Source organism: Vigna radiata, chromosome 9 (assembly GCF_000741045.1).
Source record: "Vigna radiata var. radiata cultivar VC1973A chromosome 9, Vradiata_ver6, whole genome shotgun sequence".
Classification (NCBI taxonomy): Eukaryota; Viridiplantae; Streptophyta; class Magnoliopsida; order Fabales; family Fabaceae; genus Vigna; species Vigna radiata.
In genome coordinates, this window is record NC_028359.1 from 9,786,350 (window position 1) to 9,855,903 (window position 69,554).

General features: G+C 32.7%; 8 protein-coding genes across 13 annotated transcripts; 3 read left to right on the forward strand and 5 right to left on the reverse strand.

Moving 5' to 3' along the window:
* Window positions 1-3,314: 3,314 nt before the first annotated feature.
* Window positions 3,315-12,231, reverse strand: LOC106774291 (uncharacterized hydrolase YNR064C). 2 transcript variants are annotated; one of them, XM_014661238.2, is made up of 13 exons: window positions 11,908-12,231; window positions 11,773-11,827; window positions 11,602-11,657; window positions 10,668-10,768; window positions 10,356-10,425; window positions 9,109-9,178; window positions 8,510-8,566; window positions 8,336-8,403; window positions 8,156-8,236; window positions 7,774-7,851; window positions 7,509-7,664; window positions 4,461-4,613; window positions 3,315-3,546 (listed from the first exon to the last, which is right to left on the reverse strand). In XM_014661238.2, exons 1-13 carry the CDS (start codon window positions 12,076-12,078, stop codon window positions 3,469-3,471), a joined length of 1,194 nt encoding a protein of 397 aa, XP_014516724.1. In that variant the 5' UTR covers window positions 12,079-12,231; the 3' UTR covers window positions 3,315-3,468. The 2 variants fall into 2 exon arrangements, with proteins under 2 accessions (XP_014516724.1, XP_022641983.1); XM_022786262.1 differs by having other exon boundaries at window positions 11,773-11,832; window positions 11,908-12,045.
* A 4,592-nt stretch (window positions 12,232-16,823) lies between these two features.
* Window positions 16,824-24,452, forward strand: LOC106773727 (hemolysin A). The gene is made up of 9 exons (XM_014660471.2): window positions 16,824-17,031; window positions 18,415-18,496; window positions 19,950-20,029; window positions 21,366-21,468; window positions 21,563-21,719; window positions 21,860-21,988; window positions 22,228-22,314; window positions 23,024-23,068; window positions 24,041-24,452. The coding sequence occupies exons 1-9, from the start codon at window positions 16,923-16,925 to the stop codon at window positions 24,188-24,190; spliced, it is 942 nt and encodes a 313-aa protein (XP_014515957.1). The 5' UTR covers window positions 16,824-16,922; the 3' UTR covers window positions 24,191-24,452.
* Window positions 24,453-25,235: 783 nt separating this feature from the next.
* On the reverse strand, window positions 25,236-29,640 carry LOC106774372 (ubiquitin-like-conjugating enzyme ATG10). 3 transcript variants are annotated; one of them, XM_022785952.1, is made up of 7 exons: window positions 29,392-29,640; window positions 27,405-27,580; window positions 27,280-27,330; window positions 27,112-27,199; window positions 26,881-26,973; window positions 25,950-26,047; window positions 25,236-25,515 (listed from the first exon to the last, which is right to left on the reverse strand). In XM_022785952.1, the coding sequence occupies exons 2-7, from the start codon at window positions 27,576-27,578 to the stop codon at window positions 25,303-25,305; spliced, it is 717 nt and encodes a 238-aa protein (XP_022641673.1). In that variant the 5' UTR covers window positions 27,579-27,580; window positions 29,392-29,640; the 3' UTR covers window positions 25,236-25,302. The 3 variants fall into 3 exon arrangements, with proteins under 3 accessions (XP_022641673.1, XP_014516834.1, XP_014516835.1); XM_014661348.2 differs by having other exon boundaries at window positions 29,388-29,640; XM_014661349.2 differs by lacking the exon at window positions 29,392-29,640 and adding an exon at window positions 27,946-29,381.
* Window positions 29,641-30,966: 1,326 nt separating this feature from the next.
* On the forward strand, window positions 30,967-32,187 carry LOC106773282 (F-box protein CPR30-like). The gene is made up of 2 exons (XM_014659988.2): window positions 30,967-31,907; window positions 32,118-32,187. Exons 1-2 carry the CDS (start codon window positions 31,168-31,170, stop codon window positions 32,185-32,187), a joined length of 810 nt encoding a protein of 269 aa, XP_014515474.1. The 5' UTR covers window positions 30,967-31,167.
* Window positions 32,188-32,332: 145 nt separating this feature from the next.
* Window positions 32,333-41,274, reverse strand: LOC106773844 (feruloyl CoA ortho-hydroxylase 1-like). The gene is made up of 3 exons (XM_014660601.2): window positions 41,131-41,274; window positions 33,389-33,952; window positions 32,333-33,051 (listed from the first exon to the last, which is right to left on the reverse strand). Exons 2-3 carry the CDS (start codon window positions 33,871-33,873, stop codon window positions 32,475-32,477), a joined length of 1,062 nt encoding a protein of 353 aa, XP_014516087.1. The 5' UTR covers window positions 33,874-33,952; window positions 41,131-41,274; the 3' UTR covers window positions 32,333-32,474.
* A 1,724-nt stretch (window positions 41,275-42,998) lies between these two features.
* On the forward strand, window positions 42,999-43,307 carry LOC106773283 (scarecrow-like protein 15). The gene has a single exon (XM_014659989.1). It carries the CDS (start codon window positions 42,999-43,001, stop codon window positions 43,305-43,307), a length of 309 nt encoding a protein of 102 aa, XP_014515475.1.
* A 4,437-nt stretch (window positions 43,308-47,744) lies between these two features.
* On the reverse strand, window positions 47,745-53,519 carry LOC106774203 (FRIGIDA-like protein 3). 3 transcript variants are annotated; one of them, XM_014661108.2, is made up of 5 exons: window positions 53,387-53,519; window positions 52,959-53,007; window positions 50,610-51,667; window positions 50,277-50,449; window positions 47,745-48,360 (listed from the first exon to the last, which is right to left on the reverse strand). In XM_014661108.2, the coding sequence occupies exons 3-5, from the start codon at window positions 51,655-51,657 to the stop codon at window positions 47,941-47,943; spliced, it is 1,641 nt and encodes a 546-aa protein (XP_014516594.1). In that variant the 5' UTR covers window positions 51,658-51,667; window positions 52,959-53,007; window positions 53,387-53,519; the 3' UTR covers window positions 47,745-47,940. The 3 variants fall into 3 exon arrangements, with proteins under 3 accessions (XP_014516594.1, XP_014516595.1, XP_022641715.1); XM_014661109.2 differs by lacking the exon at window positions 53,387-53,519 and adding an exon at window positions 53,197-53,348; XM_022785994.1 differs by lacking the exon at window positions 53,387-53,519 and adding an exon at window positions 53,188-53,305.
* Window positions 53,520-55,886: 2,367 nt separating this feature from the next.
* Window positions 55,887-60,741, reverse strand: LOC106774175 (FRIGIDA-like protein 3). The gene is made up of 4 exons (XM_014661058.2): window positions 60,584-60,741; window positions 58,782-59,836; window positions 58,231-58,403; window positions 55,887-56,522 (listed from the first exon to the last, which is right to left on the reverse strand). Exons 2-4 carry the CDS (start codon window positions 59,824-59,826, stop codon window positions 56,103-56,105), a joined length of 1,638 nt encoding a protein of 545 aa, XP_014516544.1. The 5' UTR covers window positions 59,827-59,836; window positions 60,584-60,741; the 3' UTR covers window positions 55,887-56,102.
* Window positions 60,742-69,554: the final 8,813 nt, after the last annotated feature.

Here is a 69,554-nt window from a genome sequence, read left to right on the forward strand (position 1 = left end):
TCAATTATATAACTTTATATTTTTTATTATGTGAAAACAAATAAACAAGAAAAGAAATAAAATAACGGTCATTGAGTTAATGAAAAATTAAAACATAGAAACTTTAAATATAAAAGTTATAAATTCTCAATAGAAAAATATAGTAAAGACTCGAATGAAAAATCCTAAAGTTTATAAGTTGTGTATCAAATTTCTCTCCTTCTATACTCACCCTTAGGTTACATTGTGTATTATAATAATTCTCTATCCTTTTGACCTTCTTTCAATATTACTATTATATACTATCATTAATAATAATAATAATAAAAAAAAAAAAATCCTTAAAATATGAATTTGTATTTTTCTGATTTAATTTTCTACCATTTTTTGTAGATTAAAGGAAAAATAGTTGCACCTGAGAAGAATAAATGGACATCTTATTATTTTACTTGGATTTTGATAACAAACGTAAATGGTTTGAGTGTTGATGGAAGTGAAGGATCAATAGATGGTTTGGGTTATAGTTGATGGTCATGCAAATCTTGTCAACGACCATCGGTTCGACTATTCATAATCACTTTGTCTTTTATATTAATTTTGATATTAAAATATACCAAATTTGTGATGTAAATGATGCAATGCAGGTCATCACTTTCAATGCATGCAATGATCTTAGCGTTAGTTACTTGAATATTGTGAACAGTCCAAGATCTCACATAAACGTCAACGGTTGTGTTAATGCCACTTTCTCTAATATCAATATTCATTCTCCTCCTAAGACTCCCAACACTGATGGCCTTGATGTCTATGCTTCCAAAAATATCTGGATCAAAGATTCAAATATAGCATGTGGTAAACCTACTTTTCATTATATATATATATATATATTGGAAGTGTCTCATCAATAATATATATGACATTATTAAGTAGTCTGATAGCAGATGAAATAATATATGTAACAAACTCTAATATCATGTTAGAAGTGAATTTTAAACTTAACTCAATCTCACAAAATTAAATCGATTTATAAGGTGAAGTTTGCATCCACCTATATACTATGAATTGGTCTTATCTCTAGTTTGATGTGGAACTTTCTACAACAATATAAATGGATGCAAACCTCACAATATTTATAGAGTTGAGTTAGATTTAAAGTTTATTTGTTAATATATATATATATATATATATATATATATTATAATATAATTTTGTATGTGAAATGTTTTTTATATGATAATATAATTTTTTTTCGTGCCATTTGTTAGAGAGAATGTTTTATATGAGTTATATAAAGTATATTGACAAAATATTTTATGATTTAATTTAAAAATAAAACATATTTTTTAGTAATAATTTGAAAGATAAAAACATATTTAACACTGTCAAATTTTAACAGTGATATATAATAAGTATATGTATCTGATCTTTCAAATTTTACATTGTCTTTCTGAATAGGTGATGATTGTATTGCCATCAGTGGTAACTCCTCTTATGTGAATGTTACTCGGACTGATTGTGGACCTGGTCACGGAATAAGATATATATATATATATATTAATAAGAAAATGATATTAAGAATTTCGGAAATTATCTTACAGCTTATCTGAAATCAATTTAAAATGAAAATAATTGGTGTTTCATAAATATACTAAGAACGTCCGTGATATTTTTTTTTAAAATAATCTTTTGGAATATAATTTTGAGAACGAAGGAATATAATATTTTTTTTGCGTAAAGTTAATATATTTAGTTATATATTCATATATGTTGATGAATTAATCAGCATCGGAAGCTTGGGTAGAGGCAATGCTATGACAGCAGAACAAGTTTATGTACAAAATTGCAGCTTCACCGGGACAACAAATGGAGCAAGAATCATGTCATTTCCCGTAAGTTTTTTTTTTTTTTTTTCAAATTAATTTATGTTTTGAGATTTTGACTTAAAAATATTTAAATGCAATACTTTTTCTTTTCTTTTCCGTTTCTACTTTACAATAAATAACTAAGTGTTTATATTAATTAAAATTTAAGGGAACAATAACAATACAATTGAAAAAGTAATTAATAACATTTTTTTCTTTCAAAAGCATATATAAGTAGATAAAAATTTATCCAACATCCTACAATAGAAAAATAAAAAATGAGATATAAGTATTTAAATTTATTATACTGTAATCACATACAAACATGTTATGTAATTTTGAATTTTGTTAGATTTTAATTTAAATTTAATTTCGGAAAACTGATTAAAGAATAAACATCAATAGACAATACGAGAGTCTTGACATTAGACTCAACACACAACAAATTTTGTTAAAATAAGTTTTTTTATAGTTTTGATATCATTTTAATAAATAAATTTTAAGTTTATCTTTATTTATAGTTAATGTAAAATGTTTTATAGTTGTAATATTAATAATAAAATTATTGTAAGGAATTTTGAGATTATGAATATACAAAAACTTTAGAATTAAAAAAATAAATAAATGTTTTTTCTCGTTATTTCTGACCAAATGAAAATTTCACACTTGTTCGTTTTTTTTTTTTTTTCAGAACGGACCAGGTTATGCAAGAGCAATCACTTTTGAGCAAATTACATTGACAAAAGCTGACAACCCAATAATTATTGACCAATTCTACGATGCTCCTTTGACGGTAATCACTCACTTAACTCAATTAATACTTTAAATGTTATAGAAAATATTACTAACTTTTCAATAAAATTTTTTTTCTCTCTAATTAATTATTTATTTATTACTTATTAAAGTTGCTTTTTTTTTTTTATTTTATTGGAATAATTAGTGGGGAAGAGTCGAAGTGAGTGGAATAACATTTCGTGATTTTAGTGGAACATGTGCATATGATAAAGCTATTACCTTAAATTGTGGTGCACAAGGTTGTTTCAACATTACATTGGATCAAATTAACATTGTCTCTTCTGAAGGAGGAAAGACAGTTTATTGTTCTGGGAAGAACGTCCATGGAATAGCTACATCTACCAACCCTAACTGTTCTTGCTTATCGTCATGACTTATTTCTTTCTTACTCATGATGCTACATTATGTGCTGTATTTTCTGCTGGTGAAGTTTTTTATGCCTGTTTACTTCAAAAAACATGGCTTTAAAGCTGTACTTTGTATTAAAGAGACAACAAATTACTATGATTCTATAAATGAAAGCTTTAGTTTTTCACTGTACTTTTTAAGCAATAACTTCTTATTCCTGAAGTATTCTTTTCATATAAAATTTAGACAAGAGATAGTGCTTTGAAGGAGATATACATCATCTATATATATATATATATATATATATATATATATATATATATATATATATATTCTTTTTTTACCTTTTAAAATGCCTCTCTCTGCAAAGCAAGATTGGCAATAAACCAAGATTTATCAAAATGACAGAGAACAAGAAAAAAGATAAGGAAAAATGTAACAAAAACTTTGAGCATGTTGGAACAAAGAGAAAATATCCTCGTATCTAGGTTCTTCTGCTTATTATCCTGCAAATAAGTTGTCCAACTTCTTCACCACAATCTTCCTGCACATGATGACCAGCCTACAAAGTGCAAAGAAGTTAATTCTACCTTTCTCCTTTGAAAATAGACATACGATTTGTCAGTAAAGAAAGTCTATATTAAAAAAAATCACTAGTTAATACTAAAATAATTTTCATATTTACTTTTAAGTATTCAAGTTGATGCAAGTAACTATGTTCTGTTTCCTCCTACATGTTGATGCCATGAAGTTACCTCAAGCATATATCAGACAATGAATCTTACCTAATTACCGACAAAGTGATTTTATGTTGGTAAGAAAGGGAACCATAGCATCCCAATGAGTTTGCAACAAACAACAAATCAAAGTGAGGAATGATGGTCACAAACTACAACTAACAGCACAATCTATGATAATGTCCAAGTATAATAAAGGAGAAAATTATGATTTTTGGACTATAAAATTGGAAACTTTGTTTACCTCATTGGATGTCTCAGAGTCTGAACTCTAAGACATCCTTCATTTTCTTCCAATTTATGCTAAATAGACAACAACAGAATGTACACATCAGCACAAACTTCAATACAACTCACTAATATTTTCATGCAAAGATTAAAGTCAAGCTAAAACTGAAATTAAATTGTTCACATGCTGAAGTAAAATATCACTATATCATATGGAGATCTTTATGATGGGGGATTAAATAATTTTGAATATGAAGAGAATACAAGAATCCACAAAAATCATTTCCCACTACTATGGATGCTCTAGAAGTATGATTTTACAAACATTTATGAATGGATGCTCCTTGTTTTTTAAACAAAATAATTGGTTATCAGGCAAAAATGTTACAAATATATGCTCACAACGAGTAGCTCAGTACAAGTAATCATGGAAAAAATGTCATCCAGTAGCAACAAATGAAAAACAAAAACTAGAAAATGTCTGATATGTGCAAATGAATAAACTATTTACCGTAGGAACTTCAATGAGTTTGTGGTTGGAATCCTTGCTGAAATCCTCCACCCCATCAAAGCTCAACCAACGGTCTCTTTGGCCCCAACATATTGTGGTTCGAACTTTCCAATTTTTGTCCTTTAATATTCTATGCATATCCTCCACATATCTCTAAAGGAAAAAGTGAATCAAGCAAACACCACAATCTTACTAAATAGCAGAAAAGCAAAACATTATTTTATATTTATATTCTCTGCACAAAGAATGTAACTTGCAACTTTCGAGATACTAAGGCACTTAGAAAAGCTTGGGAAAGTATTTTGGACAGTGCAGTACAATGGTATTTGCATTTGTGAAATTTGAACAGAAAAAAACTAATGTAAAATCTCTGCCAGACACAGGTTTGAATCCAATTCATTTCGCTGGTTATTCATTGATAAATCATCTTAAGTATTAATTATCACAATAAACAGAATGAGGATATCTTGAAATGCAAACATAAAATCTTAATGTTCAATGTCTACAGATTTTCTGTTTCTTATATAATATGCTACTCAACTTTCTTATTTTTACTCAATGTGAGATTTTCAACTCATACTTGGATTTTTAATAATTTCTTCCTAAAGTGAGTTGGGTTTTGCTATGGGTTTCTACCAGGACATACTTGTCCACCCATTTATCTCAACACACTACTCATACTTGGATTCTTAAGAGGCTAGTGGTGAGGCTTTGAACTCAATGTGATCAATTGAGACCTGTTGCTAGAAATGAATCAAGCTTGGTTCAACTTGATTCGATTTAAGCTTGTGAATGACTCACTCAAAGTTGTTCATCATTTATTCTTTTAATTAATAAATTGACATGAAATCAGTTATCAAGTGTAATAATATCAAATGCACTAATATATACAAGGAGCTAGTTCATGAACCTTTCCATAGATTAAGTTTACCTCACCAGGAGCTTAATTTTTAACTCAAATTTAGCTCATTTGGTTCATGAACTTATGAGGTAATCATGGAATTTAGTTTCAAACTTGTTTGAGTTTGATAGGTGTCTAGAATTACTAAAGAATAACAAGACAAATTCTTGGATGATCTTTTAGAAAATAGAACAGAGCTGTTCTACCAATGTGGTAAGAACAAGAACAACCACGTACAACACTCAAGGTCTTTCGAGAGGACCTGTCTCTCCTGACTTTTCTGTTTACACAACACTCCAAAATCTCCTAACAAAACCCTGACATAGACTGTATATAATAGTATGTTATACAGCACAACTGCAGGAGGTTATAACTACCTGCTACCTTTATTTCTTCAAACATAGACCTTGCTACTAAACCTATCAATACCCCTTCCATGATGTTTCACCTCGTCCTCAATGTGAAATGCAGGGGAACTTCTTACTAATGGTAGCTGCTGCTTCCTTCTCTTGGCCCCATTTAATCACAAAACATGATCCTTCTAGCTTAAAATCATTCAACAACGTTTTCGAGGAAGATTCTGATTGAAACTTAGGGACAACAGCCACCTTGAATGCCTTCCACGTAGGATTTGGATTGCAGGTTTCCCACGTCTGAAACCAATTCAAAGCAACTATGACAGGATGCATTCTTTCCTCCTCACTCACTGCTTTCAATCGAAAATATCTTATAGTCTGTCTGTTAGTCCTACCATAGGCCTCCTGTCCTGCAAAAACAGGGATGTCCAGTTTTCTCCATTTTGAGGAAGATATTGCCGTACTTTTCTCTTCCTCCCAACGTCACCCATTGCCTGCATTCATCACTGAAACAGTTTCACCCTTGTTAGCACTGCAAGACATTGTTTCTACCACCACGGTGAGCCCTCTAATGATGTCTTCCAAACGCTGGAAGTGCTAATGATTATAATTTTCCTGTCTTTCATGATCTTGCATGAATTCTTGCATCATCTTTTTCACCACATCTAATCTGGATTCCATTCTTGTATTCACCATGCTCCACATTGCTTCCATAAGACCAAGAAAGAGGCTCTGAATACCAATTGATAGGTATCCAAAATTACTAGAGAATTCTAAGACAGATTCTTTGATGATTTATTAGAAAACAGAACAGAACTGTTCTACCAATGTGGTAAGAACAGTAACAACCACATACAACACTCAAGGTCTTTCGAGAGGACCTGTCTCTCTTGACTTTTCCCTTTACAAAATAGTCCAAAAACTTCCTTACAAAAACTTAAAATAGACTATATATAATGGTCTGTTATACAGCACATGCAGGAGATTATAACTACATGCTACCTTTATTTCTTCTAACAGCACAACTATAGGAAGTTATAACTACCTGCTACCTTTATTTCTTCTAACATAGACCTTGTCACTAATCCTATCAGAGTTGTTTGGGTTCATTGTTAGCCCTAGATATGGCATATGCTGACCATAGAAAAGGGGAACATATCCTCTCCCTAATCTTCCCTCTGCCTAAGAAAAACAAAGAAAAATGATAGACTCCACCAAAGAAATGTTTCCATACATTTAGAGGCTGAGGCTGCTATATCAGACAACGCAAGCATATAGTTTTTAACTTTATTTTGAGAAGGTCTATGATCCTTTTCTGGACAAGGTTAAGTAAAGGGTATCAAGAAGATGAGCCTGCCAAAAAAAAAAAAATTTGCTTCCATATATAGGGTATCCAAATTCTGAACTCCTGAGAAAACCAAACAGAAGAACAAAATTTTGTTAAAAGCCAGTGATAGAGTAAATTTTAAGTGTTAACAATTTTTTACCAGGTTATAGAATTTAGATCTAATCAAAAGCTGATGAACACAGAAAATTATTGCTATGAAAAAGTAGTTATAGAAATGATCTTATACTTTTCTAGTACTTCATTTAGGGAACTGTCGGTAAAAACTAACAGAAATTATGGCCAATGGAATAAAATAAAGCTATACATACTAATATAGAAGAAAGTTTTCATTCAATTTGGTGTCAACTAGTTTTCAAACACACCCTCATTGACCATTTTCTCAATATGTTTAGTGAAAATACATGTGAATCAATAGAACCGATTCAATAAATGTAAATTTTCACCTTGAGGTCTTTCGACATGCTCCTGCTAATTGCATTTAGTGCAAAGCCTGAGGAACCAGATGTAAGATAGGGACGTCTATAGACCATTGCATCTTCTTCTTTCATTTTATAGGGACCACAGCTTGTTAGAGCTTTGTCACTGGCCCTTAATGGATCCTGATTATGCACAGATTATGTCAGTAAAACTTTTAGGGACCAACCACACTATTAATTCAAGTAAAAGGCACTTATTAAAACTTCAGCAAGATTTATACAAATTTTATACCTGTGAAAATATTTCACCTAGCAGAAAGTTGCTGAATATGGACAATGTTGATGGGAGCTTGGCATGTTGAGCTGTTAGCTTATAAAATAAGAAGGAATTCAAGGTGATAACTGTTAAGAAGTACTTAGGAAGGTACTTCAGAAAGATACTGATATTAAAATAGAATGAAACTAAGTCAAGAAACAAGTTCCTTTTACAAGAAAAAACTAGAACAATGATGTGAGCTTACATGCAGAAGATGATGTGAAGTTTCTAGCATATGAAGAAAAATGAGGTTGTATGACATTAAAATAAGGGAAACTTCTCCTTTGATTGATGATATCATGGTAGAATGAGTTTTGCAGTAAGACTAAATTGAATTTGACAGTTAAAACAAACATACAGGTGGATTAAGGAGTATTAAGTTGCTGAGCTTGTCCTGGTGAATGCTGGCATACTTAACTACAACAGGCGAAAAATATCCCTGTGAGCAAAGAAGATTAAAGAACTTCCTATCACATGTCAAAGAACAGCTAATTTTGGCAAGAAGATTTATACTTTTTTTCAACTAAGGCAAACTTACCTGGACAACAAGAGAGACTTTAGTAGCAGCTAGTTCATCAATAAGTGACTCCAATGATGACACATATTCTGCAGGACAGAACAAAAACAACACATTCTAGACACCTTTTTTGTCAAAACATGAATTTTCATAAACCACCAGTTACTATTTAAGAGAAGACACTAAAGAAATTACCATCTAGAGTGTAGTCAAACCCATATCTGGGTTGAGGCTTATCAGAAAACCCGAATCCTGAGAGAAAAGAATTAAGGGAGTGATCATTTCCGATTCTGCAGTTGTAAATTAATAAGCTAAGGAAATTTCGGTAAAAGTGTTAAAAAAGAATGAGAAAAACATGAATCCATCTAGTGGATAAATTGGTTGAATAAAAATTTATAAATGAGACAAGTCATTACGCACAGATTGAAGCACAAGTCTCCTAATTTAGAGATAAATCAAAGGCTCCTCTTCATGGATAATGACATAATTGAATAAGGAACACACCAAACAAAAATGTGGCCCTCAATACATATTGTTCTGAAAGAGATTGCATTAGTTGCAATGAAGAGGAGATTTACACAGGTACAATATAATACTAAAAGGTTGTTCCAGTGTACAAGACTAAAGTAATTCTTGTGAAATCCTTTCATGAGTCATGATGATTCTAGCATCAATCAATTCAGTATGTGATTAAAAATCCATGAAGTAATCAATGACAAAGCATAGCTCAGAAAGAACCCAACAAATAACGTAAGAGCAATTTTAAATTCAATGAAAAGAAATTGTGATCTTACCTAGCCAGTCAAAGGCTATGGCATGATAGTCCTTGGAGAGTACTGGAAGAACTTTTCGATAAGAATATGCCTGACAGCATCATCAATTTACCAGTAAAAAATACGTGGTTTTTCAATATATATATATATATATATATAACATGTTTGAATCAAATGACTCATGACACGTTATTAACATATATGAAATTGATATAAACCCATTCACTTGTATTGAAAAACACAGTCCATAAGTACAAACAACCCCATTTTCTGTGCAATATACAGTTATGTAAAATAAAGTCATAACTACTAATATTGCAACATGTTTTAATGAATCCAAACTACTATGCTAATGAATCAGATTATTATTCTGATAATCACCCTCAAGATGATATTTATGAAGCTTTCAGGATGTTACAACCAACCTGAGACACAACCACCTTTATGATCACTCTATGAATCTCTCACTAAGAATCTTATAACACCTGATGGCAGAAGTTTTATCTCAAAACCCGGGAAAACAAGAAAGAAATGATGGAAAGGAATAATGGTTTGCACTTCAACACCAATATAGCGAAGAAGGAGTGACACAACATCCTGGTTTGTTGCCATTGCAGCAAATTGCAGTAAGTGCCACAATATTACCTCAACATCATGAGATAACAATGTACTGTTCATCTCCTTTAATCCATCTCAGAAGCAACCACAAGTTTAAATATCATATCATAGTCTGAGTTTTGAAACCACATAAACAAAAGGAGCAAGTGACTTTCACCAGATAAATCCAAAGACTAAGACGAGAAAAACATTTTCCAATTCTGGGAGTAATCATAATGCACAAACAGCTATTAACTCGATCATAACCGCAGGTTACTGATATGCTAAAATTTGCTAACGTATCAAGCTTTGTCTTCTGATGAATAGACTTTTATTATAACCACTATTTAATAGCATAAAACAAATTCAGGAAGAATTTGTCTCTGGCTTTTAATGTCTGCATCTTCTCTTTACAATTGTTTCACACATCTCTAAATACATGAACATGCATTCAATTTCTCATAGAATTCAAATCAGATTATTGTTTGTGGACGAAACACAAGCATGCCTTGATTACAATTATCTGTTAAAAATAAGAAAGAAAAGAAAGCAAACTAATCTGATTCTCGTATCATCATAATTTAAAATTAAGAAAGCACGGATTGAAATTTCATATAATAACACAATTCTAGAGGTCCTCTATTACATTAGAGTTAATTAATGATGCTCACCTGTGAAGGAAAACCATGGATTAGTATCACTGGTGGATTATCAGCGCTCCCACTTTTAACACAAAACCATCTATCATGTAAAATCATATTGACAAAATATGGTTCAATTAGTAATCCAGAAAATAATACAACTTCTCATTCTTATTTGCAACAAAGTCCTACAAATTCAAATAAGTCTTTAGCATGTGTTTATTGTTATATATTCATGTTACATATCATTTATCAGCCCTCTGTTTTCTTTTTCTGAATTTTCCTGGTTCTTCAACAAGAAGATGGAAAATCATTGGACACGTAAAGATAAATCTAGTTTACCTAAACCGATCGCCGGTAGCTTGAGAACCAGCACCCATAGCAAGTCCAAATATTGGATCTTTTGCCTTTTCACCACTGCCAGGAATTGAATAGGCTTTAACCTGATAATATATCAGAAAACTGATGGTAAATCCAAAAGAGTGGCTTTAAAATAACAACATTCCACCTCAAGGAAGTGAAACTGAAATAGCATAACAATAATTTCCTCCATATCAGCTTGTGTTAACTCACAATCAACGTAATCATGTTTCAATTAATGTATTCTCGAAAGTAATTGACAATTTACTTTGTTAGAGCCAAATGTGAGTTAAATGTCTCGTATTGAATGAAATTGAGCAATAAGAGGAACATATAACAAGAAAAGACCCATAAATTCAATGCCTTAAGATTTTGATCTAAAGGTAGTGTCATGATCTCTTATATGAGGTTTTTCACAACTCATGTTTCAAATTTCCAGGTATTTCTTCTCGAAAGAACCTTGGAGAGATTGTTGGACTCAAGTGTGAGTTAAATCATACTTCAACATTTTTTAATAAAAAAGACTAAACCTTTATTTTCATCCAAATATACATGTACAATCACTTAGGTGCTCAAAAGATTTTGTCACTAATTGGTGTAATAGCTGATGTCTTCACTTTGGTTCTCCAAACATTTTCTCATCAATTTAGTCCCAAAAGCAAGAAAAATGCAATCAAATCAATTTCTAAATCAGGGTTTAATTACACTCATTGCTTTCAGTCCAGCAAAGAGTGAAGAAATCATGAGACTTCACATAACTAAAGGATTGAATAGATAACATTTTTTTCCAAGAAACAAACTAATGATCCTTGAGGTAGGAGATCACTATGCATAACATTGCTGTAGATATTATTGGAACCCTTTAAGAGAAATTGAGAAATATAAAAGAAAAGGGTGAAAAATAGTTCCTAATTACCATTTTCCCCTGCTTAAACCATTCATCACTTGGACTTGGCCCTTCTGAATACTTTCCTGTCAGAATAGAAGAAACCACAAAATTCAAACAAAATTTTCAAAACCACAGAAAGTACAAGCCTGTGATCTAAGAGGTTTTCCACACATCCATACCCCCACCCCTTTTTTTTACCTCCACTGAAAGAGAATCCATCTCCAATAGAAACCGGAGCATCCAGAAGATAATCCTGCACTAGAGCTAACAAACAGTTTGAAACAAAGTTTCAAGAGGCAAAATTGGGAAACCCCATTAACACAAAAAGCATACTTGGTCATCATTATTGCCACTTGAGCTACAATTCAACTTGAGAGTTTTTCTTGAAGGGCATGATTGGAACCTCCTTGCAGAAATGAATGATGGAGATGCAGTGGTGGAAGAAGTGTGAAGAAGGTGGGAATGGAAACAGCATGCAGAACCGTAAAAAGCTTGAAGGGCCATAAGAATGATAGCATGAAGTAGGTGCTCAAGTGGTTGGTCTTGGTTGGAGAACGAAGAAAGAAAAAATAACTAACTCAAAGACAGTTAGTAGTTTTGACGCAAACATAAAAATGAAACATTTTGCTTTTTGTTCTGTTTTGTCCATAAATTTGGGAAGAGATAGGGATTCTCTGGTCCTCACTCCACCATACTTCTTTCTGACCTTAAATAATGTTTACTAACGCCAACTAATTTCTTCAATAGATTAGTAAAAAAAATCACATTTATTAATCAATTAAAAAATTTAAATAAAATAATAATTACAAAAATTTTATATATGATAAGACATTATCATATAGTTCTCACAAAGATATGAAAAACAAATTATCACTGATTCAAAGCGTTCTTACAAATGTGCCGCACCTAAAATAGAATATGCTAGAAAACTCGGAACAATGCGGGTGGAAGAAAGACAAAAGCAAATAGTTTTAGGGATCTAAATATTATATTCCTAGCAATTATGCTTTTCTCCTTTAAAAAAAATGTCTTATATTTATTTATTAATAAAGTACTAGAGATTAAATAATAGTATAATTAAAAAATTAACTGTTATAATTACTACTAGTGGAAATATATGTATAACCTTTTTTTTTATGATGAATAATTGATTTAATTTGAAAAAATAGTTAGAATTTTAAATAAATAATTATTTTATAAAATAAAATAGTGAAGTAATTACTTTGAATATAAGAGTTTAAATAATGTAAGAGTTTAAATAATGTGTTTTAGAATTGATAATATGATTAAAACGATGAGACTCGATTATTTTAATATTAAAAGTCTATAATATAAATAGAATTTTTATAAACAAGTTTCACTATTTTAAAACATGTCTTTTTTCTATAAATTCCTATAACTCTCTTTCTTCTCTTTAAGATATCTTACGATCTGAATATTCTTTTGAAGATCAGAGACAATAGGTTTTCTCCTAGTGGTGAATCTATCAAAATCAACCGACCAGTTTCTTCAATAGGGTAAGTTGGTTTTCTATCTCTCTTTTGGTCTTTGGTTACTCTTCTTCATGTAACTCTTTTTCGACTCGTATGTGGTATTTAAGTTCTTCTTGTTAGTCTCTATTTATCAGTAGTCTTAATGATGTGTCTTAATCATGTTTGTGTTGTTCATAGGGATAGTTTGAACTACCTATGCGTTTAAGAATGCTTTAGGGGTCTTTAAGCTATTTGTCGTCTTTCAGGTAAGGGAAACTAGTTGTTTCAGTGTGTGTCAGTTGGATATTTTTATTGAAAATGATATGTGTTGAATTTGATTGATGTTGTGTTTCATAATTGAATTGAGTTTTTTTATTGTGGTTTAGTTGTTGTGATTCAAAGAACTAAAGAGTTGAGCATTGTTCAAATTGGTATAAGTTTAAGGTATAGAAACTATATTGAACCATTTCTTTAGAAAAGAAACATCAATTTGAGTAATTCATCAAATCTTATTTCACTTAAATCATATATCTGAGTGTGCTGAAAGTTGATATGACATGAGCGGTACATGTGTGGTATTGAGCGCAAGCTTGGTTGTGCATGTCCATACATATTTTTGCTTTAAACCATTGAACGCCCTTTTTCACCATTGAGCTCCCAGTTTTGTGAATGCTTTGGCACTGAGTGGAGGCGGCATAGCATTGAGTGTCATCCTACACTACAATTCTTGAGCAATTTAGTTTAAAGACGTTCAGTTTTCTTCTGGAAAAACTTGTGCAATCTTTCAGTGTTATGTACTTATACTATTTTATTATAGTTATTAAAATGGATAATTGTATTAATATTTTATATGAATTCTATTTATTTATTGTGTATTATCAAGATTTATAATGTTTTATTTAGTAGTTATATACTATTAAATGGAATGTTACATTTTGGTATCAGAGTAGTAGTTCCTTTAAGAGATATGTAGGTATAGGCTTGCTTAGCCTTCGTTATGTGTTTTATGTGTTATGTTAGTAAGTCGTGTGACTGTCTTGTGATAGACTAATGGTTTCTTTTCTCGGTGTAGGCAGAGTTATAAAACCTAGGTCACCTTTTCCTCCTCTTACAAATCCATATATGCTCAACCTAGTAAAGGTGATGAAATCTTTTGTTTCAACAATGCAACAACAGAATGTTTCTATGGTGCAGTAGCACAACATAGCCATGCAACAAATGGAGTCTGTTAGGCCATTAATTGAGGTAATACAACAACAATATCTGGCTACCATGCAATAGATACGAGAGGCTCATGCATCAACTTGACCTTCTCAAGCTTCACGCCCTCAAGTCCAAGAGTGGAGTTTAGAGAATTTCCTACAATACCATTCGACTAAGTTTAATGGCGGAACAAGCCCGAATGAAGCATATTAATGGATTAGATACATGGAGAGGATTTGTGATTCTAAGAAGTGTTTAAGAAAGAATAGATTAGGATATTCAAGTATATGCTTTCCAAGGAAGTGATATATTGGTGGAGCAGTATGAAAATGATTTGGAAGAATTTGGAGAGACTGTCACTTGGAAGTTGTTCAAGAAATTTTATGCTGAGTGTTTCCTAGATAATGTGAAGTATGCAAAGGAGTAGAGTTTCTACAGTTGGTACAAGAAGGCATATTAGTATTTGAGTATGCTGAGCAGTTTAAGAATTTGGGAAGGTTTCATACTTTGAGGAATTTCATGCTTTAGTAGAGAATGCAAGAGTGATGGAGAAGCTAAAGGTTGAAGTGGAAAGTCAGCAAAGACAACAACAAAGGGTGGGAGGACCATATAGGTCTAAACCTAAACAAAAGGAGAAGAAGAAACCATATTCTAGGAACAATTCTCAAGGGACTAAAGGGTTTTCTTCTCGGTAGCAGTCCCACCTATCTTAGGTTTAATGCTTCCAATATAGAGAGCCACATTTGAGGAATGTGTGTCCTCAGTTAGGCAATGTTATGAGGTGTTTCAGTTGTGGGAAATAAGGACCTGTTATCAAATAATGTGCTTCTAACCAAAGCACTATGGCAAGATTTGTAGCACAATTTTAGACTTAGCAGAAGACAGGAGGTGATAGACCTCAAGCTTCAGGGAAAGTTTATACATTGTCAAGAGCAAAGGCTGACAGTTCAAGTAACCTTATAGTTAGGTGTTGTGTGATTGTTGGTAAAAGTTTATGCTATTTGTTTGATTCTAGAGCGACACACTCATTTGTTTCAGGGTCTCGTGCTCAAGAGTTGGGTATTGTGCTCAAGAGACGACAATTTGTGATAGATGTTTAGTGTTAATAGAAGGACGTACATTCAAAGTCATTCTTATATGTGCACCTTTACAAGGGTTGGATGTGATCTTAGGGATAGATTAATGATACGCTATTGTTTACACTATCAAATTATTACTACTTAACCAAGGCAACTTCAATATTTCCAAGTTAGTAGTTAACAAACTAGATATCTAGTTTGTTAACTACTAACTTGGAAATATTGAAGTTGCCTCATACATGATTTGTTAACTACTAACCTGGAAATATTGAAGTTGCCTTAGTTAAGTAGTGATAATTTGATAATGTTAACGACAATGTATCAAATTTAGCGTCATTGCTTAATTCTAGGAATATCTCTACGAATGGTAGCCACTCAGGATGCATGGAAATATTTCTCAAGAAAATTCTTTCCATAATTTCCAGTTGATAATTCTTGTTAAGAGGTAGTACCACCAATCTTGAGTTGTTCCTTGAAGAGTAAAAGGGAAAACTCTCATTTTTAGGTTTTGTAATGTGATCTTGGGAGATCTAAAGTTTTCACATAACATATGGAAGTTTCTCAAGTGTTTATGTGGATTCTCCCCTAATAACTCCTTGAATTTTGGCAAAACATTTAGTAGGTCAATTTTGAGTTCACATTCCTCATTTCGATATTTTATGTTAGTGTTTATGATGGTATTATTGGATGTGGCTAATTGTCTGGTGGTTATTTGAGCCATTATATTTAGGTATGGACTAAGTGAAGGATCAAAAGATGTGGTTATAAATAAAGGATATGAAGGTGATCTTTTTGTATTGACTTTAGATCTTGAAGATGCTTCCTAAGTAGAAAACCAAAATTGCAAAAATTTTCGTAGTTTATGTAAGTTTTGTTCAACTTTCGGGTCAATTTGATAAAATTCTCTTGGGTTGACTCAAATCATACATTACACAATCCATCTAAAATTGTTCCTCTATTTTTGACTTTTTTTTTTGTTCTTATTTGTTCTTACTTTTGAGAAAGATTTCAAGAAAAAAAATAAGATATTGTTAGATATATTCTTAAGAAAGAGACATATATCACAGTAGAAAATTTAAAAACAAAGTTTCGATCTTTTCGTGCTAGAGTATTCTCTAACTAATATCAAATATTTTTCAAAATAAATTATTGATCAAAACAAAAAGATAGACTTTGCTAGCAATTTTAAACAATAACTAAAGACTATAAAAATACAAACTAAATTATATGTATTTGCTTGAAAAATAAATAAATAAACAAATAAAAAATAAAAATAAAAATAAATAAATGAATAAAATTATTAAAAATTATAGTGCTAGCGAAAAATTACAATAATTAAAAAGCGTATGATTAAATTATACATATATAAATAAATATTTTAAAAAAATCAAGTTATCAGATTTGATCTTCTTCTAAGTGGCAAATTTAATATAACATATAATAAAATAAAAATGAAAATGGAGATACTGAAAATAAAAACGTGTGTACTATTTCATATTTTCTTCCAGTCCCACATTTGGAGTTTAAAATCGAAAATCAAAATCTTAAGCCATAGTGGCTTTTGAAAGCTTCACTTCGTTCATCAGAGAAAAACATGGCTTTGCAGTTTCTGAAGCACCCCGTAACCATCTCACGAGGTTTTCACAACGAGACAACGTTAGCCTTTCTTTCTCGGCTTCGAATTCCGAAGCGCCCATTCTCAGGTACGCTCTATCGAATATCTTCTCAAATTATTGTTCTTGTTGTTGTTATTTGGTCAAAATATAAATTTATTTCCACATCTCTGTTCAGTCTGAGGGTCCGAATGCACAAATATCTCTTCATTAGCTCTTTTGAAAGATGAAAAGATAAAGAATGAATGAAATTTGTGTTAAAATTAGTTTATGGATAATTTTTTTTTTAAATTTAGTTTTTAAGTTATTGAATCACCCATTTTAACTTATTTAATTTAATAATCCAATTTTAGCTTATTGAATCGCCCATTTCATGTTCTGAATTTAATGAGTTTTACTCTCTTCTGTTAAAGTGGGGAGATGAAATTAAATAGGTCTTTTATGAGAATGGTCATCCAAAATTTAAGCATTTTAGTTGATTTGTGGTAAATGTCCGCATGATGACGTTAGGAAGTTTACAAGGAAATACCAATTTGGGCAATAGAGTCATTTTAAGAGATTATGGAGAAACTTTTTAAACCTAAGGTCCCAAATTGAATCAAGAAAAATTTAGGTGAAGGACCGAAGTTATATTTTAGCTTTAAATGGGTGTTAGGAACACTCTGTGTGAAGAGATACGTAGGAAAAAACCATAAATTTCAGAAAACAGTTAACATTTCTCTGTAGCCTTATTATTATTATGAAAAAGGTAAACACTTTTGTTTGCATTTTTTTTTATTAATTTATTTACAACAAGAGGAAAATGGAAATAATTAATTTATAGCGTATTTACTGCTTCAAAAAATGGGAAATAGAGTCTACAATACGGTGTATCAATGGCACTTAAAGGGTGAAATAAACCATGATATATGTTGTCTTTGTATAGTCTTTTAAGTTATTACTAGTGAAAAGAAGCTATGTTCTTGATTTCTTTTAAATCCATAATCCGATTATGTCAAATCAATTGATAATTGATGAACCATTGAAAACACAGTTTACAAAAAAAGTTACGTATTACTACCTGTCACATGACTTGGCAAGTGACTTAACTGTCCAGATTGCGGCTATAGATGAGAGGGCGGAAAATGTTAATGGAGAGAAAGTTCAGAGACTGACACCAACTTTTTTATTTCCTATTATAAGATTGGGAGATTGAAAAAATTTAATCTATAACGTAAAACTACTTCAAAAAGGACGCTGAAATTAAAGAGTCTACAATTACAATGCATCAATAAGACAGTAAGAAGTAAGCAAAAATGTGTATGCTAAAAGTTCGTATCATATTTATATATTTCTGTATATAGATAGGATGCTCATTTGTTTGTGAACAGATTAGTTTTGCACAGGCTTCCCTCTAAATAATAATCTTGTATATTGTGAAAAATGTGAGGTGCACTGATACTTTGCTGTTATTTTTCACGAAATTAACTTTAGTGAGATGGGACAGAACTCAGATTCCAACTTCTTTCAGGAGCTATGCTACTGTAAAATCAGGAAAGGTTGTACAAGTGAAGAAGTAAGCTTTCGTATCTCAGCTCATTGTGTTGATTCTTACATAATCTGCCTGCTTTTGGAGTCATTCATCGAAACAAAGTAGAGTCAGGATCTAATGATGCGGGTGGTTGCATCATTATGTCATGGTGTTTTGATTTAACCAACATGATAGAGCAAATTGTTATGACCTCCAAAAATAAAGTAACAGAATCAAGAATGAAAAGTGCACCATCATGGGTAACCTAATCTTGTGGTTCTAAGATAATCTAAAGATAAAATATTTAAATAACTATTTCTCAGATAATTTAAAGATAAAATATTTAAATAACTTATTCTATGATAATCTAAAGATAAAAATATCATAACTAACTAAATAAATTGCATATCTCTTAAATAATATAATTAGTTGTCCTTGATGGTGCACTTTTCATCCTTGATTCTGTTGTTTTATTTTCAGAGGTCATAACACAAATAAAGCAAATTATTTTGCAGTTATATTGGTTTCTAAGCTAGGGCTTGTATAATGCACTTGAAGTTGCAGTGCTTGGCAATAATGCTTTCTTTCTTATTATTATTTTTAGTTTGGTGGTAATAATATAATGTCATGGTAATTGTGCTTTTAGTATGGTTGATAATGGTATCACTCACATTAAAGGTGTGATAAGTTTAGAATTTAATGTGGAAGCCTGTAGATTCTAAAAATTTTGGCAACTCTGGTTCCTTGGCCAAACCTATTTAAACGACCTGTATTGGAGCCAGAGCCTAATAAATAAGACTTATTTGTGGTGTGTATAGATATTGCAAGAACTTTGGTTGTTCAACTTATGCTCAGTTTGTATATAACCAAGACGAATTATTTACACCGATTAGCTGGCATTCAGTTTGTTCATAAATGGGGAAGTGATTTGCTTTTTCTTTTATCAATTGCATCTATTGTTGTCCTTTTGACAATACTTTATCCAATTTATTTTACTAAATGATGATGCCTCAAACAATCATGGATGCTGCTTATTGTTAGTCCCAAACGTAGAACAGCAAAAAACCTTTCTATTGATTAGTAGTCTTACGTGTAAAATGTTTCCAACACAGCATGCTACTACTTAGTGAAATATTTTGGATGAAGTATTGCTATGTGGACAAAATTACCTTTAGATGTAATTGGAAAATAATAAATTGAAAACAACAAGGACTTAAATGAAATGATCACTGAATAAAATCATAATGATTGTTAAGTCTTACTTTGTTTTTACTTGAATGAGAGAAATTATTAGAAAGAAAAGATCAAAGTACCACTATGGGAAGATAAAGTATTAGGAGATTCTAATTTACAAGATCTGTGGTGGGATTACCTTGCTTCTTTTTAGTGTCATGCTTTCGGTATCATCAAGAGTCTTTTCAAGATTTGTGGATATATTTTTTTAATATTGTACTGTTGACACTAATATTGTGTATCTATTTGTGTTTTTACCTTTTAGGAAAAAGCGGCTGGATGAAATATGTCTTGAAAAATATCAGCAATACAGTAGATCTGTTATCCAATCATGGATTTTGCAAGGTAACTAATTTCAGTTTTCATTTTCAATGTTAGTATGTAGCTCTGAAGCACTCACCCACACGGTACTCTGATACAAACACAATAACACAGCTAATGTAAAAAATATGACATCACTGATATATATACATATAATTAATGTAACAAAAATCTAAATTTGAGAATAAAGATTTGTACAATTCACATTATAAAAACAAATTATATTATAGTTTTCATGTAATAACATTCTTCAGAGTAAAATACGGCACATGTATCCTAATAGTTAAAATATCTGGTTAAGTCTTATAGAAACAAACCTGAAAAAATGAGTCATGCATTTTTTTAATACAAGTTATTTTCCTTTAATTTCTTTTATACTTTTGTATCATAGTAGTGTCTAGGAAGTGTTTAATCAAGAATAGGTGTCAGTTCACTTTCTTTACTCATGCTCATCCGTTTTAAAAGGCATCTAAGATGTTGCTGAAAAGGTGTCTGAGCAAAAAAAAAAAAAAATGAAATGGCTGAGGAGTGTTGGACACATGTTGGAGGCATGTCCAACAAGTGTCAGACACTTTGACATGCTATCCTACAAAAGGTGTTGTTGCTTCGTAGGTATATAAGATGCTCAGTCAAGCAGCTCGCCTGGGCTATATAAATCACAGGCCAACTGAATGTAGCAGTTATCTGCTGTAAAAGGGAAATTAATTTTATGTATCTAAAAGAGATTGAACCAGTTCCTTTGCTGTTTTCTTTTTCTTTTCTTGTGTGTGAGTATTTGTTGTCTTCCCTACTTTTAACTTCTCTCCTTTTAATATTTTCTTTAGTAAATATAATTTCATGATAATCGAATGTGCAGCATTGCCTCGTCCTTTGATGTTAAATTTGCAATGCTAGATTGTATGAGCATGTGGTAGTAATATCATCTGCTAAGGTTTGCACCGAGAGCTAACATAAGTTGAAATATCCTTATAGTTTTATCTGAATGACGTTCTAGGATCTTACATGAGTTGATTTGTATGCTGGTATGCTGTGCCTAAAAGAATATTTTTAATTGAACTTCTGCCTGATAAAAGTTATCAAATTAGAGTATAATAAAGTCTGAACCTATTTAAAACTTCTGGTAAAATGTAATGCAACTCAAAAACAGGGTACTGCAATGCAACTGATGTATTTCAGAACCTTCTTTCTTTTCTCTTTCTTTTTCGTGCTTCCTATCATTCGTTTACTCAGTACACTTAAATGTATGTGCATATTTATTTTGGCAATCAGGAGTGATTGGTCATCTAGACTCTTTTTCTGCTTGTTCATTGTGAGAAAACTCGACATATTATTAAGCAATACTTTTAACTTTGGGATGCAGGCAAAGTATATGTGGACGGGAAGGTGATAAATAAAGCTGGTACCCCTGTACCTGAAAAGGCTGTTGTGGAGATAATAGCAGATGTTCCCAAATATGTATGTAGGTGAAGACATTAAGCTCAATTTATTTGAAATAATATCTCTACTGCTACTCTGCTGAAATTGTCTTCTTCGTTTGGCCTTTTTACATCAATGCAGAGCTGGACATAAGTTGGAAGCTGCCATCGAACAGCTTGGTGTTGATGTTACTGGTAAAGTAGCCCTTGATTCTGGGCTTTCAACTGGAGGATTTACTGACTGCTTACTTCAGTATGGTGCATCACATGTTTATGGAGTTGACGTAGGTTATGGACAGGTAACTTATTAAATCATTCATTTTCATTTTCTGTACCCTTCTTGGTTGCTATAACCTTTACCAACTCATTTTCTTCATTGTCACTGCATATCAATCACACATAGTGATTCACTATTGGCTATGATTGTTAACTTATTTAGGTAGCTGACAAAATTCGAAGAGATGAACGTGTATCAGTGATAGAACGGACAAATTTAAGATATCTTACTGAACTCCCACAAAATGTTGATTTGGTGACTTTAGATCTCTCATTCATCTCTATTCTCTTGGTAAGCCCTGAAATCAGGTCAAACATAATCCTATATTCCTATTTCAGTTGAAATGAAAATGAAAGTTTACCATCATAATCTTGCTTCCTGTTTCTCTTGATTAAGAGGTTGTTCATCCTTTGTAAGCAACCTGAGAAGGATAAGGGAAGACACATTAGATGATTTTCACTGAACTAGGAACTAGGGGTATTATTATTAGCCTTCTTGATCCACTAAATGTTCTTGGATTCTTTTAATAGGTCATGCCTGCTGTGGTCAATGTCATGAAGGAAAATGCAGCATTAGTGACTTTGGTTAAACCACAATTTGAAGCTCGTAGATCTCAAGTGAGGAATACATACTCTTTTTTTATAGTTTAACTGTCTGTTTTGTTATTGACAGCTATAATATGTACATTTAAATATTCTCTACTTGGCTATACGATATATGGAATAAGTTTTGGTAACTGGATGAAATACTACATGCACGCCCTTGAAATTGTTTCATTCACTTCTTTCTACTCTCCTTTGGTCTTGATTTATTGAGAGATTGCTTATAAGCATATTTGGTGAACTTGGTGTATCCCTCAGATTGCATCAGGATCGGAAGATAAATTTGAGGGATTTGAGTAGTACCAGGAGGGTATAATAATTCTGTGTAGGTGTCTTTCGTTTAAGTAGAATGCTGGTGGGACATCTAGGGGATATGTTTCCCTAGATTGTCACGGGATGGCCTCTTTGGTTCTCGGCTAATGGATTTTATATGGGATTTTCAAGGATATTATTTTTCAAATAAATTGCTAAGATACACTCTTTTCAAATTTTAAAGCATATCACCGATGTGACGTCGAGTTGTTCATTTTGCTGCATAGATTGTGTGTCAAGTCAATGTAATTCATGACAATCTTTCTCCCAATAATGAATTAATATTTGGCAGCACGTGGGATTATACTCGTTTTAGTTTTGTATTAAATAATCATCATTGTTGTCCCAGTCTCTTGTAAATAAAGAATAAATAGATATTATTTCTAACTTCTTTATGTAATTTTCTGTTCAGGTAGGAAAAGGAGGGATAGTTAAAGATCCCATTGTTCATCAAGAGGTGCGTCAGTTTTTGCTGTCTGATCAGATTGTTCGTTCTCAAGATCTAATTAATAGAAATAAAACTATCTGAAGACAAGTGTTGAACCAAACGGGCAAACAAAGTGCTTTATGTTAGGCCCTATATTCAATTTTATCTCTTCTAACACCATCTAATTTGAATTAGCTAAGTTAAGCAAGAAATCACACCTTATATGAGACAGAGTAGACTTTATATATGGCAATATCTCTATCTATTACTAATAGTAATATTTGTGTTCAGCATTTTCGCTCTCAATACATTCTTCTGTTGTATACTGAATACATTAGCCTTCTTAAGTTAAAAACCAAGAACAAACAACCTTTTGGAAAAATTGTAATTCTGGGCAAGATCAACTTTCTACCTTCTTTACCGTACCACACAGCCTATATTGTGATTCATATGTAGAGGATTCTGTTTTGTTATCTATTCGTTTACAATAATGTTTTATAATAAACGGAAAGAAGGATGCTGACTCAGAAAATTTGAGCAATAAATGAAGTTTAGATCTCTGGTTTGTCTGTTCTGTTAGATTTTTGTAGTATGAAACTAAAGTCTCAACTCCATTGTGTTCTACGTATAAATTTTGAGATTCGTTTCATAAGCAGCAATCTTGGGTGAGGACCCTTGCACTAACTGCAGTGTAGTGAGAATTATCAACGGCACATTGCAAAATGTTGGAACTATATTCATATATTCATGATTCTTAATTCTATAAACAAAGAAAGGAGGAAAAATGGAAATACATTTTGACTGAGGACAAACATCTGATGGCTTATCTTTCTCAATGTATCCATCTGTGTCTGCTCAAAAACGTAATTTTATAAAATTTGGTAATTAGTAGGATAAAAACCGCTAAAAGTTTCTCATATTTGTAGCTTTGTTTATTGTTTAATAATTATTTTAACACCAATATTTGGCTTATTGTGAAAGTGGTTGATTTCTGCAATTCAGGTTCTTGAGAGGATTATAACGGGAGTAGAGAATTTTGGATTCTGTTGTAAAGGTTCGATTGAGTCTCCTCTGAAAGGTGCCGAGGGTAATACAGAATTCCTTGTTCACTTCAACAGAATCCAAAGTAAAGCTTCTGATGATATGGAGTAAATTGTAGAATTTGATTCTTAAATGCATCTTTTAAACCTTAGGAAAAGATTGTCATTTTAGATGTAATATGCAGGTGAGCTGTATTCTTGTATAGTGACAAATAGTTGCGCCATTGAATGATAGTGGTAAAATTTTGTATCAACCATGGAAAGAAATTTCTGATGATTATTGAATGTGGTGGATAATATAAACATGGTATCTTTAGCATGGAAATGCCAAAGATGTATCTGTTAAAATTTCTTATTTACCCATTTGATGAACACGTATTTTTCCTTTTGATTACTATTTCTTACAATTATGAGCACATGGTGAGGAGCTGCACACCCTAGCAATGTTAACACTTGATGAAATGAGCTTGGTAAGTTATGACCTTTAAATGACACAATAAAATAATTCTGGAGAATTTCGCATTAATAAAATTTATCTTGATTGAAATATTAATTATAAATGGCCATTAAAAACATAGTGTACAAATAGAACTACGTATACATAGAGAAACTGTTTTAATTTAATCGAAATTTGTTTCCAAACTTCTCATTGGGAGTTAAATTTATATTTGACAAAGGAAGAACTGATAAAAAAAAATCCATTTTATCAGTCACAACTGAGTCATGCTCCTTTAATATACAAATTCACATTGATGGCTGCAAATTAAGACGTGTATGATAAAACTGGCTCAAAAGCTAGTAAAAGCTTATAAATTATCAAACGAAAACTTAGAAATTTAGTAGTTTACTGATTGCACCAAAAGAGTTCTTAAAATGAATTAACAAAAAAAATAAAATCAAAGAGATTTATAAAAGGTATACACAACGTCTAGAAGTTAGAACTCGTTAAAAAACCTCGTAGCAAATAAGTTAGTTTGATTGTACCAAATTGTAAATCAAACAATATTATATTCAGTGAAATTTCAACGCAGACTCTTGGCTCCAATTGCATAGCCCATTTACCAGTTAAAAACATGTACAAATATATATTTCACCATTCATTTTATGCTGGAGAAACATTGCTATGTACAAATGGCAACTGCAGCAGTAATCATAAATGGCGGGCAGAAACTTTCTTTGTCCTTTTTTCATTTATATTGCTTTTGTGCAAGCATGAACAAAAGTCTAAGAATCGTTAGAAACTACAGTATCCAGCATTTCCAAAGGAATTTTGAGACCAACTACTTGTCCAATGACCGAGAACCAGGAAACCAGATAGCGTTCAATAACAAAACCATTTCTGTTCAAAGATGAATCACCGTCGAAGAGGAGCTTCATCCATTCACTCGTCCCACATGGATGTAATTTGTACCATGGTCTATTCAAATGTGGATGTTCCTACAAGATATACACTGAAACCAGTTAATGTATAGTACAGGGGTTAGAACATATCAAATGACAGTATGCAGATTATGGTTACTTTTAAGATAAGATGTAGTTAAAAACTAGTAAATTCAATTTTGCTAAAATCAACCCATCTGGAAGTACTCCTTTATTCACTTTGAGTTTTTCAAAAGTAATCCACAGTTTATAAATGCGGAAGTTAATGCCAATTGCATTTACAGACTAAATTTAATGGCCAAGTGCATTTTACTTCCGTATCTATAAAATTTATTTCATTAAAGTAATAATCATAAGCAGAAGGCCAAGTGGACCAAATATTAATATACTTTTTGTATATTTTCAACAGATGCGAAATCTTAGTACACTATAATCATGAAAAATCGAGAAAAAAATTCACTAAAGAAACAGAAGAAAAACCAATAATTTACCTCATGAGTTATAAATGTCCATTTCGATTCTAATAGTAACTTTGCAGAGTTACAGGGAAGATCCTTTTCAATTTCATTGAAAGACAATAGTTGCCCATCTGCATAATTAAACAGCATCAAAAATAAAGTGAATATTATTGATTTCAATAAAAGAAATTATATTATATACTGAAATATACAAATGCAGATGTAAATAAATGAGATAGTTCAATTCAACACAAATAGTTTTTGCTTTCATGACGATGATAAGATCGGAAAAGTTAAGACACCAAATTTTAAAAAATCATCTATATTCAAAATTGTTTTAGTGGATGGCTTATGAGACCTCCTTATAGTTTACTTCCCTACATATTTCAAATTAGATATCTTTTACAACTACAAGATAGCTTCAGATCTGACTACAGCTACATGGCTCTGCTGTATAACCTTAAGCCATCCAACCTGACAGATATAAGCTCTGCATGTAGCCAGCATTTCTTATATCAACATCTATCAACATAAACATTGAATAGAACCACTGGATTACTTTAAAAGTAACAAGTTTTCTAATAATACAACAACAAGGTGGTTTTGGTTTTCAAAATTGTTTTAATGAAAAGCTCAAAGTTATAATTAATAATTATGCATCCTGTTGGAGACTTCATCTTCCAAACCGGGTGGGTGCAAGCCATATATAACTAAAATATAGTATATAAATAGGTGTAAATTTCATCTTCCAAACTGGTTTTGTAATATTGAGTTAGATTTAAAATTTACTTTCTAAAATGGTATCAAAACCTATCCTATCAAAGTTTGCTAGACCTATCATGAGAGGAGTGTTGAGTTATATTTAAAGTCTACTTTCTATGATATAAACCAAAATAGAAGACATGAACTCTATGAAGAACATGCTTATCATACATAAACTCCATAGTAAGAAACGTAAACATACCACTATGGTATGAACGAAAATACAGGACTGGAACTCTATATGAAGAACTGTAGACGATGTGAAAATCATAGTGGTTTACTTCATGCTCTGGACCTAATAGAGAGGGAAAAATACACTGTTGTAAGTAGTAGTAGGATTAAAGGAGAGTGTTGAAAATTCCAAGAATAATAATAACCAAATTTAGGGTATGAAATTAATGAAGTTAGATTATAGACATCATATAGGTCATACATACTAAAGTGCCACAATCAAAGGGCTCTTCTCTCTGCGAATCGTTGCTATCTTCTTTCCATGTCAGACTTCTATTACAATCTTCTACCTGTGATGACAATCACAATCCAGTGGATTACATATAATCAACCATTACCTATGTATTAGTAAACTAAATTTCTGGCAGACCTCACTTGATTTGATATGGCACATGTTCTCCATGGACAAGTATCCTTCCACCTGACAGACAAAAACAAAGAAAGCTGCTAAGCATAAGCATAGAGCAATAATGCAGAGCATTTAGAGAATCCAACCTTATGAGAAGCAACCAAATGCTGTTTAGGACACAGGATCCACTGCCATGGAGGAAAGGAAGGATTGAACATTTTCCACTTCTCAGAAAATGTACGAGCAGAAAGGAAAAAATCACTTGAAGATAGAGTCCCTTCCCAAGGCATTATGTCCTCAACAGCACCGTTTAAGTCCATATCTTCAAAAAAGAAATGTATTTCTTATGATCAAATACACATTATCAGCACTACGTTTTTTCTTTTTCATTTATGGAGCAGGGGGACAAAAGAAAGCCAAAGCTAAGATGATTTTTACTTCTTTAATCATCCGTTTTTATATCCATTTTACTGCAAGAAATACGCTGTTACACAGAAGGTAGACATTTCACCGATATGAAATTTTAAAAAATATCTACAATATCTCATAATGCCTACATTCGTTTTTAGACAATCAAGATCTGAAAGCAGGCAATCATAATTTCCAAGTGAAGAACAAGTTTAGGTCAAAAAGGATTCAGAACTTTCACAGATTACAAGGAGCTCAAGAGGAGAGAGAAAATTTCACCTCAACTTTTTTGGTGTTTTTGAAGACTCAAGGATCACAGTTCTCATATTATACAAGACTTACGTTTCTTCCACTTTTTGCTTAGATGAACTCTTTAAGATCCTTGAGTGTGAGGATTCCAAAGGTCATCTTGGTTTGCCTGTTTTTTTATCAAATTAGTCCATCTCAGGTGAGAGAACAAAAGGAAAACTTTGAAGAAGCTTTGACAAACCATAAGGGTAAGTTATGATGTGGACAAGGTGAAAAGACAGTGGGTAGCTCTATGTGAAGTAGCTACTTTGTCTGGGTGGCACATAGGAGATGAGTGAAATCTCAGTTTTTCAAAAGAATTTTTGAAGAGATATTCAGTACACTGAATCCCACAACTTTCAGCGTAGCTAAACATCCTGTTGCACTGAATTCCCCAGTGTGAGATATTAAATCACTTTTGGAAATTGGATTAGATGATGTGTGGTCTATAGGAATCTATGGAAGTGTGGGAATAGGAAAAACTACAGTTCCTAAGTCTGTTTATAACCACATTATTAATCAGTATGAGGGCAGTGTTTTCATTGAAAATGTTAGAGAAGTTTCAAGTCAAAAGATTTGGAAAAGTTCAACTATAAGAAGCACTTCTTTCAGAGGTTTTGAACCACAGAGATTTGAAAGTGGGAAACAAATATAGAGGAATTAATCAGATAAAAAATAGACTTTACTGTAAAAAGGTTCTCATAGTGGTTGGTGATGCTAATTGATTGCAGCAACTGGAGTCTTTCATTGGGGAATACAGTTGGTTTGGATCAGGAAGTAGAATCATCGTAACAACTAGAGATGAGCATGTGGTAATTGCTGCCAATGTGGAAACAACCTACTAAGTCATGGCCATGCTCTTGAGCTGTTAAGTTGGTTTGCGTTGAATAAACAGCTCCAGGACCACGTAACAAATCTCTTACACTATGAAGTAGATTCTATATGCTCACTATGTCTATTTGTCTGTGTTTTTCCAGAAAAAAAAAGTAGTAAAACACTAAAATTAAATTTCATGCTTCAGAATTCGATTCGTGAAGTTATGCTTCCAGATATGCTCACTATGTTGGATTTTTTTTTTTTTATTAAAACACCCATTCCAAAATGCATAACATATCATCAATGGGGGGATGCAATTGGATCAAGGGCAGAGGAGGTCAGATTCAGATGATGAACAACAACAACATTTTGAAGGAGGGAGGGACCGGAGAAAGAGAGAAAACAGCGAAGAATCCTTTGTGGAGAGACCGTTGGGATCCAAGAAAAGATTGCTTGATGATAGTGCACCAGAAAATGACAATGTAAACACATTTTCTCTTATGCAAAGTACACAGCAGCCAGAATGAAACAGCATTAATCAACAAAATAGAAACAATAATTAAAACATGAATGAATTCCGCCAAATTAATCAGCAAAACACAGACAAGAATCAAAACCTGCCTTCCGCGAAGCCTCCCAAATTTAATTCCTAAGTTTGGGAGAAGCAATGTTGAGGTTAAAGGAATTGGGGTTTTACAGAGGATTGTGGGTTCAGAAAAGGGATCAATAATTCACGAAAGGAATTGAAATTTCGAATTAATGGAAGATACGAGGCACGGATTTAAGGAGCTGCTATTAAGATTCAGATTGAGCTCCATCAACAAAAATTATAAGAAGTTAGGGTTCTCAACTTAAGACTCTCTTCCGGAAACTAAAAACATGGCTTAAATATGATTTTAGTCCCTTTGGAGTGATTTTGGTTTTAGTTCCTCTTTCAAACTATAGTATAATTTAGTTTTTCAACTTTAGAAAACTCTTGTACTATAGTTTGAAAGAGGGACTAAAACCAAAATCACTCTAAAGTACAGGACTAAAAACATATTTAACCTTTTTCTTATAAGTAACCATATAATATTTTTTTAGATAATAATTTTTTATTTTTTGTAACATTTTATTAAAATTATATTATGATGTAAATTAATATATTTATTATAACATAAAAATGTTAGAATATTGCTGTTAATATTATTTATAGTAACATTTTAAATAAAATTCACTATATATATATATATATATATATATAATAACATTTTTTTTTTAAATATCCCTATACTTTACATTCCGTAACAATTTGAATAAATAAATATAACAAAGAAAATGTTACTAAAACTAATAACGGAGTGAAGGTGGAACAAATGGCTTTGGTCACATGTTGACAAATTTGTAATGGTATAGTTTTTCTCCTTTTTATATATTTTAACAAACACAAAGGGTTGCTGTTATTTTTTTTATTTTCTTTTAACCCATACTTCAAAATAAATATAAAAAGAGAAAGCAACTTTTTTTTTAATTTGAATAATTTTAAGAATCAAATAAGACAAATCTTGTAGGTTAATTTGAGGTTTTTAAGCTTTAATTTGTTTACTTAGATTAGAAGGAGAAGAATTTGAAGAAAAAATTATGTTGTTTGTTAATGATTTAATGAATGTGATAAATAAAAAATATTTTAATAAATTAAAATGTAAAATTATAATTTTATCTTTATGAATAAATTTCATATATATTGTTATTGTTATTAATGATGATGATGATGATGATGATGATAATAATAATAATAATAATAATAATAATAATAATAATAATAATAATAATAATAATAATAATAATTTAAATAGATTCAATGATCTCTATTTTTGCTGTTTTTCTTCAAGTAGGTTTTCCTGTATTTTCAGGTTGATCAATTTGGTCTTTATTTTTGCAAAATTAAAACAATTAAGTCCATTCCATTAACTTCTCTTGAGAGTGTTAAAAATCTTGCTTGCTGGCAAGATGAGTTGTCATTTTCGAAAGACGTGACACATAACCACTTTAAGATGTGGACTTAATTTACAATTCACATACACGTGTTTAGCTATTGCAAGTTGTCAATTTTGGATTTGATTAAATCCATCCCTAAGCTAAAGCTGCAAAATCCCTAATTGAAAAGGGTGGTGGTTCTTCTTGGAAGGGTGTTGGTTGATAACTTTTTGTGAGGGATGGATCTGGTAGGAATAGGTTGTTGTCGTTCTTCTTCGAAGAGGATGTCAAAGGAGTACTCTTGTTGTTCGTCCTGTTGGAAACACTGAGTCTTCTTCAGAAGCAAACCCTAGCATAAAAAAAAAATAGAAAATCAATCCCAATTCATGAGAATCAAGTGGCAGCAATAGGAATCAATTCCGGTTACATGCAATCCCAGTGATGGCAAATCTTTCGGTGGAAGTAATCACCGAAATCCTGTCTCGTCTGCCGGTGAAGTCAGCGTTGCAGCTCCGCTCCACCTGCAACTGGTGGCGCTCCCTCATCGACACCATCCACTTCATCCTATTCCACCTCAGCAAATCCCACACCACCCTCATTCTCCGTCATCGCTCCCACCTTTACACCGTCAACCCTCAATCCCTCAAGAAACCCCTCGAAATCACTCACCCTCTCATGTGCTACAGCAACAACATCAAGGTTCTCGGTTCTTGCAACAACCTCATCTATATCTCCAACGTCGCCGACATCGCCTTATGGAACCCTCACCTCCGCAAGCACCGGATTCTCCCCGCTGACTGCTTCAACTGCCCGAAATCTTCCCTCTTTGCAGCCCGCATCCATGGCTTCGGCCACGATCCCGCCTCCAATGACTACAAGCTCGTCAGCATTACTTACTTTGTCGATCTCCACAATCGCACCTTCGATTCCCAGGTCCAACTCTACACACTCAAATTCGACGCCGGGAAAAACCTCCCTAACATGCCCTACGCCCTCTACTACGCGCAAACCATGGGCGTCTTGGTCGGCGGTGCCCTTCACTGGGTCATTACTCGCAAACTCGAACCTGACCAACCCGATCTCATAATCACCTTTGACCTCACGTGCGAGAGCCTTCATGAAGTTGAACTCCCTGCAACCCTGAAAGGAAATTTCGATATGGAGGTGGCTCTGTTGGGAGGGTGTTTGTTCCCTAATTTCCCCAATTCTTTAAACCTTACAAACTTAGTGCACGTGCGTTTTTTATTTTAAAACCTAAACAAATAATTTAAGTCCACGTATGTGTCACGTCTTTTGAAAATGACACTTCATCTTGCCAGCAAGCAAGATTTTTAACATCGTCAAGAGAAGTGAACGAAATAGACTTAATTGCTCTAATTTTGCAATAACAGGGACCAAATTGATCAACTTGGAAATACAGAGACCTACTTGAAGAAAAACAGCAAAAATAGAAATTACTGAATCTATTTAACCTAATAATAATAATATTTGCAATTATTTTTTATCACACAAATAAATATTACTACTACATTATACGAAATACATTTAAATAATAAGCAAGCAAAACAAACTTAGAACTTGGTTTATAATACAAATAAACCTTGACTTTAGATATTTTTTGCCACCTTGATGTAAAATTAACCCTAAAAGCCTCTTTATTTTGAAAGCACATACATTCAAGCTACATAATGCATTAACTAACTTCAAATAGCTGCATCTTCAAAGTATATCCCCATATAGGAATTAAACTAACATATCTTGGCATATTCGATTGTCATCTTCCCGTCATGAGATTTTCTGAAGAAATGCTTCACATAATCCGAATACAACACATTTTTATACAAGGCTTTCTCTCCACTAGCAAGAACTTGGGGCAAAGGGCCAATCGCATCGGAAGGTCTAGGGTTCACGAAAATAGGAACCGAAACCCTAGTTTTACTTCCATTGGCTGACACACGATGCTCAATACTCTTGTATCGTCCATTGCTCATCACTTGGAGTGCGTCGCCTATATTGATCACTAGAGCACCGGAGAGCGGTGGCACGTGAATCCAGTCACGGTGGTTCGGTGACCGGACGTGGAGGCCGCCGGTATCGTCTTGAAGGAGAATAGTAAGGGTTGAGACATCTGAATGTCGCCCTATTGCTACCGTTAGGTCATGGTTAGGGCAAATAGGATAATAATTTAGATTGATCCTCTTTGAACCCATAAATAATGCTTCGTTGGTCTCATCAATTTCATTCACGTTTAACCTTTTCACTAACGCATTTAAAAGTTTTTTTATCAAGATTTCAGATCTCTTCATGTATTCTAGCGCTTCATCCCTACAAGTAAAAATGTTGCTCTCTTTAGTTGGAAAAAATAATATCATATTTAAAATAACAAACATGAAGAATTGAACATATAAAACATAACATATAATATTAAATAGGTTTAAACCCTTTTTTGTCCTGTTAAGTTATGATGTTCAGTTTAGTTCCCGCTTTTAAAAATATCAACTTTTAGTCCCTATGATATGAAAAATATATGAAATTAGTTCTATTCGTTAACAAATCAAAAGTTTTTCATATGATAAGGACTAAAGGTTGACATTTTCAAAAGTGGAGACTAAACTGAATATCTTAGAAAAAAAAAATTAAACCTAAAAAAATATAAGATTACCTGCAAGCAGGTGGCCATGTTGACTGAGCTTCTTCATCAGAAACATAGAACAAACTGAGATAATCCTTCCATTCGAGAGCTTTCTCAGCTTCAGGGCTAAAGCTAGAGCCATACCTGACATGCTTGGAAACTGAACTCTGTTTGGTGAACTTAACCTTCTCTTGAGGTGGCATCTCATAGAACCTATGAGTTGCATCCTTCACATTCTCCAACACATGCAGAGGAACTCCATGATTGATGATTTGGAAGAAACCCCATTTCTCAGCAGCATCACAGATCGCATCTTGCACTTCATTATCATCCTCATTCGACATGTCAATGATGGGAATCGACTCTCCATGCACAACCTTCACCATTCTCTCTTCCAACGGCTGAATGTACTCTCTCGGAATACTCTTCAGACCCATCTCAGAAACACCCTTTACACCATTTCCCTTAACCATCACGAATTCACTCAGATCTGACGACGACATTGCTGCTGCCATGTCTTTCAATTTTCTAATCTTTTTCTTAACTATTTGATCTTGTGTCTTCCAAATGAATGCCGTCCACAACTATTTATTTCTGCATATGTACCAACTTTTCTTTCACCAATGGACTTTAAGATGTAGAATTTATTTTCAATAGTACTTCAATTAATTTTAACATAAACTGGTCCAAACATGTCAGAGAATAACAGAAAATAAAATAAATTAATCTTGCTTTGATGCTTTAATTGGCTTACCAACTCAAATGGCATGTTGCATATGCTTTTGTTCATATAATAATAATAATATCCAACAAAACCAGCATGCTGCATGATTAGGACAATACATGTACATATATACATATATATAATCAGAAGTAGCTGCACAACAGTGAGAGGCATGCAGTGTACATAAATTTGTTATACAGGTTGTTTTGGTTTTAGGATAATTTGAAAACAATTTAAAAAAAAAGGTACAGAATATGGAGACGTTGTGTTTTGAGATACAATGTGTCTTCTAAAATATCACTTTTTTTAAATAGTATTAAAATCATATTTTAAAATTGAAGTTAAATTTAAAAAAGAAATAGTAAACCTGCACTTATCTTTGGTTAGAATAGAATCATATTTTAAATTATGACTTTATTATTTTATTTTTTTTTAAAAAAAAACTATGATTCAGATCATGTCTTCTATTATAAAAACAAATTTTTATTATAAAAATACAATTCAAATTAGATTTTGAAATACCATGTTTTATTAGAAGTGGTGCTTTAAAATCATAACTTTTTTTTATAGTGATGGGTGATTTGAATAAGGAAAATGTTTCGTTGACACTCTTCATTTAACACACTTTTGACACACGCCACATGGCCTCGTTCGGTTGGTTGTTTGGGTGAAGAAACTCAACTCTTTTTTAAATGATCCGGAGGGTAATTTTGGAAAACGAAACGTATGAAATTTAATTTTCGCGGTTTCATTTTTATCCTTCGTTCAATTTGGCTTGGGTCTATCGCCTCCTCTCTCTATTGGCCTCCTCCTCTCTTCATTCGCCTCCTCCTCTCTCCATTCACCTCCTCCTTTCTCCATTCGCTTCATCTCTCACATTTCTCCCTAACGCGTCGTCTCATCCAAAGGCAACCAAAAGAGATCTTTCGCAATCATTATGTATCGGTAAGCTCTCTTTCTCGTTTTGGGTTTGTTTGGCGTTGTGGCTCTGTTTCGTTTTGGGTTTGGGTGTCTTTCGCGTTTTCACTTAAGTTCTTTCCTCGTTTTGGGTTTGTTTAGTGTTGTGGCTTTGTTTCGTTTTGGGTTTGGGTGTCTTTCNCGTTGTNGCTCTCTTTCTCATTGTCTCGCTTCTCGAACACTAGTCTATTTTTGTTGTCTTTATTTTTTTGTGTTTTGTGAACCCTAATCCACCGCCATTGATTTATTTGTATGAAATATGTGCAGTTGCAATGGCGTCAACATACAGTGGTCCATGACAATGAACAAAGAATAAGATATGAGTTTGTTTCCTCCTTTGGTTATGTGCAGAATGAAGAGGGAGTGTGAGTTCCGAAGGGAACACAACCAATGAACAACGTCAACGTACAATGGTCCATGACATTGAACAACCAATGTTTCCTGTATTATATTTGACAAAATCTTAAGTAGTGAAATAAAGCCATACTTAATGGACAGTAAAACACTAGATAATCACATACAACGTTCAAAACACACTGCTATTCACCAGTGGTCCCCCACGTGTTCACTGGTGGCTCCTACAGTTCAACAGGATGTGCAGAATCCGATTCAGACACGTGTAATCGATTACAACCCCTTGTAAACGATTACAATGCAGTTTTTTTGCACCAGACATGGCAGAACTTCACTTAACACTATAATCTCTCAATAGGTGGTCCCCACCTCCATCTTAGGGGACCCAAAACATTAAGATGCAGTCATTCCTCACTAAAGAACATAAAATTACAACTAAAACAACTGGATTTGGGTCAAAACACACTGCTATTCACCAGTGGTCCCCCACGTGTTCACTAGTGGCTCCTTCAGTTCAACAAGATGTGCAAAATCAAATTCAGACACGCGTAATCGTTTACAACCCCTTGTAATCGATTACAATGCAGGTTTTTGCACCAGACATGGCAGAACTTCACTTAACACTATAATCTCTCAATGGGTGGTCCCCACCTCCATCTTGGGGGACCCAAAACATTAAGATGAAGTCATTCCTCACTAAAGAACATAAAATTACAACTAAAACAACTGAACTTGGGTCAAAACACACTGCTATTCACCAGTGGTCCCCCACGTGTTCACTAGTGGCTCCTTCAGTTCAACAGGATGTGCAGAATCCAATTCAGACACGCGTAATCGTTTACAACCCGTTGTAATCGATTACAATGCAGTTTTTAGCATCAAACATGGCAAAACTTCACTTAACACTATAATCTATCAATGGGTGGTCCCCACCTCCATCTTGGAGGACCCAAAACATTAAGATGCAGTCATTCCTTACTAAAGAACATAAAATTACAACTAAAACAACTGGACTTGGGTCAAAACACACTGTTATTCACCAGTGGTTCCCCACGTGTTCACTAGTGGCTCCTTCAGTTCAACAGGATGTGCAAAATCCAATTCAGACACGCGTAATCGTTTACAACCCCTTGTAATCGATTACAATGCAGTTTTTTGCACCAGACATGGCAGAACTTCACTTAACACTATAATCTCTCAATAAGTGGTCCCCACCTCCATCTTGGGGGACCCAAAACATTAAGATGCAGTCATTCCTCACTAAAGAACATAAAATTACAACTAAAACAACTGGACTTGGGTCAAAAGACACTGTTATTCACCAGTGGTCCCCCACGTGTTCACTGGTGGCTCCTTCAATTCAACAGGATGTGCAGAATCCAATTCAGACACGCGTAATCGTTTACAATCCCTTGTAATCGATTACAATGTAGTTTTTTGCACCAGACATGGCAGAACTTCAGCTATGGTCCCTTATGTTTTCATTGGTGCCTCATTATGTTCAACAGTTTGTTAAAAATTGAAATTACAACACAATAGTAAACAATTACAACACACAATTTAGCACCATCATCTTCACCAATTTAGTCAAATTCAATATATCACTAACATTATCACTTCCAAAATGGATTCTTCAAAATTTAAAATGTATACCAAATCAAAATATAAATCACTTCAATAACATAAATACATGCAACCAAACATTCATCTACTATATATTGCAAGATATAGGTTTAATTACAACATCAAGTTCTTGTCCCATTCAACATCAAGTTTTTGTCCTATTCAAAATACCATACAATAATCACTAATTTTTATTTCTAGGTCCTACAATTCCTGTGTATGGTGTCCTCAAGGCTTGACTCTTATAACGCATTCTTCTTCCCATCCTCACATAGGTGTTCAATTGTGGTTCGGTGTTGCACATTACATTCGGTGTGTTCTGCGACATTCCACCATGTTCGGTCTGAGAAATAATGACGAACCATTGCTCATCCATCAAGTACTCGTTCAAAGTGCAAACATACATCGTTGAAAAATAATGACGAACCGTCAACTGCTCAACCAAAAATAAAACAAATGTAAACACAAAAGGAAATAACAAAAAACCCAAAAACTAAGAACCGAGAACCGAATACCCTAACCAAAAACCAAATACCCTAACCACAACATCAACGAAAACCGACAACAAGAACGCAACATCGCAAGAACCCAAGAACCCAAAAACCCAAACCCAAAACCATATCAGACCCAACAACGCATTTACCTTGCTCCAACGAAGCTTTTGTTCGGGACTTCCCATCTCCACCAATCACCGAGAACGGAGAACCACTAACCAATTGTCAAACAGAGGAAGCAGGGAGAGAACGACGTAGGAGACAACAAAATGTGAGAGAGAGAATGAAATCTGAGACAAAAACAGGCAAAGGGTATATTTGAAAAGGAAAATTTTTCAAACACTTTTCATTTTGGTGCCCAGATTTTTGGAAAAAAAAATAATAATCCAACCAATGACAGTTTGACACGTGTGTGTGTGTCAAAAGCGTGTCAAAAAAGTTGTGTTAAAATAATGGAATCCTTTGAATAATAGGGTAAGTTGGGTCTTTTCAGGCTGACGCAATGGTCATGTCAAGTCATTCATGCCCATGAAAAGTTTTGTCTATTCTTTTTAGAATTTAATTTTAAATGAAAATTTGTAGTAATTTTATCAATAATGAATATCCTGAGTAATTGAATTTAAAGATACAAAAATAATAATTACTAATTTACGAAATATTGGTAAATTGCAAGAAGTCATCTAAACTTAATCAAGAAACATTGTTTTTGGTTCAGTTCGAATTGAATATTAAATTTAAATTAAACTAAAACAAATTACATTTGATTTTTTTTTTATATCTGGTTATGATGATGATTTAATGTATAATTTAAGTAAACTTTAGCTGAACCATCTCAATGGCATTTATGCATTCATTCCATGTTCGAGAAAATGCAAATAATGATGAAAAGTTAAGAAAAAAACTAATTTATTTGACCAACACCCTCTTAATTTCACCCATAAAGATGAAAACTTCTAAAAAGAAATATTTTTCTTAACATCATTTGTAGTTTTTTAATAAAGGATTATCTCCTAAATATATAAGAAAAATTTTAAAAATAACATTTTTAATTTAAATGATCTATCGACAAAGTAAAACATTAAAACATCCCTTGTTAAATCTTATAATGTTTCAAGAAAAAAAAACTTAAAAAGAATGAAGATTATCAACACAATTAAAAAATGATTTAAAAAATTAAATAAATTATAATTTTATTTTAATTTTACATAATATTAAATTCGTTGAACGAGTTTATGTTTATTAGATAAATAGACCTCGATAGGTAAAAATTTGTGTTTAAGATTTCTGTTTTCTTAAACTTAATATTTATATATAGAGATAACAAAAATTAATGTAAAATTTTTAAATCTTATCATATGCATTTGTATTATTTGAAAAAGAATTATCTATATATTGAAGTAATTCTCTAATTTTTATTAAAGATTGATATTTTTATAGCAAATCTTATCTTGGTTTATCCATCTATGAGGTTGAGAAACAATCGGACTCTACTAAATTATGACATTCAAAAACAATCGTACTCTTACTAAATTATGACGTTCAAAAACAATCATGACGTTCAAAAACAATCGTACAATATGATATCTAAGATAAGATTCTAGTTTGATTTTTTTTTTATCTTATTTTTCTGATATATTAAAAAACAAACAAAAAAAAGCAATGTTTTATCTAATTATGTGAGTTTTTAATTTTTTTTTTCGTGTTCTTCATTTAAATTATAATTTCAACATTTGATTTATGGAATTTTTTTTTTAATTGTAGTTTCAATTAACTAATCTTGAACTTGCATGAGTTTTGATGTTTGATTAACAATCTGTTTAATTTTCATTTTTTTTTTGTGTTGTACTGCATAAAAGGAAAGAAAAAAAAAAGAATAGTGGGTTCATATACAAAGGAAACAAATATATATTGAAAATAAAAATCCAAGAGATTAGGATCAAAAGCTTGACAAACTTAAGTCTTTGTTCTTATGAAAGGATTTGGGGGAGATGATTTGGGGGAGATGATTTGGGGGAGATGATTTGAGTGGATTTGAGGGTAATTTTGTTGTTGTTTTTTTGAGTAGATTTGTGGGTAATTGAGAGTGGATTTGAGGGTAAANTTTGTGAGAATTAGTGTAGGATTTGATTGATGNGATAGATTTAAAAAATTTGTTTAATTGGTAGAAATGAAAGATTACCAAAATGCCCCTAGTTATTTTAGTAATATAAAATGTTTTTTTTAATGTTATATTTAAATTTATAATTGTTAATAAAGAAAGGAAATTAATTTATAATAAGTCAAATTAATTTTTAAAATATTAAAAAAATTGGGATTAAGTAAAATAAATATTTTTAAAAATGGTTAAACTCCCTTCTGTGTTGCTGCTGCTGCATCTACAACGTCGTGCTGCATCAACGACCCAACCCCCAACTGCCCTTCTCGTGGACACCAAAGCTACCGTCGCCACTCCGAACACCACTCCGAACACCACTGACAGACCAACTTCCATCATCATGTGCGCCCTTCTCGTCAACAGCAGTCAGGTACCACCCTACCGGAAACGACGCCGGCAACACCCAAAACACACAACTTCCGTTGATGGGGATCCACCACCGAACCGGAAACTACGCCAACCTTCGAAGTCCTTCGACCACCTCGAACCAGAGAGCCGAACTTGCTGGAGAAGACGGAACCGAATACGCCAACTGCCGCCGAGAACATCGATGGGGATCGTCGTGCATGGAAGTTGTTCCACCGGATCCGGATACGCCCTACTTGTATCCGGATACACCGTTAATGCATTTTCTACAACAACCTGGATCCGGATACGCCATGAATGTATCCGGATAGCCCTGCTTTGACACTTTCACAGTGCTGGAACCACGCCGTCTGGGTCTTTGTACAGGGGTATAAACGTTTTTACCGTAACAATCACTCCAAATCTTCTCATATTTGCGGGATTGGTTGAACAGTGCTTTTTGGCAAATCAGCTGAAATCTTTAATCGCAAATCAGCGCAAATAAGTGGAAGAGAACACGAGGCATTTCGCAAATTCGTCCTCTCTAATCAGCGTTAACAGTTTCTTCCACTCAAAGGAACACAGTGTAACTGAGATTAGGATTCACTAAATTTAATATTTTATTTAAAAAATATTCACCAAATTATGCATTATTATTTTCTTTACAAGAACACTATCAAAAACAAAAATCTAACAAGAAAACAAAACAACTTTCAGCGCAGCAACATAAACCCTAAAAAATTGAAGACTTTTTTAAAGAGATATAAGGAAGCAAATTTGGCGCAAAATAACAACAGAACAATTAATGCAAGAAAGAAGATAACAACAAAACAACAAAAGAGAATAAGTTAAACTAAAAACAAATTGAATTTTCTTACAATAATTAATTGAATTTCCTAAAAGAAACAAAAAAAAATAAACCCAAAATTCTTCTATGTTAAAAGTGTAATTTTGGAGTGCAATAAATTCCATGAACCGTAAACACAACGAACAGAGAACGTGGATTCTCCTTCTAGTCATGCAAACAAAGCCGATCTAAACCAATAGAAAGAAAACAAACAAAAACAAAAATAAAAACAACAAAAAAGAATGAAATGAAAGAGGAAAGAAGAGGAAGTACCAGAATGATCCGAAGGAAGGTGAAAGCCGAAGAGAAGAGAGAAAGAAAATTCTCAATCCATTTTTTCTCTCTGCAACTTCAACACTTTGAGAGAAAGAAAGAGAAAGAAGACAAGAGGAAATTACAGTGTGTTGTCCTCTTTGATGTAAGGGAAGAGAGTTACTTTTCTTTTTTTTTTTTTAAATTCAAATATGTAATTTTAATTATTATATTTTAAAAAATATAATTTAGGGATAATATTTAAAACATAATTATCTTTTTCTTTCATTATTTATTGGGTTAAATATGTTTTTAATCCTTATACTATTAAACGGTTTTGGTTTTAGTCTCTTTTTTAAAGTAAGGTACATTTTAGTTCTTCTTCTTAAGAAAACTTTGTTTTTAGTTCTCTAAAACTAGCACGGTTGAAAACTAGCTGATGTGACTAACAGTAGACTGATACGATTTTTTTGTCTTATACAGAGTCAGTGTTTCTCAGCTTTTCTCCCTCTCTCCCCCCGTCTCTTCCTTCCATCTTCCACCCAACCTTCGGTCGTAGATGCATCATCTCGGTTCTCCTCACCCATTCCCCTACTCCCCCAATCACATAAACAAAAAGAAGTAACCCTACCCTTTTACACGCACATAAGCAAAGATAAAAGGGCTACAACAATAACAATGGAAAGCCCCCTTCTTCAACCTTCCACAATTCCTCTTCTCCATCATTCACATCACAAAGCACAAAAAGGTCATACCATCACACCTTCTGATAGTCTTCGCCAAGTGATGAAAGTTCTCGTTCCCTCATCCCTACGGGCTAACCCAAAACCCACTAATAACCTAATCAGTATCATTGCACTTCCCAACCTCAACACCACGGGCCTCTGCTACGAGCCCACCTCTGTCCTCGACCTGTGTCGAAGCCCCAGCCCGGGCTCCAAAAAGCCCACCGATCACTCAACTGTTGTCACGGACTCCATCATGAAGGACTTGGGCTTACACGCCTCACCTTCGATTTTAACCACCTCGTCCACAACTTCAGCAACCTGCTGACTGTCCCCACACATCAACACGAGGCTTTCCAGTGTGCTTTGTCCTCACTCACACACTTTCCGAGTAAACTTCCCGGAAGGTCACTCATCCCATAATTACTCTAGGCTAAGCACGCTTAACCATGGAGTTCTTATGAGTTAGGCTACCGAAAAGCAAATGCATTTGTTGATATGAGTAGCCAAATCAATTCCTTTAAGCTATCCTTCAATCGTATAGTCTCATACCTATACAATCTCTAGATCCCTCTCATTTTGGTGTATGTTCGATTCGTCCATGTGTCCCTTCCACTGGAAGCCTGCCAGGAGCCGCTCCTTGTCCATGCCTCCTACACCATGCCTCTTGCATCGGCGATCACTCCCCGCCCTCGTCAGTGCCCGGGTGTCACATGCCCACTAGCTTCCGTCTGGTTCGTCCTCGAACCACACCGTACTAGGAGAGGCTAGGCTCTGATACCATTTGTAACACCCCGGCAACTTACAGGGACAGTTGACTGTCCCCACACATCACCACGAGACTTTCCAGTGTGCGAGTGAGGACAAAGCACACTGGAAAGTCTCGTGGTGATGTGTGGGGACAGTCAACTGTCCCTGTAAGTTGCCGGGGTGTTACATCATCCGCACCGTGGATTGCTTCAACACCAAGAAGTTACACGTCGCACAGGTGATATTGGAGTGGCTCAATCAACGGCCACAGAATTGCCGCTTCTCCAAATCGCTGTTGTCGTTCCGAAAGAGTACGTCGTCGGGAGCACGTTAGTATGCAAAAACCTCGCGTAGTTCACTCTCGAACTAAGGATTTGCGTCCAAGTCGACTTTGTGCCGCTCTGAACCTTCGAGATGCTTTCCTTTAAGGTAGTGAAGCTCGTTCACGGCGAGAGCACCACTGTGCTCCTTTCCCTAGTGGTTTTCCGCCACCTCGGAAATGTCATCACGTTGTTGGCGGACTTGCGGATGGTCTCTCCAAGCGTGGTGGTTTTGGTGGATAGCGAGGGGTGGGCGGATATGGCTACAGTAGCAGCCTCGTCGTTCCGATGTAGCGTCGTGAGCAGTTTGGACTACTACTCGATGATGTTGGAGTCGTTGTATGTGTTTACAGCTAGGGGAGGAGGGGAGTGGGTGAGGAGAATCAAGATGATGCATCTGTAACCGAAGGTTGGGTGGAAGATGGAAGGAAGAGAAGAGGGATAGAGATGGAGAAAAGCTGAGAAACATTGACTCAGTATAAGAAAAAAAAAATTCAGTCTTCCGTTAGCCACATCAGCTCGTTTTTAACTGTGTTAATTTTGGAGGACTAAAATCAAAGTTTCCTTAAAAGGAGGACTAAAATGTATCTTACTTTGAAAGAGAGACTAAAACCAAAACCACTTGATAATATAGGGACTAAAAACATATTTAACCCTTATTTATTTACTTTACAAAATTTAAACCATTATTGAAAAAATTATCGAAAGTCTTAACTAAGAGTGAAATAATTAGTAAATAAATAGTAACGATAGTAATTTATGAATAAAATGATTTATGATTAATTTATCTATAATTATTAATAAAGGAAATGGTTGATTGTTTGATAACCATTATTTATCTATAAATATTTTAATATCTATTCTATCCTAATCAATATAAATTATTTTATTAATCATTTATGCTTTAAATTTAATAAATACTTTTTATAATTATTTTCTAAGCATATATTTTTAATAAATTTAATAATATCTTTTTGTTTTAATAATAAATTTTAAAAAAATAATTTTTTTATTATATTAAGGTAAAAGTGATGCAAAATAAATTGTCTCACTAAATACATACGAAAAAAAAATCATATTTTTGTTTTTTTCCTAATATTTTGATATTTAAATTTGAAAAAGAATGTTATATTTTCCGAATTGATAAAACTAATCGAAATTTTATTGGTAGAGAAAGAAAATTGAATAAAATAAATAAATAATATAATAATATTTAAATTTAGTATAATTTATTTTATTCTTTACATATTAATTATTAAATAATTAATTTGATTGGTTCAAAATAAAATAACATATATTTACAATTGAAAATTATAAAATATTATATTTTTATAAACTATATATATATATATATATATATATATATATATATATATATATATATATATATTATTAAATGACACATCGATGTCACCTATAAGTAAAAGAATGTTCTTTGATTGAAATAAATACAACTCTAATATTATTATACTAAAAAAATTTAAAATGTTATCATAAAATTAATTAAAACTTATGAAAATAACAATCTCAATACAACTCGAAATATCGTACTAAAATTTTTTAGCACAATTTATTTAAAAGAAATAACATTTGAAAACCACGAAAATAATTCCCTACTTACCTCTCGACTACACAACACCAACATCATTAACAATATCCTCTACAATATTATCTACTCCCATATAAATACAATTATCGTAGATGGAAACCATCACCTCAAATGCAAGGGTGAGCTGATAACATCAACATTAAGAAACACATATAATAATATAATTATTATAATACAGTTATCTAATAATATATAAGTCCATAACATCAATCCATTTCGCAACACAAAACACATTGGTAATCCAAAGTCTAGTCTAGATAAAACATGTCATCACCACCAATCATTTTCGCTATATGTCATCTTTCATACTCCAGCACACACGAGCATTTCACCAAAATTGAGTCAACACACCTATGTAAGACTTTCTCGTTCACCAAAATGTAGCCCACACATCAACGCGAGTCTCGTATGTTCACCGAAACAGGGCCTACGCACCAACGCAGGATTTGTTTGTTCACCAAAACAAGGCTTGCTCACCAAAGCAAGGACTTTCTCACATCATGGCTAAAGAGTACGTAAGATGATATATAATCCACTGTCTCAAACACAGTCAACACAACAACATGGTTTATCAAAATACAGTGAAGAAAAACAATTCAACCAACACCGTAAACACTTCAAACAACTCGGCACACACACTAAAATAACTTGGAAATCACATCACACAACTCGGAAAGTAATTTAAACAGTTCGACTTCACCTAGACCAACTCAACAAAGTGCTCAGAGCTCGGCCAACACCATAGACAGCTCGGTCATGTGCTAAAACCCTTAAGCCCACCTAAACCACACTCAAAAATAATTTCCAGAACCCTGAAACTAAGGTTCCCAAACAGCATAACAATATAGCCCGACCAAAATACAAACAATTCAAATGACACCTCAAACAACTCTCCCAACATCACTAAGAGGTAAGTCAACATTAAAAAAAGAAAACGACACAAAGAACTTCCAAATCTGAGCTTCAAAACCTCAAAATCTAGGTCCAGAACATCCCAAACCTGGACAGCCCGACTAGCTCAGCCAGAAAGCTCGATCTACTCGGCCAGACAGCCCGATCAACTCGGCCATAACTCGGTCAACCCAAAAAAAATGTACTCTAACTACCAAAACAACTCAAAATTACATGGAAACATCAAAATACATCATTTACTCATCAATTCAATCATAAAAATCATGGAAGCAAGGCAAGAACCATGGAAATCAACAATGGAAAATAATTATACACATCACAAATACACTGTAATTATACAAAACAACATGGTCTAGACATATATCAACATGACATTACCCGTACATAACCTGACAACCCCATAACACATGATATACTAGCCCTTTAATAACTCAGCATAACCCAATACCACCTTACATAGCTTGGTATTTACCTGAGATTATACCCTACACTAGAATGCAACTTGGTCTTGGAAAACAACAATCTAATAAACATAGACATTGAAGGTTAGCTTCCCTTACCTTTACTTCAAGCAACCTTTATGACTCAACCTCTAACACTTTCAACTTGTAGGCCTTGGCCTAAAAGCCCTATCTCTTTCTCTAAAAATTTCCTCAAGATGGTTGGGTTTTAATTATGAGACTGACCATCATTAATTTAGTATGTATACTCCTAAACTAGACCTATATCTGTCACCTCTAGCCCACAAGCCTAAAAGTACATGTGCTTAATGGTGCTCACCATTTTGGACCTTTTAAAAAATATAAAAGCTTAAAACAAACCCTTTTTGACTACTAGGTTGTGTTCCTACTATAACTGCACCCTAGCTCGATGCAAGGAGCTCGGTCAACACCCCACCCTGACCTAGCTCAACAACCAGCCCGACAACTCAATCATAAAGCCAAGGACATAAACAACCTGGCCTAGAGACCACGTAGGAAGCAACCCTGTCACACAGAGGTTTGCAGCGCTTTAAAAGGAAATTAAATTCCCAAACGCATGATAGCCTTGTCTAGCGCATTCACTACTAGACCAGCACGCCTAAACTACTAAAAGATGCATAAACTAATATATAACCCTTTTTTAACTCCTTAGTTAGCTCTCCAACATCATAAAAATTAACAATCACATATACAATATTACATACATCCACCCAGAGCTCAACACAAATAATTATGTTACACTATTATTTATGATTTTTAATCTATTAAAGTATATTCAGTCTTCTTTTAGAGTATATGCTTGTCTCATTTAATTCTTTTGATAGTTTTATAATTGTCTATTTTTATTGCTTTATGTCTTTTAGAATTCTTTCAAATTTTGTCTAAAGTTTTATATTTTTTTTATCTATTGACTCAAGATTTAAATATTTATTTAAGCTGATAGAGTTCTTTGTCAAGTACTAAAGAAAATTTGACTGAAAAAAAATAAAAGAATACTTTATGTATAAAATGAGTGATAAAATTCGAATTTCTTCAAACACTTTTTAAAATAATCTTTAATGGATTTTGAAATCCATTTAATTATTCAATATTTGAAATTCAATCAATTTTCAATAAATTTCAAAATTTATTAAAGATTTTATTAAATTTTGGAAATGTTAATTTTTTCTAATTTTTTTAATTATTTAGTTTAATTTTATTAAAGGGTATTTTTATTTATTAGAGGTGTAAGAAGAAGTTTTCGGATACTCAGGAGAAATATCCATCTTAATTTCCTAGTGAAAAATCAAGGAGAATGAAGAATGCTTTGAATCTGCATTTAAACTTGTATTACCCAATAAAACTTTTATTCTAAATTCCATTACTTTCACTAATGGTTGTTCTAAATAAATATGAACCCACTTTTTTACGAGGAAAGTTAAAAGTTTCAAATCAAAAGCTAAAATAATAATCAGAAAAGGTCATTTAAACTCTCTAAACATATTGTTTGTGATGAAAAACTGCTCAAATAAGTTCAATATTTTACCAGTCTGCTAAACAAAACGATATGTAAAATACAACGAAGAAGCTTCCAAGTATCCAATGATAAGGATACTGAATTAAAATTATCCACCCTGAATCAGTTATGTTTTCCGTTCTACACAAAGACGAAAAATATGTTTAGGAACAATTGCTCGACAGCACATACTACTACTAGTAGTGACACTCTTTCAAACAAAATCTACCAAAATTATAATAGGAAATCATGAAATGAGAAACTTCCAAAATTGGTGGTTTTTAATTAATTTTAACCTAAACAACAACAGATGGAAGCCGAGAAAGATAGAGTACAAAGGCATGAAAGCAAAGAGTGTACAAAACGAGAACAGAGTTCATACATTAGAGGATCAGAATATGTTGTGCTACAAAAGTTAAATTTAAGCATGACATTTTACCTCTACATTTGAGGAAGTGCAACAATACAACAGCTTAAAGGTTAAGACTAGATATTAAACAAAAGGATCATAATTACCCCGTTCTCACATCTCACCTAACTAGTGGAGATAAGTGGCTTGGTACTGATACCCATTTCCAAAGTAGTTGCCAAGGCTGGGAGACATGTTATACGTTGCAGTGCTCATGAGAGGGGGGCAATGATTATCCGTTGGTGCAGGGTACATGTACGGTGGTCGGTCGTATACATACTGTGGATACCTGTCAGCAACTCTAGCATACGAAGTTTTATCACAGGGGATGTTAGTGACGCGTGGACCGTATCCAGCACCATTTGCGCGAGGTCTCTTGGGTTGAGGTTTCGTTGCTTCAGTTTCTCTCTTCTTGTCAGCTTTCGCCTTCTCTAACTGTATTAATCGCTTCTGCAGAGGATCCAGAGGATACTGCTCGTCAAGTTTATGTTCTTCAATGCACTTTATTACAGCCTTAAGAGCAACCAGCTCCCGTTCATTAACCTCAATCTGAAACAAAAGTCGGTAGGAATATCAAAAAGAAAGAAAATAGAAACTGTATATTACCACAAGATACGTTTGTGACATGTATGGATGCATTTCATCAGAAGTATGCAAGATATGTTTGTGCCATGTATAGATGCACTTAGACAGAACCCTTAGGTACCCAGAGAAGCAGTTTTTGTCTGATTATTTCGGAACCCCGATGCCACGCTTCATAAATTTCAACATGAGTAATAAAGTAAAATATCTTAAAGCCATTACATCTACATGCGGAACAGAATGATGTGTCCACTTATTCTGATTCAGGTTGACAGAAACTGACTCCGGTAAACAAACAACTAGAATTTTATCCATCTGATCCCATAAGGGGTCAGCATCCCCACCCATCCACATCCTGGTCATCCCATACTTCAGCAAGAGATTCTATAAAACACTATCCACTAGCATGGGTATGATTGGGAGATTCATGAAATATGCTATGATGAAGTTAAAGAAAGGAAATAGTTATCCATGTATACTGACGTTTATCTTTTTCGGCCAAGGCAAGCACTGTACAAATTGCCTATCCACCAAGGCAAGCACTGTACAAATTGCCTATCCACTTAAATTATTCCCAGCTGTGGTTACACTATTCAAATTACTAGTGCCAAATCTAACAGATTTTTTTGGGGACTACAAAGCCGCCACCACTTCGATGCGCTGCCTGCCCCTAATTGTAAAGATTCTTTTACTAAATATTCAAAGATATTGGACGGCTTGTTGCGTATTTTAGCCAAGTTGGCTAATAAGCAAAAACTAACATTTCAAATTAGGCATTGCACAAAATAAATACTTATTTGATAATATAATTCTTAAATACATAAATGTTTTTAATATATAAAATATAAAATTAAAATCATCATAAAAGAACACATTTGAATATATAAATTATTTTGTATTTACAATGCATATAATTTAAATTGTGATATAAAGTTAATTTTAATTATTGACAATTTCGTTTTAAAAAACCCATTGAAATTCAATTTAGAGAAAAAGAAGAGTTTAGATTTAAAGGAAGAATGAGGATCAGGAATACAATAAACTACATCAGTGAGCAACCATAAGTCAAATAGTAAACCAAAAGCTCTGTGTACACTGTACAGTGTACACTGAGAATTAAAAACTTCACGAGCTGTCACGACATGCATATCCTTTAGGTCCTAAACATAAAAAAAGATGGCAAACTCTAAAATCAAGATATTTTTGTAATGCATTTAGACTTTCATGAGGCTTCGCCACTAAATTACTTTCTAAAAATAATATATTTGTTGCCGCTATATAGATTTAAGCAAAAATATTTTATTTCTCGTACAAATTACAATTCTAAATTTTTTTCCTTAAACAAACATGAATGGACTGTGATGGCCTTCCAGTTCATCAGTTTTACCAACAGGGCTCATAACATTTTGAAGAGTAGTGTTTCTATCTGCTAAGGAACTGTTAGGAACCAGAATGATCATTATAAAGGATGACCCAGTAATCCTAGAGCTAAACTCTTCAGAAACAGATGAGTCCCTGGCACAACCCCTCAAAGTCTCTAATAGAAAAGACTCCTGACGGTTATCACACTCCTTACCCATCTCCAAACAATCATTCATATTCAATTGCCACATCAGCAGCCCTTCTCTAACTCCACCATTCATCTTAAATGAGTGTTCTATCAGAAACTTTTCTAGCGTTCCATATGATAAGAGGCATCGCTTTTATATGCTATCTTGTTTTAGAAAAATGACACAAGTGGCATGCAATTATGACCCTAAGAAAAACAATATTAGGAAAACACAAAAGCTAGGCAGTATATCAGATAACTAGCTCAAACAGTGAAAAGAACACAATGGTGGAATAATTACTTCATATAGAAGAACCGCAAGTCAATAACACACCTGTGCAGTGGGAGATGAGTTAACACTTTTGACAGGAGAAGAAGCTTTTCTTGCATCTTTCAAGTAAGACTTCAGTAAAGTAACGGGAGAAAACTGTTCAGTAAGATCAAATGCAAAAGCCAAGTTAACAGCATCAATTTGCCGCCCACTGTTCACCAAAACCTCAATTACACCTGCGTATCCAAAAAGTAAAATGAAACACTAAAAACAAAAATAAATGTAGAATAAACAAAATAATTAAAACATATTCCTTGCATATATACAGCTCAAAATTTCCTATAGCTTCTATAAAGTTTTATATCATGACAAGCATAATAAAGATCAAATACACACCAGACATCTTTTCTGACAACCCAAGGAAACGACATAAATCAGCAGTTTGACGGCGTCGAGATACCATTGGAATCAATCTGGATAATTCCTCCTCATCAAAACCAGAGGCAATACCAAAACTAGCTACAAGTTGTAAAAACGCATGAGCCTCCAGAGAATTCCCATTGCTAGCATCCATGTCAAGAGCATCCAATCTGGGTTTCCACTCTTCAGCAACTGCCTTTGCCCTGTCCTTGATATCTTCTGAAATTACATTAGAAACACAATCTGAGTTGCTCAGGAAATCACAGAGACATTCCATCAGCATGATACAAGTTCTGCGAAGACCCAATAAGTTAGCATCTTTCTTTACATCCTGATTTGACACTTCCGTACAGTAAAATCCTTCCAGAGAATCTAAAACTAAACGGGCAGCATTAGGAGCAGCTCTTAAAGCATTTGGTATTTCATCCCTTACAGCAGCCAGATTCTTACGGTTATCAGATATGAATTTGTGAATTCCAGCAGCATCCATCTCCTTGCATAATTTCACCAACTCTGGATAAGATACCAACTCCACATTTCCATTTTCAGGAAGTTTTACATCTTCCACATTACATTCAGCTGCAGTGGACACGTTATCCACAGGTTTCTCCTCTACAACAACTATCCCTACTTTACCACCATTTGAGACAGTAGCCAATTCGCGTGATGAAATCTTCCTGTGCTTTTCTCGAGCATTTACAATGGCAAATACAGCAGCATCTCTTTTCTCTTGAATCCTCTGGAACGAAGCTTGCTCCTTGGCAAAAACGGCAGCTTCCCGCTTCTCCAACAGCTGGCGAGCTTTCATTGTCTTGTTTTCAAACTCTTTCTCTTGGTCTTCCAATTCATGAAAGCGCCTCTTCAAGGATTTCTCAAGACCATGAAAATGTTCCTCTAATTCTTTCCATTTCATATTAAGTGTAACAGCCCGATAATTTTCAAGTTCAGCAAATGCCTTCTGCAGCTGTTGTATCTTAGAAGTTGTAGAATCCATCAGTGTAGCAACGGAATCCGAGTCTTCCATAGCAGAGAAGCTGGATATAAATGAAACCAAAACCAAGTTTAGAATTTTGTACACACAGACCACGTGCAGTAGCAAAAATTAAACATATAACATCAATGAAAATAGTCATCATCTTGATATGAGGATAGTCATACATGCACCAAATGAGAAAAACAATATTGGTACTACCCAGATGGAAGAAAAATAAAACAATAAAAGACAGATAAAAGTTGTCACTGAGAACATCAATGATGAAGGTTGAGAGAAAGAGCTAATAAGGCTTACGGTTTTAGGCTTATGATAATGCATAACCAATTGCCTAAAATAGGATTTTGTCAGACATGATTATTTGGCAGTGTTTTGAACACAACACTGTGAAGTATATATTATAGGGTTAAAGGTTGAAGTTTCTAACTTCTTATACATTTCAAAACTCGGTAGCTTAGAAATTTTGTAATGAAGACTGGCAATTAATAATGTGTGCTCCTCCAAAAACTCCCTCCTCGATAAAGTGTGTGCTTAATTCAGCTTATTATGAAGAAATAATTGGTTATTATAGTAAGATTTAGAGAGAATTTTTAAAAATAATCAATAACGACCTTGATTTTAAGATTTTCCAGTTAAACACTGAAACTGAACACTATTGCAAACAAAAATCCAACTATTTCTGTTACAGAGTATTAATGACATATTCACACAAAAATAGATACTATTTTCATATAGTGAAGTCTGCTTACAGATTTAGAGTTGAAATCAAATAACCAGCATTCAGTAAAATTATGCTCCAATTTGCAATGATATCTACACATTAGGATTAAGATTCTCTCGAGTGAAGAAATAACCGTATAGTGGTGCAATTCCCATATCAACAGTTTCATATTTACTTGAAATAAACCAAGAAAGCTTATTAGAAGATTGTCAATTATTAATCATTAACTATACTCTGATATATAATTTGAACGGCAGAGCATCCAGTTCCTTACACGATAATAGCAATACCCTACAGCTAAAGTTAATACTACGAGTGAAAAAGAAAAAAAGAATCTAGCTCAAGAATCTAGCGCATCTTCCCCCGCAGACAACTTATTTAAGTACACAATGGGCGAAGCTAGCCTTATTACATCATCAAAAACTCCAGCTGAAATTTCAAAACAAAACCCGAGTTCAATCCACTTGATTAACTATTTTTGGCATCAAATTTCAACCCTCCACGGAATCCTCACTGTTCATTTCTATATAATTCGTCGGTCAGCTTAATTAGTTACTAGAAGGACCTTCAGACTCCAAAAACAAAAATTAAAAATAAATGCTAAGAAACATACCAACGAAGATATCCAGATCCAAACCTTCTGAATCACGTCAACAAAAACCCTAAAATGGAAACAGGGGCAAATCAGCACAACATTTCTACTCATTAGTTAAGACAAGGCAATTCCAACCATCAAAAGAAACTCATAAAAATAACTAATAAAACATATCAAAAGACAACAATTTGATAAAAATCACCGAATAAAATCACAAGTTCAGTTGACTATATAAAAAAATATTAACACAATTCACCACAGTGCAGTTCGTGAGCAGATTTCGAGCACAATGCCCCGAAAATCTCTCAATCGATGAACGCAATAAGCGGATTCCTGTTCCGCATAAGCAGACAAAGCCGATCTAAACCGACAGCAAGAAAACAAAATCACGGAAATATATACATATATTTATATAGAAAGAGAGAGAAAAAAAAAAGAAGGGTTACCTAATTCGCGTGAAAAAAAAATAAAAAAAAAATAGAAAGAGAAAGAGAGAGAAATTGTCAATCCATTTTCTCACATAAAACCCTAAGAGAGAGAGAGAAGTGAGGAGAAGAAGACTAAGAAAAGAATATGTGGTCGCAGTGTTTGTTTAATTAATAGAGTGTGTCTCTGACACTCTTTCTTCACTATTTTTTTCTACTGTCTTTTGTTTTTTCCTTCTAAAATTAGTATTTTAGAAAATAAGATTTTTTAATTAAATTGTAATATTTAAATAAAAAATATTCATTTAATATATTTACAGTTACATAGTCATTCATTTTTTTTTTCCATCTTCAAATATCACTCCAATCTTTTCAATTTATCTGCATATTTTTTTTTTAGTGTCTGAAATCATAAAAAGAAAAGTAACATATATTAAGCATAAAGTTTTAAAAAATAATTTTTAAATATAAAAAGTGAGAGATAATTTTACCTAAAATAAATAATTTTAATTCTTGTATTTAATAGGAATTTCTATTTTTGAGAGTTCCATTTTCGAATTGGCGTTTTCCGTAACAGACAGAGAAAAGGATTGAGGAAACTGCGCAGTGTTTGGGTGAATGGAGTGAATGCGACGGTGTCTTCGACAAAGTTAACAAACAGATATTCTTCTCGGGAGCTGTTACAGTCATGTATGTTTTTAATAATTTAAAATATATTAAAAATTATTTATCAAAACTAATTTATTTTAAAATACATAAAAATTACAAAAAAAAGAGTAAAATTTATGTCATATCATATTTAAATATTGAAAAGAATAATAAATAAAATAGTATCATTAACTACTAAACATGTATGCAAATATTATTATAATATACTTTGTCAGTTTGAAGAATGTATGCAACAGTTATTAATTATTCTGAGGTGTTTGGTGATAATACTAACTGATAATCAATCAATAGTTCAACGGTAAAGATGGCAAATCTGAATTAATAGTTGACAAAATAAGAATTTTTATTCAGATATAAAAAGAGTAGGTACACTTTTAAATAATAGAATATTACGGTGTATATTTTTAATTATTAAAATAATTTTAATTTATTTGGTACTTTGCTTTAAATTTTATATAATTTTTTTCTTGTTAAATTTTTATAATATTTTATTACATTTAAAAAAAATGTTGAATTAATATTTGAGTTGTTATGTACATGAATATACAAATATTCATCATCCAATAGAAATAAGATGAAAAACAAATTTTATATATATAACTTATTATATAGAAAACGAAGATTAGTATTACTTTTTTTTAGAATGCAACGTATATAATATTTATAGTTAAACTTGTACACATTATTCAATTATCGACTATTTATAAGTTCAATTATTAGTGCAACTTAAGATTATTTTTAAAAAATAAAATAGTTATTTAAACAATTTTGTTATTATAATCTCACTCTCTCAAAACATTAAAGCGGATATATTTGAAATACTGTAAAGGATAAAACTATAATAATTTTGGGATGTAGGAACTATATTTCATCACAATGTTTGGAAACACGTTTAACATCATTTTAATAAAAAAAATATATTCTTTTTCCAATCAGAATTTCTATTATAACCAAAAAAGTGAATTTATTTGTTATAGAATGATAGTGTAAATGTTTTTATACTGTTATTAATTAAATATAAATACTTAAACATGATTTTGGTATCCTTATTTTACTCAATTTTTAATATTGGTCTTCCTATTTAAAGCATCTCAATTTTATTTCAATCCATAATTTTGCATATATTTTTTCTTTTGTTATGGTTTAATTACACCTAGGGCTAATTAAAGTACCCTAAAAGGTTATTTAATTAGTTAAAGTGTAAGAAGTTGAAAAAATAAAAGTAGATAAAATTAAGTAATGAGCCAAATTTGTACACCATATATATATGGATCACATGTTTCTATTAAAAAAAATTGTAGATTGATCAAAATAAAAGAGTAAAATTCTACGTAAGTCAATTAAAAACAACCAGTTACTTTTAAAGCAATTATTATAAAAGCAAATTTTATTTTTTTAATTATTATTATAAATCACATTGATGGAATCACTAAAATAATTGCTTGGTTCTGCTACATGCATCTATGCCTAGTCTCCTGTGAATAATGTTGGTAATCAGCAAGTTTTAACTTGACCTATTATAAACTATAAAGAAAATCAAGTTTGTTATTTTATATCACTAACTCAAATTTGACAAATTCAATTAAAGAATAGTATATTATTAGCTTAGCATATGTTTGAATAAATAAAACATCGACTAGAAGGGAATTGGTTTTATAAAATAAACTAACAATAAAATAAATTAAATATGTACTTTTAAGAATAATATAAGCTTAAAACAAATTGAGTCATAAGTGTAGTTGCTAAGATGCAGTGACGAGGTCTAGTGTACAGTTTAAAAGAGAGAAAACATGAAGTGTAGTTCCTAGGATGCAGTGAGAAATGGCAATGAGATCTAAGAAAGAAGAAAATATAGTAGAAAGGTAACAACAGGGTGCATACATTAGAGGATCAGAATATGTTCTAGTACACAAGTTAAAATTTGAAGATGAGATTTGATCAGTTTCATCGATTCTTAAAACTACATAGATAAAGTGCAACATACAACAGCTTAAGGGTTAAGACTTAAGACTAAATATTAAACAAAGGGTGTCTTGGTCATCTGCTCACCGTGTTTGGCGTATGCTAACTAGTGGAGATATGTGGCTTGGTACTGGTAACCATTCCCAAAGTAGTTGGCAGGATTAGGAGAGATGTTATAAGTTGCAGAAGCCATGAGAGGGGGGCAGTGATTGTCAGTTGGTCCAGGGTACATGTAAGATCGGTCATACACATATTGAGGAGGATACCTGTCAGCAACTCTAGCATATGAAGTTTTGTCAGATGGAAAGTTAGTGACACGTGGACCATATCCAGCACTGTTAGCACGGGGTCTCTTCGGTTGAGGCTTTGTTGCTTCAGTTACCCTTTTCTTGTCAGCCTTCGCCTTCTCCAGTTGGATCACTCGTTTCTGGAGAGGTTCCAGAGGATACTGCTCATCCAGTTTATGATCTTCAATGCACTTAATTACAGCCTTAAGTGCAATCAGCTCTCGCTCGTTAACATCAATCTGAGACAGTAGCATCTAATTAGGATTATCACAGAAGGGACAAATATATATTCACACACAAACAGGTTTAAAATCAAACATCAAGATCAGACATCTTCATGCACACAAATAAGGACCTAATGAAGACACCAAAATATGCTTTTGTGATGCATTGGTACAACCCTCACACAAACCAAGACAGTGAGTGAACGTCTCTTCCATCAATTTTTGGAGGGACTTGACTAACTTCTCATCCCTCTAAGTTTTTGAAATCAGAGCATTTCTGTCCTCGTTGTTTCAACTAAAGCAATGTAAAATCTCGTTATTTCTATTATAGACAAATTTACACAACAAGATTGTGTTTCTTTTTGCTGATTTGGCTTATGACAGAAGCTAACACTCAGACAATTTAACAGAATTATCATAAAGGCAATTACAAGCAAACCCTTCGTTCATTTTCCATTCTACCCCAGCCCTCTCAGTCTTATCTCATGAGTCATCAAGCCTTACACAGACATTCCCACCTGTACAAAATTTTAGTAGTGACAGCTACTCTCGATTGTTGCAAATCTGGATAACTGCAGAAGTTACATATCAACAATGCATTCCTAGATGGTCCTTGAAGTGATCTACATGGGGCCTCCATACGGATTTTATAAAGGTATGGCTCCAAAGTATGCATACTGAAAAATTCTTGTATCATTCTCATTTTAAAACAGTCACCTAGGGTATGGTTTGAGAGATATACAAGTCCTTAAAGAAAAAAAGGTACTCCCGAAAGCAGACAGGTCAAACACTATTTGTGAAGGTTTATCAGCTTGGAAGTTGCAATGCAGGCGTAGGCCTTAGAGAAATGGAGCGCAGAAGTGTTGGAATCAAAATTTGACACTGAAAACCTAGGGCAACAATAAATGCTTTTTTGCATTGGATGATGCATAGTCCAAAAAAATATTAATTTAAAAAACATGGGGATATGTAAAGCATTGGACAAATGAACATGGAGGTATGTGAATTATTGGGGCTGAAAAGGCTCTAGAAAAACTACGAGTAGAAAGAAAACCAATTGAAAGCCAAATAAGTCATAACAAGGCAAGCAACAACAATCTGATAGACTAACAAAATCTTATTGCCACATTTGAAATTTGAACTTCAACTTAATTTATATTGCTATATTCTGAGCTTATTTGTGAGGGTGAGCCTCCGTGCAGTACAGCACTGACATTAATGCTCCGCGACCTAGAGGTCATGAGTTCAAATTCTCGGCTTGCTGGGTTTGGTCTGTGTACCCAGGACCCACTAGGTGAGAACTTCAGCACCGGGCTGCCCACTTTCTACCTTATTTGCCAGAACTTATTTTGTAACATTTTATAGTCATTTATGCATGAAAGTAGGTAAGATCTTAAAAAACTGCACCTCAATGAAATGAGTAACATAATCCAAATTCCTAATCAAATCAAATAGGAGGCCTAGTAAGATTGGGAAAGAATTCATAAGATTGCACCTCTACCAGATGACCTTTTTTTTCTGAAAATCTAAAAACATTTCCAATACAATCATTCCTATCTAACTACCAAGCTTAAAATTTCACGATGAGAACAAATTATAGAAACTTCAATAGACAGGGCATATAGTCTGGAGAACTCAAATACATTTCAGAGCACTAGTTCAAATTATTACAACAAACAACAGAGGGATAATTACTGGATAAAACAGATTCTAAACAACTTACCTGTGCTGTAGGAGATGAGTTAACACCTTTGATGGGAGACGAAGTTTTCCTAGCATCCTTCAAGTAAGACTTCAGTAAAGGAATGGGTGAAAATTGTTCTGTAAGATCAAATGCAAAAGCCAAGTTAACAGCATCAATTTGCCGCCCACTATTCACCAAAACTTCAATGACACCTGCACATGAAAAAGCCAAATCAATCAGTAGAAATAAAAATAAACAGATGCAATAACTCAGCTACTTCACTCTCGGGATCAATATAGATGATAAAGTCATTGGTGTATGCATGTCAAAAGCCATTTTGGGGATTATGCTATGAAACTAAGTTGAAGGTTTGCACTTGTTATGTCTATCACTGGTTACTTTGCAATGGATAAGTTTTAGAGATTTTCTTAATTCTTACAAGATAATTTATATAACATTATATTCATAAAAGCCCACTTAAATCCATTTTCCTTTGGCTGTATAAGATTTTTGTTCAAAACCTAAGATTCTATATTTAAGGTTTTGATCTTCGTCAAAGACCATAAATGAAGTAAAGAACAAATACACACCAGGCATCTTCTCTGACAACCCAAGGTAACGGCACAAATCAGCAGTTTGGCGACGTCGAGATACCATTGGAATTAGCCTGGATAACTCCTCCTCATTAAAACCAGATGCAATACCAAAACTTGCTAGAAGTTGCAAAAATGCATGAGCTTCCAAGGAATTCCCATTGCTAGCATCCATGTCAAGAGTATCCAATCTGGGTTTCCATTCCTCAGCAATTGTCTTTGCCCTGTCTTTGATATCTTCCGAAATTACATTAGAAACACAATCTGAGTTTCTCAGGAAATCACACAGACATTCCATCAGCATGATACATGTTCGTCGAAGACCCAGTAAGTTAGCATCCTTCTTTATATCCTGATTTGACACTTCTGAACAGTAAAATCCTTCCAGAGAATCTAAAACTAAACAGGCAGCGTTAGGAGCAGCTCTTAATGCATGTGGTATTTCCTCCCTTACAGCAGCAAGGTTCTTACGATTATCAGATATGAATTTGTGAAGTCCCGCAGCATCCATCTCTTTACATAGTTTTACCAAGTCTGGATAAGACAACTCCACATTTTCAATTTCAGGAGAAAGTTCCACCTCTCCCACTTTACCTTTAGCCGCAAAGGACACGACATCTACTGGTTTCTCCTCCACACACAATGCCCCATTACCCCTATTTGAGACAATAGCCAATTCACTTGACGAAACCTTCCTGTGCTTTTCTCGAGCATTCATAATATCAAATACAGCAGCATCCCGTTTCTCCTGAAGCCCCTGCAACGTGGCTTGCTCCTTGGCATAAACAGCTGCTTGCCGCTGTTCCAGTATTTCCCGAGCCTTCCTCGTTTTGTTCTCAAACTCTTTTTCCTGGTCTTCCAATTCATCAAATCGCCTCTTCAAGGATTTCTCAAGACCATGAAAATGTTCCTCTAGGTCTTTCCATTTCAGGTTCAGAGTAACAGCACGGTAACTTTCAAGTTCAGCAAACGCCTTTTGCAGCTGTTGTATCTTGGAAGTTGTAGAATCTATCAGCGTAGCAACTGAATCCGTGTCTTCCATAGCAAAGAAGCTAAAAAAAAGTAAAATAATTAACTGAGTACCAATTACCAAACGTCAACTTATGTAATATCTAACGGTATTCATAGGGAAAATAAATAAGAATAATGTAGTAGTGCATTATCCTATTATAGAAAAGTCTTTATGATCAAAAGCTTCACAAACTTCACTGAGATTAGGATTCACTAAATTCAATATTTTATTTAAAAAATATTCACCAAATTATCAATTATTATTTTCTTTACAATCTCTCTAGCGGCTTGATTGACCACTAAAACTCCCAAGAACACTACCAAAAACAGAAATCTGACAAGAAAACAAAACAACTTGCCGAAAGTAGTTCAGGATCCAAACCTTTCGCGGCATCATAAACCCTAAAAAACTGAAGATTTTTTTTAAAGAGATATAAGGAAGCAAAATTGGCGCAAAATATCAACAGAACAATTAATGCAAGAAAGAAGATAACAACAAAAGAGAATAAGTTAAACTAAAAACCAATGGAATTTTCTTACAATAATTAATTCAATTTCCTAAAAGAAACAAAATAAAAAAAAATAAACTGAAAATTCTTCTATAGCTCCTTGAAAAGTGAAATTTTGGAGTGCAATTTCAATGAAATTGCATGAACCGAAAACACAACGAACGGAGAACGTGGATTCTCCTTCTAGTCATGCAAACAAAGCCGATCTAAACCAATAGAAAGAAAACAAACAAAAACAACAAAAAAGAATGAAATGAAAGAGGAAAGAAGAGGAGGTACCAGAATGATCCGAAGGAAAGTGAAAGCCGAAGAGAAGAGAGAGAGAGAGAGAGAAAATTCTCAATCCATTTTTTCTCTCTGCAACTTCAACACTTCGAGAGAAAGAGAGAGAGAAAGAAGACAAGAGGAAATTATAGTGTGATGTGCTCTTTGATTTAAGGGAAGAGAGTGACTTTTCTTTTTTCTTTTATTTCAATTCTTATATGTAATTTTAATTATTATATTTAAAAAAATATAATTTAGGCATAATATTTAAAACATAATTATCTTTTTTTTCATTTTTTATTTACTTTATCGAAAGTCTTAAGTAACAGTGAAATAATTGGTAAATAAATATTAACGATATTAATTAATAAATAAAATTATTTATAATTAATTTATGTATAATTATTAATAAAGGAAATTGTTGATTGTCTGATAACCATTCTTTATGTATATATTTTACTATCTATTTTTCCTAATCAATATAAGTTATTTTATTAATCATTTAATGCTTTAAATTTAATAAAACTTTTTATAATTATTTCCTAAGCATATATTTTTAATAAATTTAATAATATCTTATTGTTTTAATAATAATTTAAAAACAATTCTTTACTATTAAGGTAAAAGTGATGCAAAATAAATTGTCTCACTAAATACATACGAAAAAAATCATATTTTTTTCTAATATTTTGAGATTTAAATTTGAAAAAAATTGTTATATTTCCGAATTGATAAAATTAATCGATATTTTATTGGTAGAGAAAGAAAATTGAATTAAATAAATAAATAAATAATAGAATAAAAAGTAATTAAGTGAATATTTAAATTTGAGTATAATTATTTTTATTCTTTGCATATTAATTATTAAATAATTAATTTGATCGATTCAAAATAAAATAACATGTATTTATAATTGAAAATTATAAAATATTATACTTTTCTAAACTAATAAACTAAAATTTTAAAAAATATAAAAATTAAAATTATAAATAAAATATTCTATAATATATATATATATATATATATATATATATATATATATATGATGAATAGTAAAAAATTGAAAAACTTGGTTACGTTATATAAAATTAATTAAAATTAGTGAAAATAATAAATAATTTTAATATAACTTGAAATATTGTACTATGACTTTTCAATATAATTTTTTTAAAAGAAATAAATTTGAAAACTACGAAAATAATTCTCTATTCGCCTCTCGATCTACACAATATCAGTATTATTAACAATACATTTTGCAATATTATTTGTTCACGATCGTCGCTTGTAGAAATCATCGTCACAGATGCAAGGGTGAGCTAACAACATGAACATAAAAAAACACATATAATAATACAATTTCATAACATCCATCCATTTCACAACAGAAAACACATTGTTAATTCAAACTCTTATCCAGATAAACAATGTCATCATCATCAATAACTATCTCTCTATATGATCTTTTGTATCCCAGCACATGCGACCAGTTCACCAAAATTGAGAGTACACACCAACATAGGATTTTCCCGTTCACTAAAACGGGCCCCATGCACCAACGTGGGTCTTGCCTGTTCACCAAAATAAGACTTATGCACCAACGTAGTACTTGCTTGTTCACCAAAACAAGGCTTGCTCACCGAAGCAAGAACTTTCTTACATCATGACTAAAGAGTATATAAGACGATATATAATTTATTGTCTCTAACACAATCAACACAACAACATGGTTCATCAAACAATAGTAAGGAAAAACAATTCAATCAACATTACAAATAATTAAAACAACTCAGTACACACTACAATAACTTGACAATTATATCACCCTACTTGGAAAGTAATTTAAACAGTTTGGCCTCACCTAGACTAACATAATAAAGTGCTCAAAGAGCTCAGCCAACACCATAGACAGTTGGGTCATGTGCTAAAACCCCCAAGACCACCTACCTAAACCACTCTAAAAAATAATTTTCAGAACCTTGAAATCGAGGTTCCCAAACAGCACAATCATACAACTCGACCAAAACACAAACAATTCAAGCGACACCTCAAACAGCTCAGCCAACGCCACCAGGAGGTCGACCAACATAAAAAAATCCCAAAACAACACAAATAACATCCAAATCTGAGCTCCAGAATCTCGAAACCAAGGTCGTGAACATCCTAGACATGAACAGTCAGACCAGCTCGGCCACAACTCGGCCAGCCTAAAAAAATGTGCACTAACTACCCAAAACAACTCAAAATTACATGGAAACATCACAACATGTCATTTACTCATCAATACAGTCATAAACCATCATTGAAGCAAGGTAAGGACCATGAAACTCAATTATGGCAACTCATACGCATCACATATACATACTAGAAAGCTCAACATGGTTTTCAATCAAATAATAATTATATAAAACAACATGGCCTAGGCATATATCAACATGACATTACCCATACAAAACCCGGCAACCCCATAACATATGTTATACTAACCCTTTAACAACTCCACATAACCCAATACCACCACTACATAGCTCAGTATTTACCTGGGATTATACCTTACACTAGAATGCAGCCCAGTCTTGGAAAACAATAATATAATAAAATCATATAATACCCAAAACCATGTCTCATGTTCATGCAACACGTGAAAACCCTAAAAATCATTCATATAAAATTACGAATATAAGGATGAACATAACTCATCAAAACACATGCAACACAATGATATTTTCTTTAAACGAACTCAACAATTATAAGTAGTACATGCAACCTTACTGCACACACAAGGCAATATGGACATGAACACATGCACAAACACACAATTAAAATCATAGTAGATTATATACCTATTCCACTCAATGGAACACATGCAACACAACAATGTTTGGCTTGAGAAAACAACTTGACAATCATGATTATCATGCACTCATACATAATTACTCAGACATTAAAAGGTAGCTCCCCTTACCTCTACTCTAACTAACCTTTAGTCACACTCAATCTCCAACACTTTCAACTTGTAGACCTTGACCCGAAAGCTCTCTCATTAAATTTCCAAATGTAGGAGAGTCTGGTCTAGTGCATTCACCACTAGACCAACACAGTAGACTAATAGAAGATTTATAAACTAATATATAACCCTTTTTTAACTCATTTAGTAACTCTCTAACATCATAAAAATTAACAATGACTTATCACTTATACAATATTACATGCATTCACCTAATATATTCCTAATTTGTGTATGTCTATCAATATACGTATATTATCATTTCTTCTAATATATAAAAAGGATTTTATATTTTGGTATTTATAATTATTTTTTAATTATATTTTTTAAATCGTCTTTTATAAATTAAAATTATTATTTTATCAATTTTAACTTTTAAGTAATTTTTTTAAATTTAACTAATTTTTTGTTTTACTATTTTTTAAAATGAATCATTTTGTTACAAAATAAATAAAAATTTTATTATTTTTTATTATCATAAAAAAATTTGTAATGCATGTATTTTTATCAGTAATTTTAGAGAGATTTTATCCTCAATTTTTAATATATATAAAAATAATAATTTATTTTAGTTTTAATATATATATATATATATATATATATATATTTAAGAGGTTATTAAGGCAACAATTATATTATTGTTTTTCCTACGATGTTCAAACAGACACCAATACATATTTCATTAATTGGGATTAATGATGTAATCAGATTTTTTTTAACTGATATGATTTTTCATTTGCTATATCATATACATTTTTTTGTAAAATAAAATATTTTATTCGAGCAAGATAAATTAGTATGAAGCATCACTTTATATAGAGGCATGATTATTTTTTTAAAGAGTAAAACTTATGATAAAAGTGATGGTGGAAAAAAAAAAAGAAAAGAAAAGAAGAGGAAAATAAGGTAACATGTGTGACGGGTGACCGACACTAGGCAACACGTTTCATTTGGTTTGTAATGTAATGTTGTGTTATGCTTGTTGTCTGTAAAGGTAGTTAGCACTATCCATAGGAGCAGCCTTTTCTTGTCCGCATACACTGCCCTGGCTCCACCACCCTCCTACAGTTTTTTTATCTTCGACAAAATTAAGATAATGTAACACCCATTTATTCTTTTTCCCTTATTACCCTTTACACCATGGTTTCACCATTATGGGTTGGCTCTCTTTCAACAACCCTCCAGAGAAAAATATAAAAAAGTAATCTCGGTTATAAATATTAAAATTAGTTTATAAAAAGTTGAAATTAATAAATAAATAAATAAAATTTGGTATTCTTAGAATTGGCACATATTAGAATTGAAATCTCAAAAAGATTTTAATCGTATTGGTATTGAATAGTAATCTTAATATTTTAATTAATATAAAATTAAGAGGGTTAATTTTTCATAATTTTTGTTCTTAATGGATTAAGAAAGATCGTAATGATATTTTTTAACTCTTTTCGAATGTTTTATTCACTTATTTGTTTTTAATTTTTGATGGTGGATACTTTCAATAAACACTCAAACTTTGAAGTTGATGTCTTTAGGTATTAGTTTCATATATAAATTAAGGAAATTCTTAGAATTCACTTTTGGGTGTTTTTGCCACATGCATTTATAGCATTAAGATTTAGACTTAACTCTGTTCACTTGTTAATCTCGATCCAATCACATCATATTCATGTATTAATTGTTAATCACTAGATGATGCTTGTTTTGTTTTTTTTACCCTTAATTAGACCTTTGAGAGTTCTTGGTGGAGTCAGGCTAAAGCCCTGTCGACATAAGTCCCTTCTCAAGGTGGCCAACAATCATTTAGTGTTATCGATCTCGAATTGGGGTTTGGAACCCTATATGGTTCATTGCCCCCCCTCCCCCCTCCCCCGTCTTTTTTAAAAGAAAATTTCATTTTGTTTGGACACGGTTTGTACAATATACTACCCCCTAAGCTCAAGTCAGACGAGGCATGCGAATGGTCTTTTAGACGTGGGAAAACTAGGGCCTTTAGCTTGTCAAGTGTGATGTGTAGCATTACGGGGCGCTATGTCGCTTGGCATTCTCTCTTCCTTTTATAAGTAACGTGTTTTTATGACAGATGTCGTCATAGTTATTACAGTACTCTCTTCCCAGCATATTTGCTCTAAGACTGAGACCTTTGAATAAATAAAGTTTCTCCTTTTTTTAAGTTCAATGTTTAGTGTGGTATCAAATGTTTTATTTCTCTGAGTTAATAAATGGTCTACAAGTGACATCTGGAAAAAGGGGTTACACGTCCCATAATAGTCGTGTCGATAACGTCGGGGTCGGTAGTCAAGCCGCTAGTCTTAATATTAGAGTGGAGTGCAGTGTGACTAGTGAAAAAGTTGTCAATCTGTCTACCATCCCGGTAGAGGACGACGAGGGTGTTGTTGCACAAGACAAATACAAAATTGGTTTATGTGAGTGTTTGGAGGCAATTCTCTAGGTTTAAGTGTAATGCTCATGTGAGGTACTTCAAGGAGAACATTCCTTTAGTTAAAGAAAGTTTTCTAAACATATTAACATGTTTATAGGCAGGTGTTCATCTATGGAAATGATGTATCGAGACTAGGAGGGGGCACTAACAATTTTTCCTATTTTTATTTTAATTTCATAACCAATCTTCATTTTCAATTCCTTCTTGATGACATCACTGTGGATGTCTTATGGCTACTAAATGTAGCCCTTGCTCAACTACACCCTAACAACTATGGGTACCTACAGATGTTCTGACTATTGTGTTTGGAGCTGGGGTTGCACGCTCTGCTATGACATTTCTTACTTTTTATAATAATTAACTGAGTGATCCTATGAGATGGTTGTCTTTGACCAACAAGACATGTGTCTGTCTTTTCCTTCCCTTTACCTCATACTACAAAAACTTCAAAAATAATTTCTTTAAGGTGGTTTCCCAAGATTTCAGTCATTCACATTTCTTTAACATGGATCTTTCTCGGTTACCTTTTTATTGGACTAAAAAGCCCTTGAAGTATCAAGTATGATCGTGGTCAATGAGACTATTTTGGAATTGAAGACCGTGTTGATTCTAGAAAGCCTTCCCCATAAGCCTTCATATAAATGTCTAATTTACTCATTTTAGTATATGTTTTTTACACTTATAATACATGAATATGATACATTATTAAATAAATCAAGCCTCTTTAAGATCATAATTACAAAATGAGGTATTAAGAAATAGAAAATAAAAAAAAAAAAAAAATTGTTTGTGATATTTTTTCGAAATTTTCAAATAATTAAAAAGTATTGCAATTGAGTCCCAAAACTGATGTTGAGCACCAAAAGATGGTTATGTAAGAATTCAAATATGGCCTTTGCAACTAAGCAAGGATATTGTTGTTTAGCCATAATAAGAAACCTTCATCACATAGAAACCTCAAGTATCAAAATGAGTAGTTGAGCTCTAAAGGAAACCTTCTTAGGAAGGGAAGCTTTATTGTTGATCACCAGAGTAGAAGCTCAAGCTAGGTGATGAAGACGTGACCAAGAGCAAGAGAAAATATCCACTTGAAGGATTTGAAGGACTTATGACAAGGGCCAAAACAAGGAAGACAAAGAAAGCTCTTCAATAAAACTATCCATATTAATTGAATACAAGCCCAATTTTCAAGGAGAAAAGGCCAAGATGGTGAATTTCATTATGACCCAAATGGAAGAAAACTAAAGCTCCATTTTTGCTGTTGTATTATTTTATAAGTTAGCTTGTTTTTAAAATAGCCCAATCTTTGTAAAATTGATTGACCAAATTATGTCTTTGGGCCAATCAATTAGCGGGCTTTATTTTGAATTTATTTTCAAGTTGTAATAAGGGCCCAATTTGTAAACTTAAACTTCAGCCCTTATAGGCTTAACTATTTTCATCAAATGCACAAGTTAGATTTTTTTTATGCAGAGAAATAAGGGTTTTTGTCCCTTATCTTAGTGAGATTGATTCTCTTAAGTTCTTGAGTGATTCAAGAACCCTTGACTGTATCAAAGGACTTTCCATCCTTTGTATGTTGCCTCCTCTGGAAGAGTGATTCTTTCCTTCTATTTATCTTTGTCTCTTTGTTTTATTTTCTTTCTTCTTCTCGATTTATCAAATATCAATTTCTATCCAGTTTTATTTCATATTCATAACTTTCATTCTACACATCCAAATTAAGTGTTTCTTGAACCTAATTTATAGTTCAGAACGTGATCTTTTACATCGGTGTGGAAACACCCAAATCGGAGTTTTGTAACTCATGATATTGTCGTTTTGAAAGTTCTATTCCACAATTTTTTTTACTAAATTTTGAAATTTATTTCAAGGTTCTAACCCTAAAGATTCTCAACCAGTCATTTTATAAGTGTGGTTAAGATCACTAAAAGAAAACCCTCCAAGAAACAAAACTTAGAAGTTGATCATCACAATTGAAACTAGAATTATGTTGTAATTTCTTATAAAATCATAAATATGTTTTACTTTTAGGGGTTTGACTTTTAGTTTTTTCTAGATACACTTAAAACAGAATCCAAATTATGAGAGATAGGTTGGCATTAAATTTAAATCTCTCTTATTCTCTAATGTTATTTATTCAATGTATGTTCAAGTGTTTATTTCAGTTTTAAAAATTTTAAAATTAGCATATTGACCATTAAATTAAAAGATAAATAGAATCAAATTAGTTCAACGTTCAAGTATTTATTTTAGTGTTTATATTTTCAAAATTAACATGTTGGCACATTTAATTAAAAGGTAATTATATTAAATATTAATATGAAAAGAAAATAGAGATACAAATTTCAGAGATATAAAAAATTAGTATACACTTGAAACTTATGGGAAAAAATATTTTTTTTGTTTTGTTAAAATGAAGTTATAGAATATATGATTTAAAAACTCTCATAACAAGTCAAAATTTGAAAATTCATACAAAAATTCATTAGCATGAAGACATATACTAAAACATAAATCTATTTTGTAAATTTTTTCTAGTCTTTCTATATTTTATACCACCCTCTTTTTGGAGGTTTTTAACCATATGAAAACCCATCAAATAGATCTCTAATAAAAAGGAAAAATCTAAATGTCTAAAAACTATTCTAAAACTGTAGTGAAAAAAATAAAGAGAAAGAAAACATAAAGATTTATGAACTGTAATAAAAAATTTATGAACTTCGAGTCTCAACTCCCTCACATGCATCTTTATATTACCAATAAAGATTGGACTTAAACAAATGTATATTAACAATTTAATCCATATACTCATTATTTAAAATAATCTTATAGATATTAAAATGAATATTATTTGGTAATTTACATCTAGAATAAATGTTTACTGTGACATCCCTATTTTATACCATACATGTCTAAAAATCAAGATGTCCACATTGATAATAAAAGAGAGCAGTTGAAGAGTAGGAAAGTTAATCAGGTTGTGATTACAGTAATCCCGAAATCTAGAGGAAATTAAATAAACAAAACACATGGGAAAAATGCTAGAGTTTTTCAAAATAGATACATATGTTCAACTAGAAGGTCAACAAATTATAAATCCCTAAAAAAAAAACTAAGCTGCAGCATCAGTGTTGTCTTGGTCTTCCAAAACATCCTCCAAAGTGGGCTCATGCTCATCTGCTCACATCCAACAAGGATGATCATCGCAAAAGAGAAACATACAACATACACAAAAACAAGACAAGGGTGAGCTAATTATATAAATAAACATCATGCAACAGATTAAACATTTGATCATAAGAGAGTGCATGGATAGCAAACACATTTTATAGCAAACAACCTAAACATGTGAGATTCTAGACTTGACTCGTCCGGACTTTAAAATGAGAGTCGGGCTATGGCGAGTCTTGCACCCGTGGTGACTTATGAAACTTGGGTTCCCCCCCCTGCCACAATCACGAGGTTAGTCCGTTCCGCGCCTTGAGGCATACTGGGAGCCCCCAAGACTAAGGACCTCCTGCTACTTCTCACCACATGGT

What these genes read in the sequence shown, in the direction of transcription:
- LOC106774291 (XM_014661238.2), bottom strand. Translation starts at nt 12,078, where the DNA reads ATGGCCCTTCAAGCTTTTTACGGTTCTGCATGCTGTTTCCATTCCCAC. An exon ending in GGTTTAAGCAGGGGAAAATG is followed by an intron (nt 10,769 to 11,601) that starts GTAATTAGGAAC and finishes ATATATTATCAG; the next exon opens with GTTAAAGCCTATTCAATTCC. An exon ending in TCCATGGTTTTCCTTCACAG is followed by an intron (nt 9,179 to 10,355) that starts GTGAGCATCATT and finishes TGATGCTGTCAG; the next exon opens with GCATATTCTTATCGAAAAGT.
- LOC106773727 (XM_014660471.2), top strand. Translation starts at nt 16,923, where the DNA reads ATGGCTTTGCAGTTTCTGAAGCACCCCGTAACCATCTCACGAGGTTTT. An exon ending in TTGAAGCTCGTAGATCTCAA is followed by an intron (nt 22,315 to 23,023) that starts GTGAGGAATACA and finishes TTTTCTGTTCAG; the next exon opens with GTAGGAAAAGGAGGGATAGT. An exon ending in ATCCCATTGTTCATCAAGAG is followed by an intron (nt 23,069 to 24,040) that starts GTGCGTCAGTTT and finishes TCTGCAATTCAG; the next exon opens with GTTCTTGAGAGGATTATAAC.
- LOC106774372 (XM_022785952.1), bottom strand. Translation starts at nt 27,578, where the DNA reads ATGGACTTAAACGGTGCTGTTGAGGACATAATGCCTTGGGAAGGGACT. An exon ending in ATTTGGTTGCTTCTCATAAG is followed by an intron (nt 27,331 to 27,404) that starts GTTGGATTCTCT and finishes TTTGTCTGTCAG; the next exon opens with GTGGAAGGATACTTGTCCAT. An exon ending in TTTTCGTTCATACCATAGTG is followed by an intron (nt 26,048 to 26,880) that starts GTATGTTTACGT and finishes TTAATTATGCAG; the next exon opens with ATGGGCAACTATTGTCTTTC.
- LOC106773282 (XM_014659988.2), top strand. Translation starts at nt 31,168, where the DNA reads ATGGCAAATCTTTCGGTGGAAGTAATCACCGAAATCCTGTCTCGTCTG. An exon ending in GAGGTGGCTCTGTTGGGAGG is followed by an intron (nt 31,908 to 32,117) that starts GTGTTTGTTCCC and finishes TTGCAATAACAG; the next exon opens with GGACCAAATTGATCAACTTG.
- LOC106773844 (XM_014660601.2), bottom strand. Translation starts at nt 33,873, where the DNA reads ATGGCAGCAGCAATGTCGTCGTCAGATCTGAGTGAATTCGTGATGGTT. An exon ending in ACATGGCCACCTGCTTGCAG is followed by an intron (nt 33,052 to 33,388) that starts GTAATCTTATAT and finishes TTTTACTTGTAG; the next exon opens with GGATGAAGCGCTAGAATACA.
- LOC106773283 (XM_014659989.1), top strand. Translation starts at nt 42,999, where the DNA reads ATGCTTTCCTTTAAGGTAGTGAAGCTCGTTCACGGCGAGAGCACCACT.
- LOC106774203 (XM_014661108.2), bottom strand. Translation starts at nt 51,657, where the DNA reads ATGGAAGACTCGGATTCCGTTGCTACACTGATGGATTCTACAACTTCT. An exon ending in GTTGTCAGAAAAGATGTCTG is followed by an intron (nt 50,450 to 50,609) that starts GTGTGTATTTGA and finishes TTGGATACGCAG; the next exon opens with GTGTAATTGAGGTTTTGGTG. An exon ending in ACTCATCTCCCACTGCACAG is followed by an intron (nt 48,361 to 50,276) that starts GTGTGTTATTGA and finishes CTTTTGTTTCAG; the next exon opens with ATTGAGGTTAATGAACGGGA.
- LOC106774175 (XM_014661058.2), bottom strand. Translation starts at nt 59,826, where the DNA reads ATGGAAGACACGGATTCAGTTGCTACGCTGATAGATTCTACAACTTCC. An exon ending in GTTGTCAGAGAAGATGCCTG is followed by an intron (nt 58,404 to 58,781) that starts GTGTGTATTTGT and finishes TTTCATGTGCAG; the next exon opens with GTGTCATTGAAGTTTTGGTG. An exon ending in ACTCATCTCCTACAGCACAG is followed by an intron (nt 56,523 to 58,230) that starts GTAAGTTGTTTA and finishes CTACTGTCTCAG; the next exon opens with ATTGATGTTAACGAGCGAGA.